Here is a 55,396-nt window from a genome sequence, read left to right as displayed (position 1 = left end):
GACTATTTTAGATAATCTTTAAAGAGGCAATTAACTTAAAATGAGGTAAGGAGTGGCCCTAAGCCAACTTGACTGATGTCCTGATAAGAAGAAGACCTAAGGACACAGAGAGGCTGAGAGAAAAGACACAAAGAGGAAAATCACCACCTACAGGCCAAGGAGAAAGGCCTCAGAAGAAACCAACTCTGTGAGCACTTTGATCTTGGACTGCTAGCCCTCCAGTATTGTGAGAAAATACATTTCTGTTGTTTAAGCCAACCAGTCTGTAGTCCTTTGTTGCACTAGCAAACACCCACTCTTTATGTTCATTAGATGTTTGGTGGCCATGATGGTTAATTTTATGTGGCAACTTGGCTAAACTGTGGTACCTTCTTGTTCAAACATCAGTCTTGATGTGTTCGGGAAGGTATTTTCAGATATGACTAACATTTAAATCAGTAGACTTTAAGTAAAACAGATTACCCTCCACCAAGTAGGTGGGCTTCATCCTATCAGTTGTAGGTCCTAAATAAAAAGAGGTCCTCTGACGAGAAAGGAATTCTGACTCCAGACTGCCTTCAGACTCAGGACTATAACATCCACTCTTGCCAAGAACTCCCAGCCTGCCCACCCTGTGGATAACGGACTTACAACCAATTCATTATAATAAATCTCTCTTCCCACTCTGCCCACCCCACACATAATATTGGCTCTGATTCTCAGAAGAACCCTAATAAGTGGGCTATTAACTAATAACTAAAAAGGATATTCCATGTACTTAATTAATTTCATACTCTTATACTTGCTTTATGTAAAATATATATTTCCTTATTTCCAAATTTGTGAGTCGAGCTGGTCAAATACTTGCACTCAAGCAAATTAATTCATTAGTGTGCTGTTTGTTCTTTATGTTTTAATGATGACATTGAGCTTTGTAAGGGATGTTATCAGCCAGGAAGAATGAGAAGAGGGATCACTCATCCAGATGCCTTACAATTTACACCCACGGTGTGCTGACAGCCAGTAAATTCCAACAGAATGAACAATTACGGTTATAATTTAAAAACTGCTTTGTTATGAGCATCCCACTCTTGCCTTTTGATCCTGCCTAATCTTGTCCTGCCTTGTACATTTACTGCCTCACTTCTTCAGAAATGGTAGGTTTTCTTTCTGTTCTGGTATGTACATAAACTTAGCTGCTAATCCAGAAAGAAGTCAGCTAAAGATGTAGTGGATTTAGCCAAGACAAGAAACAAAGATGTGAGAGTCAGGCAAGCCTGGAGACTTAAGCAGTGTGGAGCACCTGCAGGGCAGGGTGTGTTGGGAATTGAGCTTGGGTGGGTGGAGACTGGAAGGATGGCCCCTTGCTCACCTGTAGCCAGGAACATTTATAGGTGAGACCAGCTGATATCTGGAGGATCTGACATCAAGAGTTAAATAAAGTCAGCAGAACTATATAGATTACACTCATGATTCGGATACCGTAAAAAAAAAAAAAAAAAAAAAAAAGATTACACTCATGAGCTTAGCTTTCTTGTCACCTTGCTCTAGAAGTCCCAAAGGCTTTCTTCCCTAACATACCTGTGAATTTCTACATTCGAGGCTTCCTGTGGAGGTAGGAGAGTGTGTAGACAACCAACAGGCACCCTGGTCTGATGAAGAGTGATATGCATGGGGTACAGCCAGCAAGGCACTGGTCTTTGAAATGAGTTATGAGGCAGTCCACAAAGTAGACACCAGAGCTTTTTAGGGAATCTTGCTCACCACCACACTGAGAAGCAGCGCTATGCAATAGGACTCTCTGCAGCGGGGATCCCTGGGTGGCGCAGCATTTTGGCGCCTGCCTTTGGCCCAGGGCGCGATCCTGGAGACCCGGGATCGAATCCCACGTTGGGCTCCCTGCATGGAGCCTGCTTCTCCCTCTGCCTGTGTCTCTGCCTCTCTCTCTCTCTCTCTCTCTCTCTGTGACTATCATAAATAAATTTTAAAAAATTAAAAAAAAAAGGACTCTCTGCAGCAAAGCACATATGTCCCATCTACACTATCCAATACGGCAGCCCCTAGCCACATGTGGCCACTGAGCTCCTGAATTTTAAATTTTATGTAACTAAAATGGAATAGTTACATGTTACTAGTGGCTAGTGTATTGGACAATATAGACATGTGATCTCCATAACACACCAATTGATGAGTCGCCCAATGTATAGTTTGGGACATACGGAAGATAGAAATATCTCCTATTAGAAATAACAGTGGAAAACTATAAAGTGAGAAAATAGTTTAACATTTGGTCCTCAGCACAAGTGTGAACTGCAACCCCAGTAGCTCACATTAGGAAGAAAATGTGCTTTGCTGGGAAATGTGCTGGACTAAACCAAAGATCAGTTCTGAAGCAACCACTCTGTTTCCTCTCCTTAATGACTAGGAGCCACTCAGTTAGCCTCCATGGGCTTCCTATGTTTTATCTATATAGCTAGGGGGAAAATGCTTTCTCAAGGATTTTTTTTTTTTTTTTTTTGAGGAAAGACTAGAACCATTAGAAGCATTATAAACCATTTTAACACTGTGAAGTATCTCCCAAATTATAATGAATATGTCACTGGTTTCCCCCTTTGGGGATGGGAGGAAATGGAGCATTATTTAAGTATAACATGGAAGTGGTTCAACAGCATCAGGACAGCTGAGTCTATACAAGAATAGGAGAGGGGCACCTGGATGGTCCAGTGGGTTAAGTGTCCATCTCTTGATTTTGGCTCAGATGGTGGTCTTGGGGTTGTGGGATCGAGCCCCATGTCCGGTTCTGCGCTCAGTGCAGTCTGCTTAGGACCCCCTCTACCTCTGCCCCTGCCCTCCATTCTCTCTCTCTCTCAAATAAATATATCTTTGAAGAGAAGAGTAGGGGGACTTAACATGATGTAAAGGTCAGAAAAGTACTGATTGGCTTTACCTGCCAGTTTTTAAGAGATTACAGATTGAGAGGGAAATGAGTGGTTGCAGTAGGCACTGTGACCAGCTTTGAAACAATGTGCTTGAGTCATTTCTGAGAAATAAATGAGCAAATTCTTCCACTTTGACTGCTTGATTATGATCAAGTCCATCTGCCTGTGCCCCCGAGAAGGCTGCTTCTCAAATTGTTTTGGAAATGGTCCCCCTGAGTCAGACTGAGTAATCATAGTTAATAAGCTTGGTTTCCTTTTCATTTATTTTTCCCTCCATCCTCTGTATCTACCCCAGTTTTTTCTTCTTCCCTATAGAGCCGCTTGGGCACACGAGTATTATCCTTAATTCTAAAGAGCAAGAAAGAAATTTCCTTTTTAGGGAAGGAACTCCCCAGGGAATAGGGTACTGGGTAATTTATTGTCCTGACATGTTAGAAAATAAAAGCAGTCCCTTTTAATAACTATGCTGGGACAACAAGTATAATCCAATCGCCCTAACTAAACAAATAAACATGTAAAGGTGGTCAACCTAATAGTTATCAAAACAAAACCAAAATGAGTCCATCACATCTCTGCCAGATTGGCCAAAAGGAAAAAGTACCAAACATTGGTAAAGCTAAGATAGAAATTGGCTGTGACTCACACTGGTGGGGGTACAATTTACAACCACTTTTGAGAAGAGTTTGACATTATCCAGTAAAGATAACCATGCACATATTCTCTAATTCAGCAATTCCACTCCCCAAAGACATGTACTAGAATATTCATAGAAATAATATTTATAGGGACTTCTGGGTGGCTCAGCGGTTGAGGGTCTGCCTCTGGCTCAGGGCATGATCCTGGGGTCCTGGGATCAAGTCCCACATTGGGCTCCCTGAAGGGTGCGTGCTTCTCCCTCTGCCTAGATCTCTGCCTCTCTCTGTGTCTCTCATGAATAAATAAATAAAATCTTAAAATATATATATATATATAATTTATAAAATCCTACAGCTAGGGACAGCACAAATGTACCTAAACATTAAAATGAGCACATTTAAATAATAGCTACATGCTGGCACCATAGAGTTAGTTAACATCTTTATCATGTTTCACAATCTGTGAGAGAGAGAGAGAGAGAGAGAGAGAGAGAGGCGGGAACAATTCAGATCTAATCTTTTAGGAACTCTTCAAAGTCTATAATACAGTATAGCTCTCCAGGACTTCCTTATCTACTACTTTCCAGTTTGTACCTTTAAACAACATATTTCCCAATTTATCCACCCCCAGCCTCTGGTAGCCACCATTCTACTCTCTGTTTTTCATGAGTTTGGCTTTTTCAGATTCCATATTTAATTGATGTCATACACTATTGGTCTTTCTCTGACTTATTCTACTTACTATAAGATCTTCCCCCTGCCTCAAGATCCATCCATGTTGTTGCATGTTGGCAGGATTTTCTTCTTTCTCATGGTTGAATAATATTCATATATTCATATATATATGTATACACGTGTACATACATACATACCACAACTTTTTTTTATCCATTCATCTGTTGATCAACACTTAGCTTGTTTCCATGTTTTGGCTTTGGAAATAATGGCTGTAATGAACATGAGAGTGCATATGTCTCTTCAAACTTTTTTTTTTTTTTTTTTTGGTCTCTTCAAACTTCTGTTTTCATTTCTTTTGGATATACACTCAGAATTCCACCTAGTGGAACTGCTGGATCATACAGTAGGTCTATTTTAAATTTTATTGAAGATTTTATTTATTCATGAGAGTTACAGAGAGAGAGAGGCAGAGACACAGGCAGAGGAAGAAGCAGGCTCCCTGCGGGGAGCCCGATGACCCGATCCCAGGATCATGACCTGAGCCAAAGGCAGACATTCAACCACTGAGCCACCCAGGTGCCCTATATTTAATTTTTAAAGGAACCTCTGGCACTGTTTTTCACAGTGGCTGAACCAGTTGCATTCCCACCAACAGGTAAACAAGGTTCCCTTGTCTCTACATCCTTGCCAACATTTGTTATGTCTTATCTTTTGGATGGCAGCCATTCTAGCAGATGTGAACTAATATCTCATTGTGGATTTGATCCACATTTCCCTGATAATTAGTGATGTCGAGCATCTTTTCATGTACCTGTTGGCTATTTGAATGTCTTCTTTGGAAAATGTCTATTTAGTTCCTCTGCATGTTTTTTAAAATAGGATTGTTTGTTGTTTTTGAGTTATATGAGTTATTTACATATTTTGGATATTAATCCCTTATATATGATGTTTGCAAATATTTTATCCTATTTTGTAGGTTGCCTTTTCATCTTGTTTCTTTTCTTTAATTTTTTAAAAGTTTATTTACTTAAGTAATCTCTATACCCGACATGGGGTTCAAACTCACAATCTCAGAATCAAGAGTCACATGCTCTTCTAACAGAGACAGCCAGATGCCCCTTGTTGATGGTTTCTTTTGCCGTGCAGAAGCTTTTAGTTTAATGTAGCCCATTTCTTGGTTTTTACTTTTATTGTTTTGGTGTCATATCCAAAACACCATTGCACAGTGCAATGTTGAGTTTCTTCCCTATGTTCTCTTGTAAGAATATTATGGTATCAAGTCTTATGTTTAATCCATTTCAAGTTAATTTTTGTGAGTGGTATTAGGTTTGGATCCAATTTCATTTTTTTCTGCATGTGGTTATCCAGTTTTCCCAACATCATTTGTTGAAGAGAATATCCTTTCTCCACTAAGTGTTCTTGGCTCCCTTGGCACATGTGTGGAGGTCTATTTCTGGGCTCTCTGTTCCATTGGTCTGTATGTCTATTTTTATGCCAATACCATACTGTTCTATATACTCTAGCTTTATAGTAGTTTGAAATCAGGAAGTATAATGCCTCTGGCTGTGTTCTCCTTCTCCTGATTGCTTTAGCTATTCAGGGTCTTTTGTGTTCCATACAAATTTTTGGAGTTTTTTTCTATTTCTATAAATTAAACAAAGTCATTAGAATTTGATAGGAATTGTATTGAATCTAGAGATGGCTTTGGGTAGTATAGGCATCTTGAATATATTAATTCTTCCAATCCATAAATGTTAGTTATCTTTCCATTTGTTTGTGGCTTCTTTAATTTCTGTCATCAAGGTCTTGTATCTTTTATTGCACAGATATTTTGCTTCCCTGATTAACTTTATTCCTAAGTATTTTATTATTTTTTGATGTGAGTGGGATAGTTTTCTTTACTTCTTTTTCAGATGTTTTGTTGTTAGTGTATGGAAACAGAACTGGCTTCTGTTTATTGATTTTATATCCTACAACTTTACTGAATTCATTGATTAGTTCCAACAGTAATTTTGTTCTTGTTAAGTAGGATTTTCTATATATAAGATCATATCATCTGCAAATAACCACAATTTTACTTCTTTCTTTACTTCTTTCTTATGATTTGAGTGCCTTTTATTTCTTTGTCTTGCCTAAATGCTCTAGCCATGATTTCTAGAGTGGTGACAATAAGCACCTTTCTCGCTCCCAATCTTAGAAAAAAAGCTTTCAGTTGAGTATACTGTTAGCAATGTGTTTGTCATATATTACCTTTAGTATGTAATGTTCCCTCTATCCCCAATTTGTTGAGGATTTTAATCATGAAAGGATGTTGTATTTTGTCAAATGCTTATTCTGCATCTATTGAGATTATATGACTTTTATCTTTTTTTTTTAAAAGATGTGATTTATTTATTTGAGAGAGAGCATGAGCAAGGGGAGGGGTAGAGGTAGAAGCAGACTCCCCACTGGGGAGACTGAGGTGGGGCTCGATTCTAGGACCCTGGGATCATGATCTGAGCCAAAGGCAGACTCTTAACTGCCTAAGCCACCTAGATGCCCTGAATTTTAGCTTTAATTCTATTAATATAGTGTATTATATTTGTGTATTTTGAACTATCCTTGCATTCCAGGGATAAATCCCTCTTAGTCATGTGTAATCTGTGTAATGGGTTGTTGAATTCACTTTGCTTTTTTTTTTTTTTTTTTTTTTTGAGAATTTTCATGTCTACATTCCTCAGGGATATTGTTCTATAGCTTGCTTTTCTTGTAGGGTTTTTTTTTTCTCTCTCTCTCTCTTTTTTTCTTGTAGGGTTTTTATCTGGCTTTGGTATCTGGCTTTGGTAATGCTGGAAGTGTTGGAAGTTTGGAAGTGTTTGGAAGTGTTCCCTCCTCTTTGATTTTTCTGAAGAGTTTGAGAAGGATTAGTATTCTTGAATATTTGGTAGAATTCACCAGTGAAGCCATCTTGTCCTGGGCTTTTCTGTGTTGGGAGGTTTTTGATTACTGACTCAATCTCCTACTTGTTGCTGGCCTGATTTTCTGTTTCTTCCTGATTCATTCTTGGTAAGTTGTATGTTTCTAGGAATTCATCTATTTCTTATAAGTTGCCCAGTTTGTTGGCATATAGTTGTTTATAGTTGTCTCCTAGGATCCTATGAACTTCTGTAGTGTCAGTCATAACATCTCTTCCATTTCTGATTTGAGTCTTTTTTTTTCTTAGTCTTGCTGAAGTTTTGTCAATTTTGTTGATCTTTAAAAAAACAAAAAACAAAAAAACCCCAAAAAAACAGCCCTTAGTTTTGTCAATTTTTTTCTGTTGCTTTTTGGTCTGTATTTCATTTATTTCCATTCTGATCTTTATCATTTCCTTTCTTCTGCTAACTATAGGCTTAGTTTTTTCTTCCTTTTCTAGTTCCTTGGGATGCAAAGTTAGGGTTTAATTTCTTTGAGATCGGGGATCCCTGGGTGGCTCAGCGGTTTGGCACCTGCCTTTGGCCCGGGGCGCGATCCTGGAGTCCCAGGATTGAGTCCCACATTGGGCTCCTGGTGTGGAGCCTGCTTCTCCCTCTGCCTGTGTCTCTGCCTCTGTGTGTGTGTGTGTGTGTCTATCATGAAAAATGAAAAAATAAATAAAATCTTTTAAAAAATAATTTCTTTGAGATCTATTTTCTTAACATATACATTTATTACTGTAAACTTCCCTCTCAAAATTGCTTTTGCAGTATTTCATAGGTTTTGGTATGTTGTGTTTCCATTTTCATTTGTTTTTGAAATATCTTCTGATTGTGTTTTTTATTTCTTTGACTCACTGGTTGTTCAGGTGTGTGTTAATTTTTACCTAATTTGTAGATTTTTCCTGCTTTCCTCATGTGATTTCTAATTTCATGCCATTATGAAACTTGGCAGGGCACCTGGGTGTCTCAGTTGCTTAAGTGTCTGATTTTGTCTCAGTTTATGATCTCAGGGTCCTGGGACTGACCCAAAGTCAAGCTTCATGCTCAGCAGAGAGCTCTCTTTTCCCTCTCCCTCTGTCCCTCTGTCCCTCCCCCAACTTGTGCTGTCTCTCAAATAAATAAATAAAATCTTAAAAAAAGAAATGCATTATGACTATTTCAATCTTCTTAAATTTAGTGAGACTTGTTTTCTGTCCTATCATATGGTCTGTCCTGGAAAATGCTTTATGTGCACTTGAAAAGAATATGTATTTTGCATCTAACCAATGGAATATTTGGTAAATGTCTTTAGGTCCATTAGATCTAATTGTATCATTCAGGTCTATCATTTCCTTATTGATGATGTATCTGATACATCATCTCATAGATAAAACAGCCCCATTTAAACTGATAGCAACTTAACTTCAATCATCCACAAAAGCTTTACTCTTTTACTCCCTTCTTTTTATATTTTTGACATCACAGTTGACTTCTTTTTATATTGTGCATTTGTTAACACAATATAATACTATAATTATTTTTAATATTCTTTTCCTTTGACCTTTATACTATATTTAAGTGGCTACAGCATTTTATTGCATATTTAGAACTTTCTAGGTCTGACTGTACATGTACCTTTATCAGTATGCCATTTTATGTTTTCATGTCACTAATTAGCTTCTTTTAATTTCAGCCTGAAGAATTTTTTCAACATTTCTTTCAAAGCAGATCTAGTGGTGTGAACTCTCTCTCCTTTGTTTGTCTGGGAAAGTCTTTGTTTTTCCTTCATTTTTAAATTTTATTTTATTTTTAAAAGATTTTCTTTATTTAATCATGAGAGACAGAGAGAGAGGCAAAAACATAGGCAGAGGGAGAAGCAGGCTCCCCGTCGGGAGCCTGACTCAATCCCAGGACCCCGGGATCACAGCCTGAGCCAAAGGCAGATGCTCAACCACTGAACCACCCAGGCGTCCAGACAAATAGGGTTTCTACTGAGAAATCCACTGATACCTGTGTAGGTTATAATTTTTTCTCCCTTTTAAAATTTGTTCTTTATCCTTGAGTTTTGACAATTTCATTATAATGTGTCCTGAAGAAGGCCTTTTTGTAAGGGGATAATAGGCTGATCTCAGGGGTATATGGCTGGCTCAGTCAGAGAATGTGCAACTCTGGATCTTGAGGTTGTGAGTTCAAGGCCCACACTGGACGCTGATATTACTTTAAAAAAAAGAAATTAAAAAAATTTTTTTTAAATGTGCTGATCTATTAGCTTTACTTATTTGGATGTCCAATTTTCTCCCCAGGTTTGGGAAATTCTCAGCTATTTTTTTTCCAGCTATTATTTCTTTAAGTAAATTTTCTGTTCTCTTCTCCCTCTCTTCTTTTGGAATCCCAATTATTCTAATATTTAGCCTTTTGATAGAATCCGGTAGATTACATAGGCTATCTTTGTTTTTCATTGTTTCCTTTGTTTGCCTCTAACTGGATTATTTCAAAATTTGTATCCTCTAACTTATCCTATTTTTTTTTAAGATTTTATTTATTTATTCATGAGAGACAGAGAGAGAGAGAGGCAGAGACATAGGCAGAGGGAGAAGCCGGCTCCAAGCAGGGAGCCCTGTGTGGCACTCAGTCCCACGTCTCCAGGATCACATGCTGGGTCAAAGGCAGGTACTCAACTGCTGGCCACCCAGGCATCCCAAAATTACCCTATTTTTAACTTGTTTGACTCTACTGCAGATTCTCTCTATTGCATTTTTTTAAACTTCATTTATTGAGTTATTTCTCTCTTTTTTTTTTCCATTTATTGAGTTCTTGAGCTCTGAAATCTCTGGTTCTTCATAATTTCCACTCTGAAAAAAATTCATTTTAATCAATTTTTTTTTTCAAAACTTCATTGACTTATCTTTCTGAGTTTGCTTGTAGTTTCCTAAATTTCTTCAAAATGGCTATTTTGCATTCTCCATCAACTAGATCACAAAATTCCATACCTTTAAGCTCAGTTTTTGGTTTTGTTTTTGTTTTTTACAGATTTTATTTATTTATTGATGAGAGAGAGAGAGAGAGAGAGGCGCAGAGGCAGAGACACAGACACAGGCAGAGGGAGAAGCAGGCTCCACTCAGGGAGCCTGATGTGGGACTTGATCCTGAGTCCCCAGGACTGCTGAGTCACCCAGGGATCCCTAAGCTCAGTTTTTGGAGAATTATTGCTTTCTTTTTGTGATGGCAAGTTTCTTTGATTTTTCATGTCCTTTGTAGTTTTGCATTGTTGCTTTTGCATGTGAAGTAGCAGGCACTTCCGAAATCTTTGCTTAGTTGTTTTCAGACGGGGCATTCTATTTGATAGTGGTGTTATTATCTGGAGTTTTATCTGTATTTGTATTGGTTTATCTGCTCCACTCTTCCCTTAAGTGGCAGGAAAAGGCTCTGGAAACCTCTCTTTTCTTTTCCAGAAGGTGGCACTGTAGCTCAAGTTTGTGGTTTCTCCCTTGCCCACATACTGCGGCCTGTTTTCTGAGCCCTTTCTTTGTTTCCAGGAGCTTGCTCTTGCAGCCACACTTGGAAACATGCTCAAGGAATTGTTGCAGAGTGAGAGGAGATGTGGGTTTAGCACTTGAGGCATTGGGGGTGCCTGACAATCTGGTATTCCCAGAGGCTCATGGAATTGTACTCCTGCCGAGTGCAATCAGCAGGAAAGATGTCCCATATCTGCATCTTTTCCTATCTCCCCCTCCCCCACTAGTCATGGAGGTCCTGCATCAGTACTCTGGGTGCTGTTGGAAATAAATGGGTTTCTCCAGCCACATTCTGTACACCTGAGGTAGCCAGGCATTCATTCACTGCTATCCTTCTCCCCCATGAGAGAGGTCACCACCCTTGGAAAGATCTGCCCGGCAGTGTTTCTTTGGGGGCAGGGGGCAGAGAGGAGCTGGCCCCCTCTTTGCTACGACCAAAAAAAAAAAAATTTTTTTTTTTTTTCTAGAATGGCGTGCTGGAATTTCCTCTCAGGAAGGCTGGACTTTCAGAAATTCTCCCCTGTGCCTGGGTATCTGCCCCGGGCAGCTCTCTTCAGTGCTCCCCCACCCCTCTCACTTCCTTTCCCCATGGCCAGAAGAATCTGGGCAGGTTAACTGGCTCTCCTGGCTCCACAGCCCATACCAAGATCTGTCTGTCTCTTACTGGATGCACAGGTAGGTGAGACTTCTTCTGGGTCCCTTGGTGTTTGTATAGTAAAAAATCCAACAACTCCCACAAAGGTGCTTTTGTTTATGGATGGATGTCTTTTTCTTGTTTAAAAAAGGGGGAGGGGGTAAAAAGAAAGAATACTTTACATGCCACTATGTGCTGACATCACTTCCGCCATAGTAATTTTCATTCTTTGTGCTATATTTCATAACTACAAAAACTGTGTGTAAACAAAATAGTATGATAAGGAGCGTGGTAGCTATTAGAGCTTCTCACTTTGTGGGGATGTAATAGGATTATTCTTTCTGGGTCTTTGTGGTTGGGCAGGGGCCAGAGCATGTACGAATCATAGACTGTGGTACAGAACTTGGAGCTGACTTTGAGGCAGTCCTTGGTGAGTTTAGGAGGACGATATGGATTGCATTTTTAAGGGATAATTATTGACGAGAGGTATTGTTGAGGGCAAGCTCGGAATCACAGTGCCCATTTAGAGAGCTAGTAATGGTGAGAAATGGTGGTGAGTCGAATATCAGTGGGAGCACGCAAAACAAACAAAAGTGGGATTTTGGGGAATGTGTTTTGCAGGTGCATCTGACAGGACATGTGAAAGGCTGGAAAATGGGGGTTGATGGGAAGAGAGGGATTGCAGATGATTCTTACACGTTTGAGCAACTGAATATACGATGAAGCCATTTACTGAAATGGGGTCAAATGGAGGATGAACAGGCTTGAAGGAAGGAGATGAAACTAATTTCTTTCCTTATTAGCTTTAGATATCTATGGCACATGTTAAATAAACCATGGGACAGACATCGCCATCTCTCAGGGGAATGTCTGGAACTTGATGTGTGTATATTTGGGAATCATGGCATATAAATCATAAATAAACTGAAGGATTTATTTATGACTCTATCACTTAAACTATATATATATGAATATATATAAAATATATAAAAGAATATATATGTGTGTGTATGTATGTATATGTGTATGTAGATATGAAGGTAGGAGAATAACTGGGCTAGTATGTGGTCATAGAAGCCAAAGATAAAAATGTTTCTGAACACCATTTATTGAATCACAGAGATTGAGTGAGATGTGAAGCCATGATAGTATTTGACAAATGCTCTGACCAGGGAAGGTCTCAGTTCTGGGGCGAAAAAGTCACACTGAGGAGTTGAGGGAGGGATGGGAGAAAATGAAGGAAGAGATTAAAGGGAATTGTCATGATAAGTTTCATTCAGAAGAGGAACAAAAAATGGCATGGAGTTTGGAGGAGACGTGATAAAGGCAGATCTTGTTACCTGCAAGATGGGAGAGCAGTAGAACATGTTTGTTTGCTGAGGCTGATCAGCTGAGGAAGAAACTAATGATGGAGGAGAAGAGGTTAATTCTCCTGGAGGGAGGGGGGGTCTGACCCAGGGCACAGGGGAGGAGTGGTTCTTTCATTAGAAGAGAGTTCCTCCTGCCGTGGATGGCAAAGGCAGGTAGGGGTTGGTTTTAATGATGCAGCTATGAGGGGGCTGCTCCTTGTCTATTTTCATTGACTTAGGAAAGAAGGAAATGGAATAACAGTTAATGAAACCCTGTAAAGATCCAAAACTGCATTAGCAAAAAGATTCCCATGAAAAACCAATCAACAAACAGAAAGCAATCAACCCCAACATATTCCCTTGTTAATGTTAAGATTTAAGGGTAAAGAGGGGTGCCTGGGTGGCTCAGTCAGCTAAGCATCTGCCTGGGCTCAGGTCATGATCCCAGCGTCCTGGGATGGAGCATTGGGCTCTCTGCTCAGCACAGTTGGCTTCTCCCTCTCCTTCTGCCTCTGCTCCTACCCATCCCCCCTCCCATGCTCTCTCTTGCATACTCTCTCTCTCTCTCTCTCAAATAAGCAAAATCTTTCTTTAAAAACAAAGATTTAAAAGAATGAATCCTATGACCATGTAAATGGAAAATAAAGTTCACAAACAAGGGCTTAGCCAGGGTGGAATAGCTAATATCAGATGAATTCTCCTAATGAAAACAATGGTAAAAGTGGTATGACTAACAACCTGCTTAAAATATGCAGAGAATATATCAATTCAGGCAGTATTTGAGGGGCCATGATATGTGAGATGGGGAAAAAACAGGGAAGTGGACCTCACTCCTATTTTTCCCTTGGGAGCTTTAGTAAAGCAGGGGAAGAGAGTCCTGGCATATACAAAGCAGATAGAATTTAACGAATTTTCATAATTCAGGGATGACACAGTTACATATGTAGAAAATTCAAAAGAATCAACAGATAGGCTATTATAATTAATAAACGCATTTAGCAAGGTTATTGGGTACAAGATCAATAGTAAAAGGCAACTGTATTTTTATACACGAGCAACAAAAGAATTCGATGATAGAATTTTTGGAAACCAGGCTGGCTTCATATTCCACCACAGAATGTGATGTCAGAAAATAAGGCAATATTGTCTAACAAGGTTTGAGGGGATATGTTTGTGATCTGGCAAATTTTCTTCTTTGAAGTGATGCTCTTAGATATGCAATGTTGTGCCAGCCTTAACAGTGGGGGTATGAAGAAGTGCTCTTTGATTGTGGCTATCTTCCACTAAAAATGACTTGATGTTGTATTTCAGCCACCTGCAGGATAAATCAAAATAAAGAATTCATGAATGATAGAGACCTAGTTTGAAAACACTGGTAGTAAGCATCAAATGATTTTTTAAAAAAGTTACTGTAAGATACTATTAATTTTATTTATAAAATATTTTTAGGCAGGTGTACAATGTATAATTATTAGAGTAATGAATGGGGAAAAATGGTAGGTCAGTCATAACAGTAGAAGGCAGAAAATAATTTTCTCAAACATAATACCATTTTATTCTTGACGTTAGTCATTCATGTACAACTCACTAAATTTCCTGTAAGTGAACAACCCCTTGCAGCCATCACACACATCAAGAAATAAAACATTAGCACCCCCAGGAAGTTAGGCATATATATATATATATATTTTTTAAAGATTTTATTTATTTGTTAATATGAGAAAGAGAGAGAGGCACAGACATAGGCAGAGGGAGAAGCAGGCTCCATGCAGGGAGCCCGACACGGGACTCGATCCCGGGTTTCCAGGATCACACCCTGGGCTGAAGGAAGCACTAAACCACTGAGCCACTCAGGGATTCCCCCGGCATATATTTTTTTAATTAAAAATAATAACTAGTAAAACAAAAGCAGATCTACAACCTACCTCAAAAAAGTGTTATTAAAGAAACTGCAATTTTGTAAATCAACAGAAGAGGGTGCGCTTGAACTGTAAAATGCAATAAGCTGCATTAAAAATCCTTATCTTCGCCTGTTTCTGCTGGTCCGAGAGAAAAACAGGACATTTTCAGTGAATGGAAAATGGATGGCAGATCACATCTAAACAAAGCCGATATATGAAAGGAGCATAAATAAAAATCAAAACATTTCTGATAAAACATTCCCTCCCAAAACGAAGCAGGATGATACAGACACACAATAACCAATCTGAATTAAACGTTCTTAAACATTTGCAGATATGAAAAATACCTATTCCAAAAATCAGAACAGGAGTAGACCCCACCATCACCACCACCACCACCCCGCCCCCCAGCAAGCAAAAACAGGACAATATAAGAGTATCGCAGTAATGGTGGAAGAGCGTCTTTGATCAGCAAATAACAATCATAAATTCCTGTCATATATAAAAACAACCACTTGAAGGCAGTGGAGAACAACCAAAAACCAGCAGAAATTGGAGGACACTTGGAAAAGCACAGTACTGGGTAAGTTCCCCATTTTGATGGCTTTTAGCCTGAGGGCAGCCCACAATCCTCCTCCCTAGGGGTGATCCAGAGATGGAAACCCACAATCTTCCTGGGTTGGAGCAGCAGCAGAGTTTGAGACAACCACAGTAGATACACAGATGGGAGTTATTATGTGTTGAGTTGTGTCTCTTGAAAATGCATATGCTGGGCAGCCTGGGTGGCTCAGGGGTTTAGCACTGCCTTCAGCCCAGGACGTGATCCTAAAGACCCGGGATCCACGTCAGGCTCCCTGCATGGAGCCTGCTTCTCCCTCTGCCTGTGTTTCTGCCTCTTTCTGTGTGTGTGTGTGTCTCTCTCATGACTAAATAAACAAAATCTTAAAAAAAAAAAATGCATATGCTGAAGACTTAGTATCTCAGAATGTGACCTTATTTGGGAAATAGGATGGTTGCAGATACAGCTTAGTTAAGATGAACTCAGCAGGAGTAGGCTGCCCCCATCCAGTATAACTGGTGTCCTTATACCAGTGGGAAATGAGGATGCACCCAAGGTGAGTGACATATGGAGGTTTGGGAAGGAAGTTCAAAATTTTCTGAACATCAAAGATCTAAAGGAGCTGAGAGAACAGACCACACAGAGAAAGGAATATATTAAATAAAGCGAAACACAAAATCAATACAATATTAACATAGATTTAAAACCCTACCTGTCCCTCCTTTCGATATGTGTTAGTGGAAACTCACTTATTAAAAGAAAAAGACTTTCAGATTCACAAAGCAAAACCCCACTCTGTGTTGTGTTTAGGAAGTACGCCGAAGTCGAAGTGATTCTGAACGGCGAGTGCTAGAGAGGCATGTAAAGGTTTGGTAGGCAAATAGGACAATGAGAAAGCAGATGTTATGATCAGGATATCAGAAAATGTCACATTTGGACAAAAAAACATTAAATGAGATCATAGAGTATGTGGCTGAGGCACAGGGGTGCAAGAGCACGTGGATCGGGTGGCAGGGATCAAATACACCAGATTTGGCCACTTGCCGCTGACAAAATCCAAAGGCAGAGAAACAGTGACGGTGAAACACGAAAGGGATTTATTTCAGGGAGGCCACCCCCGGGAAGACAGCAGATCGGCGGCGTCTCAAACACTGTGTGCAAGGTGCCCCCAATACTTCCAGGTCTATACAAGGAAAATGTGGGGCAGAGGTTAGTGCGTACACGCAGGCTGGCAGTAAAGTTCAGGTTGATCACTGCCTTGGGGTCAGTCGTGGGGGGTCTTGCTGGCTCAGGGCAGTCCTTGTTGTATGAGCGGGTATTGTTTCCTTCATGGGATGTCTGCCCCAGGGTCTTTTGCCTGACTTAAGACATGAGCTGGAAAGAAGAACTTAATTAGAAAGTTTGAGGTCAACACAGAAGTAGTTGAAGTCCTCTTTCAGATACAGGATAATGCCAGGAGCTGCAATTCACAGTGATAATACATCAGTTATGAATGTATAGGACCCAAATAACACAGAAACTACCTTTATAAATCAGAAATTTAAGGATATAGAAGAGGAATACTAAAGTTAGCAGATGTCCCTTTCGGTCCAACACAGGGCACACGTCAAATGGGAAAAAAAATAAGATTATAGAAAATCTAACCAGCATCATCAATGCATGGAATGAATGAATAAATGAAAAATAAAATTCCATACATTCCATGCATGAATATATATGTGCATATACATATATTCATGCTCATAGTGTTTCACCACAAGGGCATGCCAGGATTTTCTGCTTTCCTGCCCCAGGGCCTTCTCAAAGCTTATTGTACCCTGCTGATATGGACTGAATATTTATAAATCACCACTCCCCCATCCCCAAATTCATAAGGTTGAAGCCCTAACCCTTGATGTGATGGTTTTTAGAGGTGGAGCCTTTGGAGGTAATTAGGTTTAGATGAGATCATGAAGGTGGGGCCCTCTTGATGGCATTAGTGCCCTGATAAGAGAAATCAACCAGCTTGTTTCCTCTCCTCCTCTCTCCACCATGTAAGGACACAGTGAGAAGATGGTCACTCACAGGCCATGAAGAAAGTCCTCCCCAACATGACCATGTTGGCACTCTGTTCTCAGACTTCCAGCTTCTAGAACCTGAGGGAATACATTTCTGTTGTTTAAGCCATCTCTGTTACTGAGCAGATGAGTACATCTGCTTAGCACATGACCTAGCCTGGGAGAATGCAGGGTAGCATTAATGCCCGGGGCCTTCTATCAGCAATGCTGGATGGCAGCTGATGGACAAAAGTGAGACTTTCAGGGATGCCTGGGTAGCTCAGTGGTTGAGCATCTGCCTTCAGCTCAGGGAGTGATCTTAGGGTCCTGGGATCAAATCCTACATTGAGCTCCTGGAAGAGATCTGGCTTCTCCCTCTACCTATGTCTCTGCCTCTCTCTCTGTATCTCTCATGAATAAACAAATAAAATGTTAAAAAATTTCAGAGTTACTGAGGCTAAATTCCTGATGAGCATGGCTGAGAGATCAGGCCCTTCCTCCACCCAGCCCAAACTCATAGTGTAAAGGTTCTATCCCAAGCACAACTGGCAGAGAATCTTGGGGCTCTAATTGCCTCTGCTCCCTCTTGCTTATAGGGCAGAAGTTTTACACCAAGAGAGGCAAGATATCTCCCAGCAGCCTACTCCTAAAGCAGAGAGTCACTCCAAAAGAAGCCTGCTCCAGTGATTTTGCCAAGAGGGAGAGGCAATCCATAGGATTAGGGAGCATCCCAAGACTGACTATATTTGAAACAGAGCATGAAGAAATTCAATACTAAGGACACTCTCAAGAACAATAGATATTTGGTGGTTAACCAGTAGGAGAAGTTTGGTGGCTCCATTAGAGCAACAAGGTCAACCAGAGGCCAGCTAACCTAACCAGAAAATCCAGGGAGAGACAACTCAAAGAACCCTCCTGAGGTCAGAACAAACCTCAAAGACCTATCTCAAAAACAACCCCTGCAAAGGGGCCAATTTAATCAGATCAGACTATGGAGCAATGTATATCCCAGGGCATTGAAACAATAGAGCAATCAGCTGGCACTTAGTGAGCCTAAGAGCAGGCATGATCAGAAAAAGATAGTCCAAGGGAATCCTGCAAAAGCCTCCTCATACCAGGATGACTGTGCACCTGCCCAAGGGTGCACCCTCTGAGAAGCAACATCAGAGGCTTCACACTGGGGGGAAAGTAGACATCACTAAAATATTGCAGCCAGTCATGAAACACAGCATGCCCTGGTGTTGAAGGAAATCAGTATTGCTAAGTGATCAGAGTTGCTACAATATATTATTTAAAATGTACAGTTTTCAACAAATAATTATGAAATGTGCAGAGAGAAGACCCATAAAGCAGCCATTATAAATATGTGTAAGGAGCTAATGGAATCCATTCTTAAAGAAGTAAAGGAAGGAATGATGACAACATCTTATAGAAAATATCAATACAATAACTAGAAATGATTAAAAAAAAAAAAAAACCCAATGGAAATCCTGGAGTTGAAAAGTTTAACAGAAATAAAACATTCACTAGAGAGGTTTAACTTTACATTTGAGCAGGCAAATAAAGTCAGCAATTTTGAAGGTAAATTTACAGAGATTATGTCATCTGAAGATTGGAGATAAAAAAAATGACCAAAAGTGAACAGAATCTCAGGGCTATGTGGGACACTGTTAAGCATACCCACATATACATAGTAGGAAGGAGAGTAGAGAGGGAAAGGAGAAATAATGGCTGAATACTCCCCAAGTTTGGGGAACAACATTGATCTACACATCCAAAAAGCTCAACAAAACTCTTTGTAAAATAAACACAGATGCTGGGCAGCCCCGGTGGCATAGTGGTCTAGCGCTGCCTGCAGCCTGGGGTGTGATCCTGGACACCCAGGATCGGGTCCCATGTCAGGCTTCCTGCATGGAGCCTACTTCTCCCTCTGTGTCTCTGCCCCACCCCCCCTTCCTGTGTCTCTATGAATAAATAAACAAAATCTTTAAAAAATAAAAATAAAAACAGATGCTGAAAGCCGAAGATAAAGAGGAAAAAAATGTGGAAAATGTAAGATATTAACTTTAGAGGAAGCCAAGTGAAAGTTTAGGGCAACTCTACCATGTTAGCCACTCTTGTAACTCTACAATTATTCCAAAATAATTTTTATTTTTATTTATTTGTTTTAGAGAGTGCAAGAAGCAGAAAGGGTAAAGAAGAAAGGTGGGAAAGAATCTCAAGCAGACTCCATGCTGAGAGAGGAGTCCAATATGTGGCTTGATCTCAGGACCCTGAGATCATGACTTGAGCTGAAACCAAGAGTCTGATTCTTAACCATCTGAGCCACCAAGGCACACTGAAAATGTTATTTTCTTAAAATATATATCTCAAAGGACTAACATCCAGAGTTTATAAAGAACTCCTACAACTCATTAATGAAAGACAATCCAAATAAAAATACATTTTCAAAAACAGATAAATTATTTGGAGGGATATTTCACAAAGGAAGATACAGGAATGGTTAGTAAGCATAGGGAAAAGCATGCCACGTTATTATTAATCAAGAAATGTAAATTCAAACCACAACAAGATACCATTTGACGCCCATTAGAATACTGGTGAGCAAATGAAACAACAGTGCTATCCTTAACACCTGATGGGAACGTAAAATGGTACAATCTCTTTGGAAGAAGTTTTGGCAGTTCCTTATAAATATCCCCCATCAGGGCACCTGGGTGGCTCAGTCGGTTATGCATCTGCCTTTGGCTCAGGTCATGATCCCAGGGTCCTGGGATTGAGCCCCGCATCGGACTCCCTCCTCAATGGGGAGCCTGCTTCTCCCGCTTTCTCCGCTGTTCCTCCCCACAACCCCACCACACTTGTGCTCTCTGGCTCTCTACTCTCTGTCAGATTAATAAAATCTTAAAAAAAAAAAAATCCACATATCAGGGACCCAGCAATCCCATGCCTGAGTACACTCCCAAGAGAAATGAAGACCTATCTTCACAAAATTACTATACACAAATATTTATAGCACCTTTATTCATAATGCCCAAACCTAACCCAAATGTGTGACAGGAGAATGGATAAATTGTGGTACAGACACAATGGAGAAGTGGTCAGCAATGAAAAGAGATTACTGACGTTAGCAACAGCGTGGGTGAATCTCAGAAACATGCTGAGTGAAGAAGTCAGTAATACATACTTCACAATTCCACTTATATGAAGTTCAACAATAGCAAACTAATAGCTCATGATAAAAAAAAAGTATCAGTTTCCTCTGGTATGAGAGGATTTACTGGGAAGTGACACAAAGGAATTTTGGGGGTGAAAAAATGTTTTATATCTTCACGTGGGTGTTAGTTTCATGTTTTTTTCTGAGTTAGAAAAACCTATGACTTTCTTTCTTTGGAGGTTAAAATCCAGTCTTTCCCTCCTGAGTTTTTCCAGGATCTACTTTACTCTCATACCACTACAACATCTGCATAGGATACTTCTGACCCTTCCGGTCACCCAATGTGTGGTGACCAGACCTACACCAAGCAATTCTCTGCGACACCAGCTGGTTAATCTACCCTTTAATTCAGTCTCACAGGTTAAGGACTCCGACCCACAAATCTGCTCCTCTCCCACTTCGGATGCCTGTTACAAGAGGTATATCCTCAGTAGGTCCACAATTTCTGACTTGGCTACAAATCAGAGGTCCTCACTACACTTCCTCAGATTTGACCAGTTTGCTAGAGTGGCTCACAGAACTCAGGGAGACATTTACTTACACTTACCAGTTAATTAAAGAATATGATAAAGGATACAAATGAACAGCCAGATAAAAGATACATGGGGCAAGTCTGGGAGGGTCCCAGTCACAAGAGTTTCTGTCTCCATGGAGTTGATGCATTCACCGACCTGGAAAACATCTGCTATTGGGACTTTTGGAGGCTTGCTAAAATAGACATAATATTTACTCCATTTCCAGCCCCTCTTCCCTCTCCCGTCTCTGGAAGATGAGGGGTGAGGATGAAATTACAAGCTTCTAATCGTGGCTTGGTCCTTTTGGCGACTGGCCCCCATTCAGGCGCCCACTGGAGTCATCTCAACAAAAGATCCTCCCGGGGTTCTTACCACTTAGGAATTTACAGGTATTTTAGGTGCTCTGTGCCAGGAACTGGGGCCAGAGACCAATATGTATATTTTCTATTGTCTCATATATACATTTGTCAAAAATTATTGAAATGTAATTAAGATCTCTGCATATTACTGGATGCAAACTATACCTCAACAAAATAGTCAAAAAGGAAATTCACAGCAGGGTGCTTGGGTGATGCAGTCGGTTGGGCAGCTGACTCTTGGTTTCAGCTCAGGTCATGATCTCAGGGTCTTGAGATCAAGCCCTGCATGGGTTCTGCCCTCAGCAGGGGGTCTGCTTAGGGTTTTCTCTCTCTCTCTCTCTTTCTTTCCTGCTGTCCCTCCCCCTGCTCCCATGAACACTCTAAGTAAATGAATGAATAAATAAAATTTTTTAAAAGGAAAATTCATACAACTAAAACTTAAATTCAGAAATATCTCTAATTATTAAATAAGCAAAAGTTTTAAATACATTTTATTTCTGCCATCTTTCTCCTCTAGTTATTAGAGACAGCATCCCCAGTCAGGGACCTTTCCAGGTCTTATGGGGCTTGAAGTGTATATAATTTTGGAGGTCTATTGTAAGCAGGAAAATGCAAATTTATAGTTAGGAATGGGAATATTCATTTAAAATTTATAAAATAGGGGCACCTGGGTGGCTCGTAGTTGAGCATCTGCCTTTGGCTCAGGTCATGATTCTGGGGTCCTGGGATTGAGTTGCACATTGGGCTCCTGTCAGGGAGCCTGCTTCTCCCTCTGTCTATGTCTCTGCCTCTCTCTCTGACTTCCATGAATAAATAAATAAATTATTTTAAATAAATAAATAAAAATTATAAAATAGAACAAATTAACTGTTAAAAGCTGACAACTATCACAAATATCACAAACATCACAAATCCAATCCAAATTTTAAAAATTAATTTGTTGCCTGACAAATTTATGTGTTTTTCCATATGTATTTTGTTTGCACACTCTTTGATCACCAGTTTATATGGCAGTGATTTTGTAATATCATTTTCTATAGAGAGAAGAGAAAAATGTTACTCTTTTAGTATGGTTTTATATATATTTAAAATTATATTTGTCATATGTATTTGTATATTTTGATTGCTTATAGAGATGCATCAAAGGTTCAACTTCATCCACAGAAGTTATTGCTTATGGTTGTAAGTTTATGTCCTGGAAATATTCCCATAAAAATGTATGGGATTTGCAATTGGATATGCTGCATTACTGAGTATATTCCTGATGAAAGAGTACCTCTGTTTTGACCAGGCATTTATGAGAACTAAATCCTGAGCTGGTAATTGCACATGTCTAACAACTGCAAGCATGCTCTGTGGACTGGCTTCTACTTCTGTGTGTTCCAAGCCTAATTCTACAACTGACATAATTTTGGTGCCAGGCATGCAGGTTTCTTCTGTGGGTTTTTTTTTTTTTTTTTAAGATTTTATTTATTCATGAGAGACACAGAGAGAGAGAGGCAGAGACATAGGCAGAGGGAGAAGCAGGCTCCCTGCAGGGAGCCCGATGAGGAACTTGATCCCGGGACTCCAGGATCAGGCCCTGGGCTGAAGGCAGCGCTAAACCGCTGAGCCACCCGGGCTGCCCTTGTGGGTTTTGTTTTGTTTTGTTGTTTTGTTTTGTTTTGTTTTGAGAGAGAGAGAGAGAGAGAGGGTGAGAGATGATGCAGAGGGAGAGAGAATCTTAAGCAGGCTCCACCCCTAGGGCAGAGTTGAATGTGGGGCTTGATCTCACAATCCTGAGATCATAACCTAAGCCAAAATCAAGAGACTGACTCATCCAGGTGCCCCAGACATACAGTTCTATTGCAACAGGACCACTGGCCCACAGCTTTATATCATGATGTTGGGCTCTATGTGATTAGCTTGGAAGCCATTCCAGCACCAGAATGCCTAGCATTAACTTAATTCAACAATCACATGAAGATATTCTATTAACCCCAAACTGAATGCATTTCCAGCTCCACTCTGCCTTAGCCAGATCCAAGTTGTGCTCAGGCAGCCCAGTAGGAGTGGAGCTAAGGAGGCATGTGACCAAGGGAAAGCTAAAGAAGGAATAACAAGACTCTGGTTAAAATAAATCTCTCACTTTGCAAATTTTACAGAAACAGGACTATTGAACACTGGGTGCTGGTCCTCTTCCTGGGACCTTGGAAAGTTCTTTCTTGGAAAGAACTGTGTGAGTGGGTGATCCTGAAGCATAGCTATCATTGACCTTATTCATGTACCTCTGTTTTAGTCTAGTTCTTAGCTAGTGGGACACTTCTTGAGGGCTGCTCCTCAAGAAAATAAAATCTTTAAATAATAATAATTTTGTTTATTTATTCATTAGAGACACAGAGAGAGGTAGAGAAACAGGCAGAGGGAGAAGCGGCTCCATGCAGGGAGCCCGATGCGGAACTTGATCCCGGGACTCCAGGATCAGGCCCTGGGCTGAAGACGGCACTAAACCGGTGAGCCACCCAGGCTGCCCTGATGGTAAGAGTTTAAAAGGGGGAAAAAATTAGAAATTTCAAAAGCTATATAGAGAAGCATCTAGGGACAGAATCTAGAAAAATTCACTCAGACTTTCTGTGAAAGAGATGCATGAAAAACAGGAGTCATTTATTTTCGCCATGAGAAAGATAAGTTGGTTATACCCTGTGGAATGGGAATTTAGACTCTCTGGCCACCTCAAATCATTTCTGGGGTGAAGGTGTAATGGGCATATACATAAATTGATAAATAATACATAAATAAAAATCTACCCACCACTCACACACCTTATTCAACTCTGCTCTACTCTAGTCTGAGAGGCAGTATGGTATAAAGAAAAGTCATCAACGAACCTAGGTTTTATTCTCTGCTCTGTCACTCGTTACCTGTGTAACTATATAAGTTGATTTATCTGTGACTCAGTTTCTCATTCGTAAAGTATTGATAATAATACCTATCTCATCAGGTTGTCATGATGATTAAATGGGATAATTCACGGAAAGCATGTGGAATACCTCCCACAGTAAATATCAATATATGTTAACTGTTGTAGTAGTTTTATTAGATGGTTTAGAGTCCTTGTTCTGCCACTCACTAGCTGTGAAACCCTGGGCAAATGATGTCACCTTTTCAAGCCTCAGTTTTGTTGTCAATGATATGCCACTCTGCAGGATTCCTATGAGGATTGGGGATAATGAATCTATATTTCATATAGTTGAGATTCTTAAAAATGGAAACTGTTCTATGTGAGAGTGGACAGCTCGATAAGAAATAATGGTGTGTTAGGAAATGACTTCCAAGTCACATCACCCTTGTTCCAAGAGAACGTCATTTAGGGCAGAAAAGGAGCTGCCATGAGACACAGCCTGGACTGGCCACTCAAAGGGGACGGGCGCACACGTTAATGTCAGTGAATTAGCAGTGCGTCCAGCTGACACGGAAGAAGATGTAGCGGGTAATAGGACATACTTTCTGGAGACCTATGTAGTGGCTAGCCTCCAAGACAGTCCCCAGATGTTCCTGCCTCTTGCTATTCATGCCCTGTGTCCCTTCCCACACCGTATCACAGCTGGTCTCTGTGACCCACAGAATAGGGCAGAAGTAGGTCACCTTTTAAGTTGAAATATAATACACCTCCATAAAAGTCAATCTTTTGAAGTGTGTGATTTGGTGATTTTTAGTGTATTCACAAAGTTGTGTAACAATCACCACTAATTCCAGAACATCTTCAAAGAAGCCCTGTACCCATTAGCAGTATCTTCCCACTTGCTGGTCTCCCCTAGCCATGCTACTATAGATCTACTTTTTATCCATTGTATGATTTTATCCACTTATTGGTTAATAGCCATTTGGGTTATTTCTGCCTTTTCACTATTGTGAGTAGTACCTCTATGAGCTTTATTCTTTGTCATACATCTGTTAGCATTCCAGACTGTGGATTTCTAGAGCTGATATTCATTTCTAGCTTTCTTGTACTATGATTGGAAGCTGAGATATTGCTCTTTTCACTTTGATATTTTCTTTCTGTCCCAGCACGTGCTCACCTCCGGAAAAAATTTCACAGGCCCTTGAAAACAAGATGTAGGACAGCCTGGGTGGCTTAGTGGTTTAGTGCTGCCTTCAGCCCAGCGTGGGATCTGTTTCTCATGAATAAATAAATAAAACCTTAAAAAAAAAAAAAAAAAGCATGTTTGACTTTCAGACGTGGGATTTTATATCTTAATTAGCTACCCCTTGTTAATCATCTTATTTACATGATCAACGATCTTAGCCATATGTGACTTAAAGTAGCAGAGAACCTACCTCAGAGTGGCTTGAGCCATAATGAGATTCATTGGCTCCCATGACCATAGGTGCACAGGTGGGGGTGAGCCTAGAGTTTACCTACCAGAAGCCACAGCACCAGGTAATTTCCCTTTGATTCCCTCAAGCTAAACTCTTGCTTGTCAGCATAGGCCAGTTGCTTTGCAAAGATGGCTAGGTAGTTTCAGGACTTCCATTCCAATACAACATTCTAAAAACAGATGACCATCTCTCTCTCTCTCTCTTTTTAGAATGAGGGAACATTGTCCAGAGGCCCCAGCAAATTTTCCAACTTTTTGACCTAAATCGAATTGTTTGCCCCCATTTGATCCTAAGTAATCACCGGTAAGGGACATGGTGTGCAGTCCTTGCATAGGCCTGGTTTGCTGAAACAATCACTGGCAGGCTGGAGAAGATGGTTCTGATTAGGTTAAAACAATAAGAGCCTACTCCTGAATTCCAGACGGGACTCTCCCTCCACCACTACTACCCTTTCTCCAACTTTCTGCTCAACGAGGATTGGGGTAAAAAGGGTAGAAGAACCACTGAGGAGATATCCACAGTACCCACTACACTTACCTTTAAAATCTCTTTATCTCTCAAGTAGCAAGATCTTCTATGACTATTTCTCTTTGCGGCTATTTTTTCCTCCAGATTTTGTTTTTATGTTTTACTTGGTGTGAAATATGCATGACTGTTAACTCAGGAATGTGGAATGGCATGATTATCTCATTTAGTGCTTTTTAATTTGCCACTGTCTGATATTAAAATCTCTGCTTTCTTTTTATTTAATTTGCCTCATATGACTCTTCCTCTCCTTTTTGAACATCCTGAGTCACTTACTTTCAGCTGTGTCCTTTATAAACAATTTGGCTTTCCAATCCAATGTGAATATTGTTTTCTTATAACAGCAAAATTAATCCCACAGGTTTTGGGTATTAATTCAGTATACTAAATCTTCTTTTACATTGCTGTTAGATTTGTATTGGACTCTTACTTTGAAAAATAAAGAAGCATAATTCTGTTCTGCATCTCTCTGCACATTTTTCCCTTCACACCCAAGTTTGGCTACCCAAATGTTATTGTTATACCTTTCAATTATATACAAATATCTTTCAAATTAACTTTGAAGAACACCTATTAATTTTCCATTATGGGGACGCCTGGGTGGCTCAGTGGTTGGGCATCTGCCTTTGGCTCGGGGTGTGATCCCAGTCTGGGGATCGAGTCCCACATCAGGCTCCCTGCAACGAACCTGCTTCTTCCTCTGCCTATGTCTTTGCCTCTTTCTCTGTGTCTCTCATGAATAAATAAATAAAATCTTTAAAAATAAATAAATAAAAAATAATAATTTTCCATTATGCATGTTGTAGCATTTATTAATAGCTTTTCCCCTTTATTGATGAGTAATATATGAATATACTACATTTTGTTGATCAGTTTATCAGTTTATTGACATTTGAATTATTTCTAGCTTTTGTCTATTGTGAATTATGCAACTATGAAAACTCACTTAAAAATATTTTTGTGGAGACGTCTGTCTCTATTTATCAAGGGTGGATATCTAGGAGTAGAATTGTTCCATTGCATGATACGTTTACATCTAACTGTTTAAGAAAATGCCAAAATGTAAAAAAAAAAAAAAAAAAAAAAAGAAAATGCCAAAATGTTTTCCAAAGTGACTATACCATTATATATTCCCATTAGCAATGCATGAGGTTACATTATCCACATCCTCACCAACACTTTGTATGTTTTCGTTTTTTTTAACCATTTTAGTCCACATGTAGTAGTGTCTCACTGTAGTTTTAATTTGCATTTCCCTAAGATGTTGAGCATCTTTTCTTGTACTTGTTAGCCATTCATATGCCTTCTTTGGTGACATGAGTATTAAAATATATTGTCTATTATTTAATTGTATTATTTGTCTTATTATTGGGTTATAAGAGTTCTTTATATATTCTGGATCAAGTCTCTTATCAGATAAGTGATGTTCAAATATTTTTTTCAGTTTGTGGTGTGACTTTTAATTTTTTAATGCTATCTTTTGAAGAGTTTTAAGTTTTGGAGTGCCTGGGTGGTTCAGTTGGTTGAGTGTCTGACACTTAATCTCAGCTCAGGTCTTGATCTCAGGATCATAAATTCAAGCCCCATGTTGGGCTCTATGCCCAGGGTGAAGCCTACTTTAACAACAACAACAACAAAAAAAGAAGTTTTAAGTTTTGATGAAGTCTATTTGATCAATTTGTTCTGTTACGGATCATGGTTTGAGTATCATATTTAAGAAATGCTTGCTTAGTACAACATCACAAAGATTTTCTTCAATGTGTTTTAGCTATGATATTTAAATCCATGATCTATTTGAAGTTGATTTTTGTGTCTTGTGGATTAAGGATATTTTTTTCTTTTGCCTCAGGATCATTTGTTGGAAAAATTATTCTTTCCCCCACTGAATTGCCTCAACACTTGTTGAAAATGAATTGGCCATTCGTATAAAGATTTATTTCTTAATTCTAATTTTTAATTCTGCTTCACTGATATCTATATGTTCCCCTACACTAAAACCACCCAATGTACTTTATGGTACATTTTAAAAATAGCTATATGAAATCCTATACTGTTCTTACTTCTCTCTCTCTATTTAAGATTTTATTTACTTATTCTTTAGAGACACACAGAGAGGCAGAGACATAGGCAGAGGGAGAAGCAGGCTCCCTGCAGGGAACCTGATATGGGACTCGATCCCAGGACCCCGGGGATCACAACCTGAGCCAAAGTCAGATAGTCAACCACTGAGCCACCCAGGCACCCTGTTCTTACTTTTCAAAATTGTTTTGGCTACTTCAGGTTCTTTGCATTCCACATACATTTTGGGAACAGCTTCTCAATTTCTATGAGAATGCTTGCTGGATTTAGATAGAGATTGCATTGCAGCTATTGGTCATTTGGGGGAATAATTGCCACCTGTTAATACTAAGTCTTCCAATCCATGCACATGGAATGTTTCCCACTTATTTAGCTTTCCTTTATCTTAGCATGTTTTCTAATTTTTAGTGTACTTGCCTTTTATTTATTCCTAAGCATTTTGTTCCTTTTATACTATGTGAAAATAATTATTAACTGTATAGAGATTCCTCAAAAAAATTAAAAGGATTAGTATATGATCCAGTAATTCCACTACTGGGCATTTACCTGGAGAATACAAAAACACTAATTCAAAAAGATATATACATCCCTTGTTTATTACAGCATTTATTAGTCAAATTATAGAAGCAACCCAAATGTCCATTGGTAGATGAGTGGATAAAGATGTAGTATATATACACATGAAATATTACTCAGCTATAAAAAAGAATGAAATTTTATCATTTGCAACAATATGGATAGAACTAGAAGGTATAATGCTAAGTGAAATAAGAGAAAATCAGATACCATATGAGTTCACTCATATGTGGAATTTAAGAAACAAACAGAAAAAAAGAGACAACCTGAAAAATAGACTCTTCTCTATAGAGAACAAAGGGTTACCAGAGGAGAGGTGAGTGGGGGGATGGGTAAAGTAGGTGACAGATTAAAAGTATACTTATCGTGATGAGCACTAATGTGTAGAATTGCTGAATCACTGTATTTACACCTGAATTTAATATAATACTAACTACATTGGAATTTAAAGAATTATTTTCTTGATTTCGCCTTTGGGTTGTTTGTTCCTGGCATATAGAAATACAATTGATTATTTTACTTTATCTTAGAACCTACAAATATGCTTAACTCATTTATTGGTTCTAGTAAACTTTTGTTGACTCTAGGATTTTCTCCATATAAGATTATGCCATCTGGAAGTAAAGACTAACTTCTTTCTTTCAACCTATATGCCTTTAATTTATTTTTCTGGCTTTATTGCATTTCTTTACTACAATGTTGAATAAGGGTAGTGAGAGCAGACATTCTTGCCTTATCCTTGATGTTAGAAAGTATTCAGTCTTTCATTATTAAGAATAATGTTAGTTGTAGCTTTTCTGTAGATGCCTGTTTTATAAGGTTGAGGAAATTCCTTTCTGTTCCTATTTTGTTGAGAGTTTTTTTTATCACAGATAGGTTTTTTTTTTTTTTAAAGATTTTATTTATTTATTCATGAGAGACACAGATTGAAAGAGAGAAGGCAGAGATACAGGCAGAGGGAGAAATAGGCTCCACACAGGGAGCCTGATGTGGGACTTGATTCTGGATCCTGGGATCATACCCTAGGCCGAAGGCAGACGCTCAACCGCTGAGCCATCCAGGTGTCCCTATCATGAATAGTTTTTGACTGTTGTCAAATGCTTTTTCTGTTTCTATTAAGATGATTGTGTAGGTTTTGTCTTTTTTTTTTTTCTATTAGCATGATGTATTACATAGATTGATTTTTGAATGTTAAATCAACCTTGCATTCCTGGGATAAATCACACCTGGTCATGGTATATAATCTTTTTTGCCCATTGCTAGATTTGGTTCACTAAAATTTTGTTAAGAATTTCTGTGTCTGGGATCCCTGGGTGGCGCAGTGGTTTGGCGCCTGCCTTTGGCCCGGGGCGCGATCCTGGAGACCCGGGATCGAATCCCACATCGGGCTCCCAGTGCATGGAGCCTGCTTCTCCCTCTGCCTGTGTCTCTGCCTCTCTCTCTCTCTCTCTCTCTCTCTGTGGCTATCATAAATAAATAAATAAATAAATAAATAAATAAATAAATAAATAAAAATTAAAAAAAAAAAAGAATTTCTGTGTCTATGTTAATTAGTGATATTGATCTGTATTTTTTTTTTCTTATCTTTGTTATTGGGGTTATACTAGACTCCGAATGAGTTGGAAAGTGTTCCTTCCTCCTCTATTTGCTAAAAAATTTTATGTGGGATTGACATTTTTTTCTTCAGATACTTGATGGAATTCAAAGCCATTTGGGCTTGAGCTTTTCTTTGTAGGAAGATTTTTAATTACATATTTGATATCTTTGTTATAGGTCTATTCAGCTTTTTTATTTTTTAGTCAATTTTGGTAATTTGCATCTTTCTAGGAATTTATCCATTTCATGTTGGTGTAAAGTTGTCCATAGTAGTCCCTTATAATCCTTATTATTTTTGTAGGGTTGGCATGGATATTTTTTTTATCTGATTTTGGTAATTTCTGTCTTTTTTCTTGATCAGTCTAACTAGAGTTTATCAATTTTGTTGAGGTTTTCAAAGAACTAGCTTTTTTTTGCTTTTTTTTTTTTTTTTGAAGATTTTGTTTATTTATTCATGAGAGACACAGAGACAGAGAGAGAGGCAGAGACACAGGCAGAGGGAGAAGCAGGCCCCATGCAGGGAGCCCGACGTGGGACTCAATCCCGGGTCTCTAGGATTAGGCCCTGGGCTGAAGGCAGCGCTAAACCGCTGGGCCACCTGGGCTGCCCCAAAGAACCAGCTTTTGTCTTTATTGACTTTTTAAATTGTTTTTCTATTTTTTATTTCACCGATTTTCATTCAGATCTTTATTATATCCTTCCTTAAGCTTCTTTGTGCTTTAGGTTTATTTTACTCTTCTTTTTCTAAAGTATTAAAATGGAAGCTTAGATTATTGATTTGAGATCTTCCTTTTTATTTATTATTTTTTTTAAGATTTTACTTATTTACTTTAGAGAAAGAGAGAGAACATGCATGTGGAGGAGGGGGGCAAAGAGAGAGGAAGAGAGAGAATCTTAAGCAGACTCCACACTGAGCACAAAGCCTGACTTGTGGCTGGATTTCACAACCCTGAGATCATGACATCAGCCTAACTCAAGAGGTGGATGCTTAACCAACTGAGCCATCCAGGTGTATGTGAGATCGTCCTTTTTATTTAGGCATTTAAAGCTATAAATTTCCTCTAAGTGTTATTTTACATACATCCCACAAATTCTGATATGTTTTTATTTTCATTAGATTTGAAATATTTTTAAATTCCCATTATGAGTTCTTTTGACCCAAGAGTTATCTAGAAGTGTTGCTTAATTTCCATAGATTTGGGGATTTTCCAAATTCCTTTCTATTGATTTCTAATTTGTTTCATGGTAGTCAGTTATACTTTGAATGATTTAAGTCTTTTAATTTATTGAGACTTGTTTTAACACTATGCATGTGATCTGTGGTGAAGAATACTCCATGTATCCTTGAAATAATGTGCTTCCTGCTATTGTGCAGTGAAGCACTCTATAAAATATTAGGTAGGTTGAGATGGTTAATAATTTTCAAGTCTTCTATATTTTTGCCAATATAGACTACAAAATGTGTAGTCAGATCATAATTTGAGCTTTTTAATTTATTCTGACAATATCTGCCTTTTGATTGGAGTGTTTAGTTCATTCACATTTAATATAATTATTGATATAGTTGGATTTACATCTGGTATTTCATTTATGTATGTCTAAAACTTTTTGGGAGACCCCTGACTAGCTTAGTCAGTGGAGCTTATGACTCTTGATCTTGGGGTTATGAGTTGGAGCTCCATATTGGGTATAGAAATGACTTAAAATCTTAAACCCTAAAACAACCTTTTTGTTACTCTCTTTCTCCTTCTTTCATATTTCTCCTTCTTTCATGTTTTTTTTTCCTTCTTTCATTTTAAGAAAAATTCTAGTGTACCATTTGAATTCCTCTGTTGATTTTTTAATTTTACATTTTGAATTGTCTTCTTCATGGTTTCTGTAGGGATTACATGTTTCTTTTTTCTTTTCTTTTTTTTTTTTTAAGATTTTATTTATTTATTCCTGAGAGACACAGAGAAAGGCAGAGACACACAGGCAGAGGGAGAAGCAGGCTCCATGCAGGGAGCCCGACGTGGGACTTGATCCAGGCACTCCGGGACCACGCCCTGGGCAGAAGGCATACAACCCACCGCTGAGCCACCCAGGCGTCCCGGGATTGCATATTTCTTAATTGATAACAGTCTACTTCAGATTAATACTCATGTAATATTGGTAAAACAAAGGAACTTTATTACACTGTTTCCTTCTCCCTCCTTATATTTGTGCTTGTTTAGATGCTATTTATAATGCTGATATTTAATATATTTTGTGTATTTACATTGATATAGTTCATAGCATGTATAGATTTAGCATACAATACAATGGAATATTAGCCATTAGAAACGACAAATACCCACCATTTGCTTCAACGTGGATGGAACCGGAAGGTATTATGCTGAGTGAAGTAAGTCAATCGGAGAAGGACAAACAGTGTATGTTCTCATTCATTTGGGGAATATAAATAATAGTGAAAGGGAATATAAGGGAAGGGAGAAGAAATGTGTGGGAAATATCAGAAAGGGAGACAGAACGTAAAGACTCCTAACTCTGGGAAATGAACTAGGGGTGGTGGAAGAGGAGGAGGGCGGGGGGTGGGGGTAAATGGGTGACGGGCACTGAGGGGGGCACTTGACGGGATGAGCACTGGGTGTTATTCTGTATGTTGGTAAATTGAACACCAATTAAAAATTAAAAAAAAAAGATTTAGCATACAAATGTGCTATTACATCTACATATATATTTTTTGATCTCTACTCTTTTTTTTTTTAATTTTTTATTTATTTATGATAGTCACAGAGAGAGAGAGAGAGAGAGGCAGAGACACAGGCAGAGGGAGAGGCAGGCTCCATGCACTGGAAGCCCAACATGGGATTCAATCCCGGGTCTCCAGGATCGCGCCCTGGGCCAAAGCCAGGCGCCAAACTGCTGCGCCACCCAGGGATATTTTTTTTAATTTTATTTATGCGGGCACCTGGGTGGCTCAGTTGGTCAAGCATCTGCCTTTGGCTCAGGTCATGATACCAAAGTCCTGGGATAGAGCCCCACATCAGGTTCCCTGCTCTGTGTGGAGCCTACTTCTCCCTCTCCCTCTGCTTGCTGCTCCCCCTGCTTGTGCACTCTTTCACATGCTCTCTCTCTGTCAAATAAATAAATAAAATCTTCTTAAAAATAAATATTTTATTTGAGACAGAAAGAGGGAGGGAGTGAGAGAGTACAAGTAGGGGTAGGGGGCAGAGGGAGAGGGAGAAGCAGACTCTCTGCTAAACAGGGAGCTTAATGAGGGGCTCAATGCCAGGACCCCAAGATCATGACCTGAGCAGAAGACAGACACTCAACCAACAGAGCCACCCAGGCACCCCACCCCTTTTCTTTTTTTAGGTACTGAAATGATACAAGCATGCGCACCAAAATCTACCAACACTACTTGCAACTTAAAATGAGTACATGACATTAAAAAAAAAAAAAAAAATCTGCTAGTTTGAATGGATATCATGGCAGCTAAGTTATTCAATCAGACGCATGTAGACACTTTCCAAAAAGTATCTTTGTCCTGATATTGCCAGCTGAAATGTGTGGTGGACAGAACTTCCTGACCAGAAAACTGAAGAATTTTAGAAGAGTTGGCCTGGTACAGATTTTTTTTTTTTTTCTTTATTTATTTATGATAGTCACACAGAGAGAGAGAGAGAGGCAGAGACACAGGCAGAGGGAGAAGCAGGCTCCATGCACCGGGAGCCCGACGTGGGATTCGATCCCGGGTCTCCAGGATCGGCCCCGGGCCAAAGGCAGGCGCCAAACCGCTGCGCCACCCAGGGATCCCCCTGGTACAGATTTTAACAGAAACCAGACTGTCTTCAGATTTACAAATACATTATTTAGAACTTACTTAAAAGGGCCGGGGCACCTGGGTGGCTCAGTCTGTTGAGATTCTACCTTCAGCTCTGGTCATGATCTCAGGGTCCTGGGATCAAGCCCCACGGTGGGCTCCCCGCTCAGTGCGGAGTGTGCGTCTACCTTTCCCCCCTGCTTTCCCCCCTGCTCGTGTTCTCTGTCTCTCAAATAAATAAAATCTTTTAAAAAAATTTAAAAGGCTGCAGAATGCCTTCCTTTAGTGAAAAGATTCCAAAAATTGTTTCATACAGAATCCCATTTTTTTCTGAATACTGACATCAGCAATGCAACACTAGTGTACTTTTAGAGGGAAAAACTCTATGTAAGTGTTTCCAGATATCAGAGCTACTTGACAGAGATTTGACTGTTAGACACCAGCAAAGTGCCTCCATTCAGATCATGCCAATTCAAATCCAACCTTGAACCTGGCTCTATGTATTTCATAAATCTGCCTTGCCTGGATATAAATAGAATAGCCAGCAGCAGCAGTAAAATATCCAAGTCATTATTCCTCTATTTGTTCCATTTAGAGTGAAAAATATACATATTTTTTTCCTGCAGGCACGTGTTTATAAGTTTCTGTTCAGCAGGGGAAGCTCACACTGAGTTTATTTCAAGCATGCAGGCAGATGCTTTTATATGTATGTAAAGGGAACTGGCTAATAATCACATCAAGGAGGGGAATTTAGGTGGATATGTCCAGACAGAAGTGAGCATAGTGGCTGCATTGAAAGCTCTTACTAGAAAAGGAGAAAATCTCATCTCATCAAGCTGTTGGGGAGGGGCTTTGGAAAAGTACTGCTCCCAGTACAAAAGTGCCTTTAGTTACCTGCCTTGGAGTCACTGAAGGTGCATTAGTGCCAAGGTTGCTCCTGTACCCGCCTCCCCTGTGGGACACTATTACGCTTCAACTTCAGGACTTCCTTTCCACCTGCCAGTGATCATATGAGTGGTTTAGGAGGGGATGACAATTTAAAGTGATGTCTTTTAAGTAACGGGCAGGCAGTCCAATTGGACTATCACTAGGAGCACATCCTAATCTCTATAGGCCAGGCCATGGGGTAGCAACAAAATGCATTTTCCAAGATGGCAGTGGTCTGAGTCAGGTGACCTTCTTCGTCTTCGTCTCCTCTGGCTGGGAGCTGACTTTGAATGGGAAGATTCTTGAAGGGTTTATGATTTAGTTAATATGCCTGAGTTTTTTCTTTGCTTCAGTTTTCTTTCTTAAGTTTCCTGGTATATTCAACCTTAACTATCATGTGGGGTTAAACCCAGTGATATCAGAATGTTAGATTCTTTCCTCAATAAAATGAAGCCTCAGAATTTCTGAATACCTGGCTTCGACATGGTTCTGTCTGGTGTTGTGACGGCACAGACACTTTGTCTTTGAAATGCTGTATCTTCTCTTAGTTCCTCCTGCACTTTGAGGCTGAGCAGCAAGTACAGGAGTTGTTAAACACAAAAATTGTTTACTCGATTATTGCCTGAGCCATTCTCTCTGACAGACCATGGAAACAAGTTCCAATTAGGAACTGAATCATTTCAATATGTCTTTGTAACTGTAAATGAATTAGCTCTTTTTACAAGAATTTGCATCTATATATCCAGAGACTATATACTGTTACTGTTTTGGGAAGTGGAATAAAATGCTTTAGAAAGTTTCAAAAAGAACCCAAGACTTTCCCACAATCCTCCTCCCAGGATTTCTTGCAACCTGCACACAAGAGAAGGCATGAGAATTAAAAGTATGGAGAAAGGTGCTTAATATTTAGGGCAAATCAATGTGTTTTGGTTGATCTGTAATCTTTTCTTTTCTCATAAACAGCAAATCTTAAAAAACAAAAACAGCAAACAGCATCAGCATAAACGGTAAATGGAGAAGGATAATCTGGGGACCAAAGACAACCATGTGTTACACCATCCAGATATTTACTACAGTGGTTCTCCAATGTGTCTGGACCAGCAGCAGCAGCAACATTGCTTGGGAACATATTAGAAATGCAAATTCTCAGGGGGCAGGGTGCACCTGGCTGGTTCTTTCCATCAGTCCGTAGAGCACGTGCCTCTTAATCTTGGGGTCATGAGTTCGAGCCCCACATTGGGTGTGGAGATTATTTTTTAAAAATGCAAATTCTTGGGTCCCACCTTAGACCCCTCTAGTGTCTTTTCTATTTCCATCAAATGATTTAGCTCTCATAAGTCACAGGCTGTGCGTCCTAGAAGCTTAACTCAATTCTGACACCATCTGATGTGATGTGTTGGGGTTCAGGAGCAAACAATCCAGAAAGAATTCCTGAGGCATCTTTGGTGCAGAAAGGTGGTTTTATTAAGGCTCGAGGAAAGGACCCGTGGACAGACAGCCGCAGTACTGTTGTCAAGAGTGACCGCTTATATACTTTCAGGTTGGGAGGAGGTTAGGGAGAGTGTAAGTCTCTAAGGAAGTTGGAAGCAAGATTTCCAGGACCTCGAGGGGCTAGCTGCTGTTAGGATAAGGTCACTTACTGCTGTCTAGTAACCCTTAGTCATGAGACCCTTCAGATGTATATCAGTGGGCCATATGTTTGGAGGATGATTGCTAACATATTTCCTGGGGGGGTAGAGATAAAGGATGTTTCCAAAGGGATTTTTATATGTTACAGACGACTTACAGGATCCTAGTGGTCGGGCTAATGTCAAGCTAGTTTTGCCTGTAGCAAAGTATTAACACTGAGGCAGTTGAATTCTTGGAGGAAGGCCACTCTCCCTGTCCCAAGTACTTGTCAGTTGTAAGAAAGTTTAATTTTTTTCTGTGTTTCTTTTGCAAAGGTTCTCCCTACTACATCTACCTAGAGATAGTGTCAGATTCCACAGCGTAAGGGCTCCATCCTGTTGTGCCCAAGATTGCGAATCCGAGAAACCACCGAGGAACCGGCACCAATGCAAGCGCACGAGGGTTTATTAGCAAGCTCGAGCTTGGGTCCAAGTATACCTGACACAGCGGAGCAGGGACTTGGACCCCAAAGTGGGTTACAGCTGGGTTTTTTATAGGCTGGTCTAGGGGATTTTCAGAAGGGGTGGAGGAATTTCTCAAGTTCTGTTTATATTCTGATATGGGGCTTTCAAGGGCATTGAGCTCTGTTCTCATTCTAATATGGGACTTTCTACCATGGGCGTGGGCTCTGTTGTCTTTCTGATACGGGATTCCCTGCCAAGGACATTGAGGACATTCTGCAGTTTTTCCCCGTAAAGTTCAGCTCTTATTCACAGGGGCCTAAGATGGCTGTACTTGTGCTAATACTAAACTTTAGGTGGGATGGCCTTCATTTTTCTCGGCCTCCACACATCCCACCAGACTGCCCTGATCTGGGACACCAATCACCAGGCCAAGCTGTCACCTGTGCTTCTGACCGACAAGCTATAAATCAGGATTCCCACAACCCCCTCCTAGGGTTTGTGAATTTGCTAGAATGGCTCACAAAGCTCAGGGAAACATTTACTTACTTTAACCAACTTATTACCTAGAATATTATAAAGGACACAAGATGACAAGCCAGATGAAAGAGGTATATAGGGTGAATTCTGGAAGCATCCCGAGCACACAGCTTCTGTCCCCCTGGAATACCGGGGTGTGCCACACAAGCACTCCTAGCTTGGGGATGGGGTCGCCAATTCGGAAACTCATCAAATCTTGTTCTAGAGTGTTTGTAAAGAATATTCTCCAGTCCCCCCCACCTCTCAGAGGTTGGTGGGTGGGGCTGAAAGGTCCAAACTTCAAATGCCAGGTTATCTTGATGACCAGCTCTGTCCTGAGGCTACGGAGGGGCCCCACATTGTTTCATTAGCATAAACTCGGGTGTGTTCTGGAGGGGCTCCTTATAAATAACAAAAGACACTCCTATCACTCAAGTTTTTCTGAAAATTTTAGGAGCTCTGTGCTGGGAACCAAGGGACAATGACCAAGTGTATTTATTTTACCACATATGGACTCTGAAGTGCTGGGGACAGGCCCAGCAGTCCCTGTCCTTAACAAGTTCTCTAGATAACTATGATGCACACGGAAGTTTGGGTACCACTGCTTTAGGATATCTTTTTTTCCACTTCCGGGGCCTGGGCTCCTACATTTGCCCCATCTCAGAGCAGGATGAAAGTTGCCTTCACTAAGAAAATCATGTCAAATAGGAAATAACAGAATAAAGAATTGAAGGCCATTGCCTTGGCTGCAGAGTTGGCTAATGCCTTTTATTTTTAGATCTCATCAGTTATGCTTTCTTTCCTTTTAATTCTGATAGATTGGAATTAGGGTTCGTTGTACCAAAAGGGGCTAATATTCACCCAGAAATACACTAAAACAACACACAAGCCAGCGTCTGGTTTGATTGGCTAATGCCCATGCTGTTCAAGGCTCTAGATCAATCTCCCCATGGTGGGCAGGACAGAGAACGCAAGCCCTAATTGCTTGTAGAAAATACAACTGAAAAATCCAACGTGAATGTATCAGGGCAGGATCTCAGCAGAGAGAACTCACTCCAGCTGGTTCAGATGAAGAGATTTTACTTAATGAGGGCAGGATTTTAGAGGTGTGGGCAGAGTTTGGAGAATAAAACATGCAAGGGCCGGGGACCCCGAGACTAGCAGCAATGGAGACACTAAAACCCCTTAAATGGAAGAGACAAAGGGAGAAAATGGTGTCACTGGGGAGCAAGTACTGCCCAGTGGGAATTCTTTTGGTTTTCTTCTAATGTTTTTATTTAAGTAATTGCTATACCAAACCTGGCACTTGAACTCTCAATCCCAAGATCAAGAGTTGCATGCTCTTCTGATCAAGCCAGCCAGGCTTCCTGGAACTGCTTTCCTAGAAGGATCCAGTTATTGCCCAAGATGGGACTTGAAAGCCAGGAAGGAAGGGGGAAGAATATCCTGACTTATCTCTCCTGCCCTCTAATTTCTAGCCTACCATTTGCCAAACTCAACTAGAAGCCAAAGGCAAGGAGCTGAGTGATAAACTCCACGTGGATCTAACTCTGAGGTTGGGGCAGAGCCGAGAAGGATGAGGATAAATGGGTGGAGGGAGGTAGCAGGGATAATGAGAAAAACAGAAATTGCAACTCCGCAGCTTTCACTCTCCTTTAACTATTTTTATGGGAATTGGTCTTTTTTCAAGAAAAATTCATATTTTTCTTTTACGAGAAGTAGCTGTAATGTTGGAACTCTAATTTTTATAGGGTCTTCACATAAATATTTGTCTCAATGTTGTATTAACTCTAAAGATATCAGCGACTGTGACTAAATTAATAACCAGAATTATCAGAGATTTTTAGAACTTGTGATCCAGAAATGTCATTTGGCACAATTTTTGTAGGTAAATAGCTTTAAAACATTGTTTATATTCCACAAGAACAACTCAAAAGACATTAGCATATTTTAATTAACACATTTTAGTAGTAAAATTATATTTAAATTACATTTTGTTATCCTCCTAGTAGCTTTACAAGTAATTTTCAGACATATTTGAAAGTCTGCCCGGAGGGTTTTATTTAATATAAAACAACCAAATAATTTTGCAATATTTATAGAAAGTTTTGTGTAAACATCCAAATTTCTAAAGCACATCAAGCTCCAGTTTTGGATTCTATAATGAATGCATAATCAGTGGAGGAGGCACACAGAGTCACCTTATTATAGTTGTCTCTGCTTTATGGATGAAGATCAATCAGATTCCTAAGTGTAGGGCAGACCCAGGGTCCCACTGCGGGCAATAGATACTGACCTATGAGAGCCAGTTCTGTGCCTTCCTCTCAACTCCCTGGGCAGTGACCTCACATTGATAGTTTGAAATCTGCTGTGATAGGAGCGTTCACACATAGATGGACAAAAGGTGGGGGCGCCTGGGTGGCTCAGTTGGCTGAGCATCCGACTCTTGACTTCAGCTCAGGCCATGATCTCAGGGTCCTGGGATCCAGCCCTGTGGGGGGTTCCTCGTGGGGCTCCACGGTGGGCAGGGAGTCTGCTCAAGGATTCTCTCTCCCTCCCCCTTTACCCCTCCCTCTCCTTGCACTTTCTCTCCCCCTCTCTCTCTAAAATAAATAAATGAATCTTAAAAAAAAGAAAAGAAAAGAAAGAAATGGGTAAAAGATACAAATAAGGGCTTTCTTTTTCTTACTTTTTCTCTCTTGCTCTCTTGCTCTTTCATTCTTCCTTTCATTTTTCTCTATTTATTTATTTGGGAAAACATAGAGGCCCACCAGGTATTTACCTTTTCGCTTGGACCTGGTTGTACTTATAATGTATTTTTGACTAAGATTTGCTGAGGATGGTTGGGTCCCTGCCCATATGATTCCCAGGGTTTAACTATTTCAAATTTACTCTGTGTTCGGAGCTAATAATATTGGAAGTGTTCACCTTGTAAATCCAGTTGATACCTGCATTGGGTGAGGGGAGGTGTCTCCCATCAGTGGCGTTCTCCTCTGGGCCTTTAAACTGTCAATCTCAGGGAGAGGAGGCCTCTTTGCTTCACCTCTGTGCCCAGGAGTGAGCTGAGCCAACTCCCAGCCACTACAGTACCTCCTACCCCACCAGCCTCTGCTCTGCCAGCCTCCCTCCTGCTTCTTCTAGGGTCCCTTGCAGCTTGCCTAGGCTCCTCCAGGGTCCTGCTGCCTGAGATCCTGATTTTGACTAATTTTAATAATATGTACTTTTTTGGGGGGACGAATATCATCCCTTTACCTTCTCCTTACACATTCCTTTTACTAAACCAAGGGGGAGCAGAACCCAACTCACTCCTCCCCCACTTTTTCAGTACAGAAGCTACATAAGCTGAGGCAACCAGCCAAGATCCCCAATTAACCTAAACTATAATTTTTCTTCTAATACTTGAAACCTTGGCAAGTTCTGGGCATAAAGCCAGATGCCTTCTATCCTAGGCTACAAAGGCCATCATTACCTAAATAAAATTTTGCCCAAAATAGAAAAGTCAGCTCTTTGTTAGTGACATTTGCTTTATGCCATTATAATTTACTATCCCTGGGCACCCTGATAATGATGAACTTCCTATTCAACACTTTCTTATTCATATTTAAGAATTGTACTGTTTTACCAGATAATAGGCAAATAGAAGTTTAAAAAATAAATTACTTTACACTTGACCAATAGAAGGTCTAAGTCCATGTAAATACGAGCAACTACCACCTTCTTGGCAGGTAAGTTTCCCCATTTGCAAAATGGGAACCACAGTGGTACCCACCTAGCTAGGCTCAAACAAGATGCCAAATAAAACTTGCACAAAGCAAGCATCCAAACGTATTAATCAGTATTGTTAGTGTGGATCCATCCATATGTTCCCTTTCATCTAAACTTACTTTGAGCACATATGATCTTTCTGAGTCCAAACTAACCTCAATTATTAATCAGGTTTAAAATTTTTCTACCTTAGAATTGTTTGGGGTTCTTGTCATTTGTTTTACTTTTGTGAAGAGAGATAATATAAAGAGATCATATAATTTATTTAATTTTTAATTTTTTTAAGATTTATTTATTCATTCATGAGAGGCACACAGAAGCAGAGATATAGTCAGAGGGAGAAGTAGGCTCCCTGCAGGGAGCCCAATGTGGGACTGATCCCAGGACCCTGGGATCATGACCTGAGGCTAGGGCAGATGCTCAACCACTGAGCCACCCAGGAGCCACCATATGATTTATTTTAAAATAAATAAAATATTTATTTTAAATATTTTATTTAAAATATTAATAACAGATGCATCAAATATTACTATTGGTGAGGGGTGGATATTAAAAGTGGATATTAAAAGTTGTTTTTGGACACTATCCATTCTGTGTTTCTAGAAAGAATTCCAATATGCTGAAGAAATTGCCATCTAAGAAGAGTTTAAGGTGAAATACAGAGCAACAGAGCCATGTAAAGGGTTTTATAATGAGACAGAATTTATCACTCTGACTCTGATCTTGCCCTCCATGCATGGAATTCTCTTCTTATAGCAAAACAATGTAAAAGGTGAGGTGTGATCAGAGGAGCTTTCACAGCAGAATATGCAGAGATTGGAGGAGGGAGAGATACTTCTGTAACTGAGGAATGCATTTTATTGGTAGTGATTTATATAATATCCATTTTTATTATACTGCAAAATCTATGTATTATGTTGCAAACATTTAAAATTCCTCCAAGTATTGGGGCTCCTGGCTGGCTCAGTTGGTGAAGCAGGCACCTCTTGGTCTCAGGGTCATAAGTTCAAGCCTCATGTTGGGTGTGGAGCCTACTTAAAGAAAAAAAAAGAAAAAGTAAAGAAAACCAGGGGCGCCTGGGTAGCTCAGTTGGTTGAGTTTCCAACTCTTGATTTTGGCTCAGGTCATGATCTCAGTGTCATGGGATCAAGCCCTGCGTGGGGCTCTGTGCTCAGCAGGGAGTCTGCTTCTCTCCCTCTCTCTCCCTTCCCCCTCTTTCCCTCCCCCTTCCCACTCCCAAGCATGCTCTCTCTCTCTCAAATAAATAAGTAAATCTTTAAAAAAATTCTCTAAGTACTCATTCACTTAATAAATTTAAAAACATATGAATAGAAAAAATAAGAGTTCCCTAGATATTTAAATGTTGATTACAACTTAAATTTTTACATCTAATATATCAGATTCTTGCAAATGCTTTAAAGCCTTTTAAGGATAGATATAGAACAGCACAATAATTGCAGAACAGATGCATACACGTATGCTATCACTAGTTATAAAAGGGTTAATACCACGATTTAGAACCCCCATTATCATTTTTACCCCAACAGGGAGATTCGTATCATAAAAGCCTGGAGTATTTCTCACCTAACTGCTCATCTTCTCAGATGGAAACCCTTGGCATTCATCCAATTTCACTTGCCAGATTAGGATGCATAATCATTTCGGACCTTTTTCTGTTTTGAAACCGAAATGAGGATTCCTAGTTCACCCATATTTCTGTTGTAATTCAGCTACAGAGTAATGGAAGGTTTGTGCCTTTTAAGCCTTTCAGATATAAACAGATTTGCCTGAATCTAATAATCCAGGTAAGGGGAATTATAATCTAGAATTATCCTGGATGAAGAAATACCAATCAAATTTAAATTGTGCAAATTGTGCTGGTATTTCTCATACTTATGGCTTTTATTCACCACCTCCCTTTTTCCTTAATCTTTCTTCCCCCCCAAATCAGGCTCTTCTAAGAATGTAACCCTTCACCTCCAGTGAGATTGAAATACAAAGGGGTGGGATGTGCCCTGAAACAATCACCTTATGTTGTTACTGAACCACCTAGCCCCACTGCTAACTCAGGAAACGAGTCAGAGAGCCCTGGCGCACTGCTGCCGACCGCCCTGTCCCTGGCAGTCCCTGGGGCACCGGGCAAACCGAAGCATAGCTCCTGCCTTGGTTTGCCAGGATGCAAATTTGGATAAAGTTATCGCCAGAGATGCCAATAACTGAAGAGAGGAGGGTTTGGAGAAGAGAAAGGGGGAAATTTATTTTGAGTGCCAGCAGCCATGGCAGGTGACAGGCTCAAGCCTTAACAAGCGGTCTCTCTGCCGTCAAGCTGGACACCCAGAGTTTTCGAGAGGTTCAGGAGGGTATGGGTGGGGTGTGCAAGAGGCAGGGAGCATGTGATTGTGGGTGGGGGGTGGTTTGTGTTCAGGATCATGGGCAGGGAAGGGGACGAAGTGTGGGGTGTGGTCTTCTAGGCATTCCGTGGCTATCAGGATTTTTCTGCTCTGGAGGTTGGGATGCTCTGGTCATTGCAAAACACTTTCATGGATGCCTCAAGAAAGTGTGATAAGAAATAGGCACCGTGGGTTTCAGTTAGAGCACTAGTTAAGCAGGCTTGTCTATATTTGCTTTTAATTGCTGGGGTCTAAGGTTGAACAAGAGGGCTCACTAACAACATCAGTGTAGAGACAGGACTGCAGCTTGTTCTGGGAAAGACTTTCCCTCTGGACTTAGCATGACATGTCTTCAGTCTGGACTCCGAATGAGATGGACTCTTTGAAGCAGAGGAAACTAGTTTCATCCAGGAGGCAAATGAACCAGGTGCGCTTTTCAAGAACCACCAGAACAACCAGGAACTAAAAATGATGGGGTCATAGAGTTTGGATGGATGCTGGTGGGGTGCAACCCCTGCCTGTGGGTGAGCAGAGCTGTTAGCTGCTGACCAAGAGTGTGTAAGCCACACAGCCAGCTGTCCTGGTATCCAGACTGCCCTGGGACACACAGATGTGTCAAGGGGGGCGATTTATAAGAGCTAAAAAACGCTCTGCTTGGGTGAGAGGACTCCAAAGAGTTATCTAGAACGTCGCCTTCAGCAACAAAAGGATAGTGAACATGAATGGTGAAAAACTCACACAAACATTTTTGGAGATCAATACATATGTGTTAAGCCTTTTACTTTTAGAGAGAGAGACTACTGGCATGGATATTTTCAAGACAAAATGGAAAGCCAGGCAAAGATCACAAACTCTGAGGAAAATATATAATATAGAAGAGAAAGACCAGAATAATATGGGGAAAATAGTCCCCACAGGAAACAAATAACAAAATGAGCACTCTAGAACTAAAAAAGACCAGTTGGTATCTTCAGGAAGATTTTAGAGGATATTCAATCCGTGAAACTAAAACAGAGTCCCACAAAAAGGGAGCATTGCAGAATAACAAAGAGGATTCAGTAAAAATGTGATTGTCAAAATGGAAAAAAAAAAAAAAAGGCAGTATAAAACTTGAAAAATGCAAGCAAGGAATTCTAAACTAAAGTTAAACCCAAAAGGCAATGCATTGGAACATGTGAGAGAAAAAATAGTAAAGGGCATTGAAGTCAGTTGAGGGAGGTCCACATTTGAAGAACAGTATTCTATAAAGAAAGAGAGCAGAGAAGAAAGAAGGAAGGAAATCCTTAAAAGCCACGGAATGGACAAAACAGGAAACAATTTCCCAGAACAAAAGGCTTTTGGGTTTCATATTGGAAGGGCTCCCCATGTGTCCATTTGCCTAGACAAAAAGGAGCCAGGCCTAGACTCAGTCTCCCCCAGTCCCTGCTGGTCTCGGGTCATTAATCCAATTTGGCATCTCCTACTGCGTCCTCCATCCCCAGACTCCGTGGCCTCTCTGGGTTTGCAAAAGAATAGCCCACCACACACGGAAAATCTAACAAGAAAATATTTTAAAACTATACCAAAACTCTAGTGCTGCCCAATCAAAGGATGTCCCCTAAGACACCAACAGATTCTTCTCATCTCTTTTGGAAAACACTTCATAAGCAAATTCATAATGAAAAGAAACATCTCTGTCTCTTTAATCTGTAAAAGTGCCTTAAGAAGACGTGCAGAGGACAGTGGAAAGAGAGGTTGAGCGCATGTGTGGCGGAAATTCAGACACACCTTTCCTGAATTAAATATGAAATGAGAAGCTCCCATTGAAGACCATTCACTTGCCAACATACCAACTCCTGGAACAGAAGCCCAGGAGCTAGACATTTCTGAAATTAAGCCTATGGCTACTTTCAAGCATTTATCCCGAGAAGCATACTTTTATTTATTTTAAGATTTTAAGTAATCTCTACACCCTACGTGGGGCTGGAATTCACAACCCTGAGATCAAGAGTCTTATGCTCTAAAAAAAAGAGAGAGAGAGAGAGAGAGACTCATGCTCTTACGAATGAGCCAGCCGGGTGCCCCAAGAAAGCATACTTTTCTTTTTCTTTTCTTTCTTTTCCCTTCCTTCCTGATTTCCTGACTTCCATTTATTTATTCATGAGAGACACAGAGAGAGAGAGGCAGAGACACAGGCAGAGGGAGAAGCAGGGTCCCTGCGGGGAGCCCGATGCGGGACTCGATCCCTGGACCCCGGGATCACGACTGGAGTCCAAAGGCAGACGCTCAACCACTGAGCCTCCCAGGTGCCCTGAAAGCATACTTTTATAACTGCTCTCTACAATGTTCTCACTAGTTGCCTGAACTAAAACTGATCGCGGGGATATATGTAATAAATCTTTAAAAAAAGATTTTATTTATTTATTCATGAGAGACACAGAGAGAGGGGCAGAGACAGGCAGAGGGAGAAGCAGGCTCCATGCAGAGAGCCTGATGTGGGACTTGATCCCGGGACTCCAGGATCACGCCCTGCCCCGAAGCCAGGCGCTAAACCGCTGAGCCACCCAGGGATCCCCAATAAATAAAATCTTTTTAAAAAATTAAACTGATCGCTTAGGTTTAACAGAGCATCGCAGTTACTCTGACATGTCCGTGTGTATTGGTTTGGTTGTGTGTGTGTGTGTGTGTGTGTGCATGTGTGTGTGTGGGTGTGTGTTGGGTTCCACAAAAACGTTGGGACGTGTGTGTCTTGTCCATCTCTCTACCCCGTTGTCTAAGACTGCCTGGCACCTTGTAGGTACACTGTTAACTGTGGAATGAATGAACAATTGAATGAATGAATGAATAAACGAATGAATAAACAGAACTTCCTGCTGTGCAGTTTTCTTTGTACCTCAGGAGACTCCCCAGTCCAAGTGTGGTAGTTGGTGTTGACAGTCAAGCTCTCAGATGTGGAAGCTGGGCTCAGATGCTAGGACTTCTGAGGAGTGCTTCTTTCCCATTCCTGCTGTCAGCTCTGTAAGCATAAGAGGCAAAAGTAAATGGGGACAAAGGCAATATTTGCTATGATAAAACATAAATGTCCATCAGTGGAGAATTGGGAAATGTTGAGATTTCAGGAGGCAAAAAAATGATACTGCTTTATTTCCCTCTTGAGAGGGAAATTTTCTTCCTTTCTTCCCTCCCTCCTTCTTTCCATCTTTCTCTCTTTTTTTAAAATATTTATTTTGAGAGAGTGTGAGCCAGCCCAGGGGAGAGGGATGCAGTGGGGTATGGGAGGAGCAGACGGAGAAAGAGAGACAGAGTCTCAAGCAGACTCCCTGCTGAGTGGGGAGCCCAATGTGGGCCTCAATCCTGCCACCCTGAGATCATGACCTGAGCCAACATCAAGAGTCAGATGCTTAACCAACTGGGCCACCCTCTCCCTTCCCCCTCCTCCCTCTCTTCCTCCCCCTCTCTTCTTCCCCCTGTTTCTCTCCCTCTCCACCCACATCGCTTTCTAAGGAAAAGTCCTAATTCCAAGTCCACATAGAGCTTCACTGGAGAATGTGGCTGGAATGTGAGGCCACGTGTAGGCTTGCTGCTGGAGGCCAGCCGCAGGTGCCTCCTAGGGCCACCACTCTGACCACAGCCTAAAAAGGACAGGCCACTTGTGCCCCTTTTCTCCTCCTAGCCCCATGGATCAGATAAATCACTCCTACTGAGGGGATGGGATCACTCATACTGTTACACCCTGGGGGTGGAAATTCCCTCAGGAGGCATGTGGGAATAAGATTTCCCACAAGATAAATTGTCTGTGGACACCCCATGTTATAGAATGCATCCATTTAGGAATAAAGGCAGGTGTGCACTTACTGACACAGGAAATGCTCCAGAGGATATTATAAGTAAAGGGGAAATTGTGATGCTATGTATGACTTGATTTTTGCAAAAATAAATGAATAATTCTAATCCATGTTAGCAAGAAAGAGGTCTATGCATAAACTTAGTGATGGCTGTCTTTGGGGTGGAATTATAGGGATGTCTGTTAATAAACTATAGTTGTGATGATATCTGAATTTTATATAATGGAAAGGCATTTCTTTTACAACCAGAAAAAAAAAAAAAAAGAGTTGAAGAAGGAGAATTAAAACAGAAGTAGATTTTTCTTTATTTCTTCCTAAAATTGCCTTGAGGAAGAAGAGCCAAGCCAAAAGGGTGTCTGGAATGACTGGCCATGCTGATGGCCTTGCCCATGGGTGCTAGCACACATGCTGAGGGCAAGGGGTTCTGGCCACCTGGTACCCTCACTGAGTCTGGGACAGGAAACCACAGTCTGGGGCCTGAATGTTACGGCCTCTGAAGGCACAGAAGAACAAGCACGGGCTTTGGTGTAGGTGAGCCAAGGCTCAAATGCTAGTGCTGCCATGTCCTTACTGTTTGAATTTGGGCAAATTACTTATCCACAGATCATGGTCAAAACTCATCATACTACACAGTTACAATGGGTGCCTTCTATTGTATGTAAATTCTGTCTGAATAAAGTCGCTATTTTATTTTACTTTATTTTATTTTATTTAAGATTTTATTTATTTGAGAGAGAGTTTGGAGAGAGAGAGCACAAGCATGGAGGAGAAAGAGAAGCAGGCTCCCGTTGAGCAGGGAGCCCAATGTGAAGCTCTATCCCAGGACCCTGGGATCATGACTTGAGCTGAAAATCAAGAGTCCGATGCTTACTGGCTGAGCCATCTAGGTGCCTCCTTCCCTTTTTTTTTTTAGTGTTTTTTTTTCCTCAACCAACAGTTATTATTTTAAACATTCATAAAAAAAAGATTATTTATTTATTTATTTATTTATTTATTTATTTATTTATTTTTGACAGAGAAAATGCACACAAGTGGGGGGAGCAGCTGGCAGAGGGAGAGGGAGAAGCAGGCTCCCCATGGGAGCCCAATGCGGGACTCAATCCCAGGACTCTGGATCACATCAAGGCAGACGCTCAACCACTGAGCCACCCAGGCGTCCCAACAGCCTGGTTTTAATAGTGTACTACTATAGCTATGTAAGATGTTACCACTGGGCAAAGCTGGGTGAAATGCATACAGGGTCTCCTGTTATTTGTGCAACTTCCTGTGAATCTATAATTATTCCAAAATAGAAAGTTGAAAATGAAATAAAAAATAAATGTTGGGCAGCCCAAGTGGCCCAGCAGTTTAGCGCAGCCTTCGGCCCGGGGTGTGATCCTGGAGACCCGGGATCGAGTCCTACGTCAGGCTCCCTGCATGGAGCCTGATTCTGTCTCTGCCTCTCTCTCTCTCTCTCTCTCTGTCATGAATAAATCAATAAAGCTTTAAAAAAATGTTGATGTATTGGAAGACTTGGTTTGATTCTATCACATCTCCCTAAACTGGCTAGAGTCAACACAATCTCACACTTTTTTTTTTTTTTTTAAAGATTTTTATTTATTTATTCATGAGAGACCCAGAGAGAGAGAGAGAGAGAGGCAGAGACACAGGCAGAAGGAGAAGCAGGCTCCACGCAGGGAGCCCAACATGGGACTCGATCCCGGGTCTCCAGATCATGCCCTGGGCCAAAGGCGGCGCTAAACCGCTGAGCCACTGGGCTGCCCAATCTCACACTTTCAAAGTAACTTGGCAAAGTGGTTCCAGAATTTATACGGAAATGTAAAGAACCAAGAATCACACACATTAAAAAAATTCTTGAAAAAGAATGAAGGAAAAAAAAAAAGAATGAAGGAAGAGAACTTGTCCTACCAGATGTGAAGATTTATTATAAAATAAGGAATAATAGGTAACAAGGAAGTATGGCATTGGCATACGAATGAATAAGTTGATCAATGGGATGAGTGGGAGTGAGGAACTATGAATGTAGAAACAGTTGATTAATGACTAAGCTAGCATTATAAAATAGAGGAAAGGATGGATTTTTCAATAAAAGGTATTGGAAAATCTGGGCATTTGTATATAAAAATAAAATTAGATCCTTATCTCATGCCTGACACAAAAATCAACTGAACCATCATAAAACTGCTTCAGTGAGCAATTATGAAGACACGTAAAACAAATGAAAAAACAGATTCAGGAAAAAAAGCATATAAAGAATTAAATGGCAATTTTATGAAGGAAACATATAATAATCTAAATTTTAAAATTCCTTGGATGGGCTGAATAGGAGAATGGAGAAGATAGAGGAAAGAATCAATGAACTTGAAACAGAATTTTACCACAGGTTTAAAGAATAATTAATACACATTCTACACAATCTCTTCCAGAAAATAGGAAGAAATATTTCTCAACTCAGATGATGAGGCCAGTATTATCCTGATATCAAAACCTGACAAAGACACACACACACACACACACACACACAAAACTACAAATGAATATACCTCTTGAATATAAAAAAAATATTTATTTTGAAAGTAAGAGACAAACACACACATACACAGGAGCAGGGACAGGGGTGGAGGGAAGAGGGAGAAGCAGACTCCCCACTGAGCAGGGAGCCAGATGAGGGACTTGATCCCAGAACCCTGGGATCGTGACCTGAGCCAAAGGCAGACGCTTAAATGACTGGCCACCCAGGCACCCCTAGATGCGCATTTTTTTAAAGATTTATTTATTTATTTATTTATTTATTTATTTATTTATTTATTTATGATAGAGAGAGGCAGAGACACAGGAGGAGGGAGAAGCAGGCTCCATGCCGGGAGCCCGACACAGGACTCGATCCTGGGACTCCAGGATCGCGCCCTGGGCCAAAGGCAGGCACCAAAGCGCTGAACCACCCAGGGATCCCCTAGATGCGCATTTTTAAACAAAATATTAGCAAATAAAATTCAGTAATATATAAAAGAATTATACACCATGACCAAGTGGTGCTTGTTCCAAGGATGCAAGATTGGTTCAGTAATTGAAAATCAACCAAAGTAGGGGTGCCTGGCTGGGTCAGTTGGTTAAGTGTCAGCCTTTGGCTGGTCCTGGGATTGAGCCTCATATCATCTGGTTCCCTGCTCAGTGGGGAGTCTGTTTCTCCCTCTCCCTCTGCTCCTCCCCCTGCTCATGCCCTCTCTCTCATAAATAAAATCTTAAAAAAAAAATCAACCAATGTAATTCACCATATTAACAGACTAAGTAAGAAAATTGCAAAGTCCTGCAGATACAGAAAAATATTTGACAAAATTCAAAACCCACTCATGGAAAAAACTCAGCTGGAAATAGAAATGGCCTTGATTTGATAAAAAGTCATATGCAAAAAACTTACAGAGAACATCATACCTAATGGTGAAAGAGTGAATGCTTTCTCATTTAGGATGAGAACAAGGCAAAGAAACCCACTCTTAACACTGACTCTCAACATGGTACTGTTAGTCCTAGCCAATGCAGTGCGGCCAGATAAGAAAAGAAAAGGAACATGGATTGGAAAGAAAGATTGAAAATGTTTACTATTTGCAGATGACATAATGATCCACATAGAAAATGCCAAGGAATCTACAAAAAAAAAAAAAAAAAAAAAAAAAAAAACCCAAATCCAAAACCAAAACCCTCCTAAACTAATAAGTGAGTTCATCAAGGTTGCAGGATACAAAATCAACATACAAAAATCAACTGCGGGGGATCCCTAGGTGGCTCAGCAGTTTAGCACCTGCCTTCAGCCGGGGCATGATCCTGGAGTCCTGGGATCTAGTCCCACATCGGGCTCCCTGCATGGAGCCTGCTTCTCCCTCTTCCTATGTCTTTGCCTCTCTCTCTCTCTGTGTCTCTCATGAATAAATAAATAAAATTTTTTTAAAAATCAACTGCATGTCTACATTCTAGCATGATCACTTAAGATGTAATGCCATTTACAGCCCCGGTGGTACAGCAGTTTAGCACCGCCTCCAGCCTGGGGTGTGATCCTGGAGACCCGGGATCGAGTCTCGCGTCAGGCTCCCTGCGTGGAGCCTGCTTCTCCCTCTGCCTGTGTCTCTGCCTCTCTCTCTCTCTGTGTCTCTATGAATAAATAAATAAATAAATAAATCTTAAAAAGAAAAAGGTATAATGCCATTTATACTCCCTCAAAAAATATACATAAACCCAATAAAATATAACATTTACATATAACACAACATTAACTTGCATGCTGAAAGCTACCAAGTGCTAATAAAAGATATCAAAGTAGATGTAACTAAATGGAGAAATACCACGTTTATGGAGTGAAAATCTCAATACAGTGAAGATTTCAGTATTCCTCAAGTTAATATACAGATTTAATGCAATTCCTATCAATACCCCAGGAATACTTTTTGTGAGAGAGGCAAAATTATTAAAACATTTACATGAGAAGTCAAAGAGACTAGACTAGCTAAAACATTTTGCAAAAGAAGAATGAAGTGAGAGAAATTAATTCCTTTCTAGGAGTTAGTGCTGGGACAGACAATCGTGTACTTACAGGCTTATGGTCCCCACCTGGCCACATAAGAATAGGCCATGGGCTTGGAACACTTCCTTACCCAGAGATGAAGAGCCCACACAACCTGTGCTGGGCTTATCACTTCATAGGGGAATATCTTTCCCCATTTCATGCTTAATGAATGCTCTTTTGTCTTTACTTGAAGCTTGTGTATCACATGGCACCCGCTCAACTCCACTGTATATCTGTCCTCCTTGGGGATGAGACAGTCTTCCACTATGGCACAAGAAAGACAAATTGCTCTGTGTCAGCAACCAGGGGAGACCTGCTGGCCACAGGGGATCAATGCCCACTATTGAAACAGATCTTGCTTGGCCTGTTCTCTATGCAAGTGAAGCATTATTCCACCCAGTGCTTGGCAGCATTGTGTTCTTACGGATCAAGATGCAGTAGCCACAACTGTTTGGGCTTTTATCCCTGGTGGCTGGCATTGTGGTGATCCCTGTAGCCTCCATGTACTTGGAGTCCTCCTCTGGGACTGGTAACTGGTGAATGGTAATCTGCTTGCCACCTGTTGTTGTATACAGTATTTCAGACTGCACGTTACTGACGAGAGATAGGGTTAGATGAATGGAACAGAATAGAGATCCATAGATACACAGATTTTTTGACAAAGGTGCAAAAGCAATTTAGTAGAGGAAGGATAGTCTTTTCAACAAATAATGGAAATGTAAGAGCAATCGGATGTTCACAGGCAAACAAATAAACCTCAAAAAAAAAAAAAAAACCAATAAAAACAAACTTTGACCTACATCTCACAACTTATAAAAAAAAATGAACTCAAAATGGACCACAGATTTCACTATAAAATATAAAGCTATAAATCTCTTAGGAAAAGAATATATGTGATGTAACAAAAAATAGACAAAATGGACTCCGTTAAAATGTTTAAAGTTTGTGCATCAGTAGACACTATCTACAGAGTAAAAATGCAATCCATGGGATGGGAGAAAATATTTGCAAATCGTATATCTGATAAGGGAGTAATATCCAGAATATATAGAGAACTTCTAAAACTAACAACACAAAACAACCCAGTTAAAAAATGGGCAAAGAACTTGGACGTTCCTCCAAAGGAGGCATACAAGTGGTCAATAAGCACAAGTAAAGATGTTGAACATCACTGATTATCAGGGAAAGGCAAATTAAAACTACAACTACAGGGATCCCTGGGTGGCGCAGCGGTTTGGCGCCTGCCTTTGGCCCAGGGCGCGATCCTGGAGACCCGGGATCGAATCCCACATCAGGCTCCCGGTGCATGGAGCCTGCTTCTCCCTCTGCCTATGTCTCTGCCTCTCTCTCTCTCTCTCTGTGACTATCATAAATAAATAAAAATTAAAAAAAAAAAAAAACTACAACTACATCTCTTGCCCATTAGGATGGCTACCATCAAAAACCCAGAAGACAACAAGTAGAGTACATGGAGCAGTTGAAACTCTTGTGCACTGTTGGCAGGAATGTAAAATGGTACAGCCACCATGGAAAACATATGGTGGTTCCTCAAAAAACTAAAATTAGAATTACCATATAGCCCAGGAATTCCATTTCTGGGTGAATACCCCAAATAATTTAAGCAACATCTCAAAGAGATTATTTGTACACCCATGTTCATAATGGAATGAGTCACAATAGCTAAAATGTGGAAGCAACCCAAGTGTCCATTGATGGATGAATGGATAAACAAAATGTGGTATACACATACAATAAAATACTATTTAGCCTTGAAAAGGAAGGAAATTCTGCAATATGCTACAACATGGATGAGCCTTGAGGATATTATGCCAAGTGAAATGAGGTAATCACAAAAAGCATGATTCCACTTATAAAAAGTATTTATACTTCCTGACTTCGATCTCAAAATCATAGAGACAGAAAGTAAGAGGGTGACTGCCAGGGGCTAAAAGGTAGGGGGAATAAGGAGTTATTGTTTAATGGGTATAGAGTTTCAGCTTTACAAGATGAACAAAGAGTTTTAGAGATGGGTGGTAGTGATGGTTGCAAATGTATTTAATACCACTGAACAGGGGCGCCTGGGTCGCTCAATTGGTTAAATGTCTGCCTTCAGCTCAGGTCATGATCTCAGGGTCCTGGGATCGAGCCCTGCATCCAGCTCTCTGCTCAGCAGGGAGTCTGCATCTCCCTTTACCCCTGTCCCCCTGCTTGTGCTCTCTCCTGCTTTCCCTCTGTCAAATAAATAAATAGAATCTTAAAAAAAAAAAAATCCATGAGATGTTTCCATTAAAAAAATACTTAAAAAAATACTGAACAGACACTTAAAAATGATTAAGATGGTAAATTTATGTTATGTGCATTTTACCACAATAAAAGAACTGAAAACAAAAAACAGAAAACCAAATTATTCAATTAGCAAAAGGCCCTCCAGTTAGAGTGATTTAACTAACGTGGTTCGAAGAAATAAAGTGCACCATCAGATGCTTTGGAAAAACCAAAGACAATGCTACACTTAAGGAAGAAACAAGAATAAAGTAAAAAGCAAGACAAGGGTCCCTATACTATTGAATAGAGTTATAAACTTCCTCCCAATGCAGTAAGAAGAATAAAAGAGGATTAGTTATTGGGAAAGTGGTGGTAAATGGACATGCTTTCGGAAGTTGTGATTGTCCATATGGAAACTCAAAGGAGTAAAAAAAAAAAAAAAAAAAAAAGGGTGGGGCACCTGGCTAGCTCAGTCCAAGGACCATGTGACTCTTGATCTTAGGGTCGTGAGTTTGAGCCCCATATGGGGTTGTAGAGATTACTTAAATAAATAAAACTTTGGGGATCCCTGAGTGGCTGGACGGTTTATCACCTCCCTTTGGCCCAGGGCATGATCCTGGAGTCCTGGGATCGAGTCTCACATCAGGTTCCCTTCATGGAGCCTGCTTCTTCCTCTGCCTGTGTGTCTGCCTCTCTCTCTGTGTCTCTCATGAATAAATAAATAAATAAATAAATAAATAAAATAAAATAAATAAACCTTTAAAAAAAGATTAAAATTCAGGCATCAGCAAGGTTGTAAAATATTTAAAAATCAGTTGCATTCCTATGCCTACACTCAAATAATTAGTTCAAAAAATAATAAATTGAGAAAGATCCAATTGCCAATGTAACAGAAATGTAAAATACCT

The 55,396-nt window shown here is 40.2% G+C and overlaps 1 long non-coding RNA gene across 1 annotated transcript; it reads left to right on the top strand.

The window, feature by feature from the left end:
• The first annotated feature begins 10,588 nt into the window (after positions 1-10,588).
• On the top strand, positions 10,589-32,544 carry LOC144289113 (uncharacterized). Its single transcript, XR_013357153.1, has 5 exons — positions 10,589-10,746; positions 11,129-11,336; positions 14,880-15,128; positions 23,603-23,748; positions 32,291-32,544. It is a non-coding gene; the product is annotated as an uncharacterized LOC144289113 (long non-coding RNA).
• Positions 32,545-55,396: the final 22,852 nt, after the last annotated feature.

This window comes from Canis aureus, chromosome 18 (genome assembly GCF_053574225.1).
Source record: "Canis aureus isolate CA01 chromosome 18, VMU_Caureus_v.1.0, whole genome shotgun sequence".
In the NCBI taxonomy this organism is placed as follows: Eukaryota; Metazoa; Chordata; class Mammalia; order Carnivora; family Canidae; genus Canis; species Canis aureus.
The sequence above is the reverse complement of the archived record's forward strand: the minus strand, read 5'-3'. Positions and strand labels throughout refer to the sequence as shown.